Genomic DNA, 72,089 nt, shown 5'->3' on the forward strand with positions numbered 1-72,089 from the left:
GATAAGAATTACCTATACTCTCATATTTATTACAACCTTATTTACAATAGCCAAGATATGGAAATAATTTAAATGTCTATAGACAGATGAATGAATAAAGAAAATGTGGGGGCTGCCCTGGTGGTGCAGTGGTTGAGAGTCCACCTGCCGATTCAGGGGACACAGTTTTGTGCCCTGGTCCAGGAAGATCCCACATGCCATGGAGCGGCTAGGCCTATGAGCCATGGCCGCTGAGCCTGCACGTCTGGAGCCTGTGCTCCACAATGGGAAAGGCCACAACAGTGAGAGGCTCATGTACTGCAAAAAAAAAAGAAAGAAAATGTGGTTTATACAGGCAATGGAATATTATTTAGCTTGAAAAAAATGAACTTTTGCCATATGTGGTAAAATGGTTAAACACGAGGAAATTATGTGTAGTGAAATAAGCCAGTCACAGAAGGATAAATGCTGCATGATTCTACTCACTCATGTGGTTTAGAATATAGTTATACACATAGAAGCAGAGAATAGAATGCTGAAGGCAGGGGAATGAAGAGTTGCTATTCAATGGGAGTAAAGTTTCACTTATGAAAATGATTAAAGTCTAGAAATCGCCTGTAAAATAAATAAATAAATAAAATAATACCCAATAATAATAATAAATTATCATTGCCTCATCTGTGAACTAGCAGATGGAGAGAGAGGAAAATGTGCCCCATTTCCCACTTTTAAGGTCAATGTCAAATGTTGGGAATTTTGGATGTGGTTCAATGAACCCCAGAAGTCACATAAATCTTACCAGTGCAGTAAATAACTTTTTCTCCCAGTAAATAAACACAAAGGGGAAATGCAAATAAAGAATAATTTCATTCTAACTTATCTCTTTCCAGTACAGTAGGGAGAAAGCATTTCCCTCTACATAGATTTATAAGGCATTCCATTCAACAATAAACAGTATTAGAACTTCACACTTCAAGGTCAGTCACATCTCTATTCTTGTTAAAATCAGTTACTATGTATAAATCCTTATCTTAATTGACATATCTTAAGCATCTTTATATGTCCTTTTTTTTTTACTATTAATTCTTTGCTTCCACAACTGATCTCTTCTCATAATTTCCTCTCACTTTCCTCCATTCTGATAGGTCCCTTAAATTCCAGTCTTCCTTAATCCTCTCACCTTTCATTCTTCTATGCTATTAGTGTTTACTAATATTTTCCACGTTGTGGAAAATATAGAGAATAAAAATATTTGTTTTGGTCCATTTAATTAAAAGAAAATTGCTTAACCCTGAAGATGACAGATTCAGGGACTAATAACTGCTTTAAACCCAACTTATCCATCATGAGGGCTGAAATGATCAATATCTTGGCAGCCGTCTAACACATTTTAACACCCGTGTATTCAGTGATAAACTGGTTGGTGTTTGCTCATATTTAATTATGATTAATCTCATTCAAATCGTCAAATATCATCTATATGTTATCAGTTTCCATATCTATATCTCCAGACATGAACTCTCTTTTGAGTTCTAATAACTATTTTTTCAAACAATATCAAACTTATTTACTTAGATATCCATTAGTAATCTCAAATTTAGCCATAACAAAAAGTCAGAATATCTTACTTTTATGAATTAGATGTTAGTAACATCTCCCCCAGTTATGACAATCAATTGTGGCAATCATTGTGACATTGCCAATGTCACCAGGTTGTGGGGGCAAAATCACAGCCAGTTAAGAACAACTTCATTGAAATGTTCAGCTCAAAAAACAAAAGCCTTTTAAAAGTCCTTTTAAAACTTTTTACCCATCATTTTAAGTGCCTAACAGCTCATTATTTAATAATTATTAAATTGTTTAAGAACTTTGTCACCTCATTTTGGAATATTTCAATTATTTCCCAACTAATCATCATCATTTTATCTTCTGAAAGTTGGAATGAATCAGTTTCAGTTATATCAAAGTAGTACTTCTAAAGCACAGAATTGATAAAGATACTATGCAATTAAAAACCTTTTAGTAAATCCCAATCACTAACAGGATAAAGGCTTCAACATGGCCTTTGTTCTGGAATACATGAAAGTCATATGATTAGCCCCTTCACTCCCACCTAATTATAGTACCCTGTGAAGAGTCTTAAAGCAATATACAGAAAAAAGTTAAACGTTGAAAAAATATTTTCAAATTTTAAAAAATGTGATTAATAAACACACACAAAAAATCCCTGAAAATAAAGTCTTTATTAGTGTAAAATGTTATAGAGAGATCAAAAATTAAGTTTGAAAATTATACATTTGATTTATTTAAAAATGCAATTTTCTTTAAGAGGTTAAAGCAGAAGTGAGAATTTAGTTGAAGAATAGAAGTTGAAGAATGAATAAACTGAGACAGTAAGGGAGAAATTTTTTTCAAGGACTTTGGTTGTAAGAGAGGAAAAATAAAGTTTTATATAGTGCTGATTTTAGATGAATGATTGTGGTGGTTTTGTGTTTATTTTAAGGTTGAAAACACTTAAACAAGTTTTGGGATAAGAATAATTAGGAGAAAGATCAAATGGGGCAGATAATGATTCCAATTAGAATAGAATTCCTGGAGGATAATCAGTTCAAAATTAGGGAAGTTTTACCAAGTCCAAGCTCCTATTGTTCACCAATAAATCTAGAGATGAGATGAAGTGTTGGGGCAAGGAATATCAACTTTACTTAGGGTGAGGGTCAGGTGCTAAAGGTCAGACTCAGAAGCTCAATCTCAGTGAGAAGACAAGGGTTAGGTGAAAAACAGCCTGAAGAGGTCAGGTCATGGCAACTGAGGGTGCACTAGGAAGAAGCCTGGGACCACCACAGAGACAAGACACCAATACTGGGAGGCACACAAGGATAAGGGTGGGACAACCATAAGAACTATCCCTAAGAGTGCTCCCAGGCAACAGGACACTGCCTACAGGAGCTCTGGGGGTGGGTATGAGTCACCATCGTCATCTTGGGCTTCAGAGGCAGGCACTCGTCAACTCTTCCAAGCCCAGGGGCAGATGCAAGGTCTCATCCCTGCTGACCCAGAAGGTCGTGGACAGCTCCCATAACTAGAAATTCCATCAGCGGGTCACAGGACATGCCCAAGCTGTCCAAGGAGGGCATAGATAGCTTCCACAACTAGGAGGTCCATTGGCGGATGCCAGAACCTGCCTCATTGTCCCAGGAGGGCACAGATAACTCACCCCACTAGGAAATCCTTGAGCAAGTGCTAGGACCTGCCTCCACTGTCCCAGGATTGCGTGGAAACCTCTCACTACTAGGAAATCCAACAAGGGGTTCTGGGACCTACCCCACTGTCTGAGGAGGGTGTGGATATCTTCCCGAACTAGAAAAAACTATCAGTAGGTGCCAGAACCTCTCCTGCTGTCCTGGGAGTGTGGATAACTCTCACTACTAGGAAATCTGCCAGTGGGTTCTGAGACCCATCCCACTATCCTAGGAGGATGCAGATAGCTCCCCTCTCTAGGAAATTCCCCCAGAGCAAGAGGTGAAACACAGCTGAGCCCCAGGGGCTATGTGACTAAGGAAGAAGAGCTGAAAACTCTCCTCATGGCTGTGTGAACTGCAGAGTTACACCACTGCTGACAGCCTCCTAAATTCAGCACCTGCAAAACATCCAAAAGGACAAGTGCTCTTGCAGCTGAGATGGGTCTGGCTTGAGCAGCTGTGGGCTTTGCAGGCACATACACATGAGGATAGGGCCAGACCAGAGTTCAAGCTGCCTCCATAGATTCCACAGCAGGTCCACGTGCATGACTACTGAGGTCCTGGGAACTGACCTCAGTGGACCTGTACCAGTGGTCAGGTGAAAATAATGCCTGAGAGTCACCAAGGCAAATTACTGGCATACCCTCAGTTAAGGCAGGACTGAGAGCAGTGCCAACAACAGTATATTCTGTGACCCTGCACAATGTGTGAAAGAAGACACAATAGAGCACATTCACAGGTGAACAACTCCAAAGGAGGAAAACTCAGTGCCTTCTCCCAGTGGGTGTACTGCAACCCTACCTACCTAACACTGCAGATCAGAATCACAGCTAAGGAATAGATCTGGGGGCCTGCACTAAAACAACTAGGGAGCAGTTGCCACCTGTGATAGGACATTGACAACCAAGAGCAAAGGGGAGGACCCAGATCAATATCTAGGACAAGCACTGATCACCATAACACCAATCACACTGACAATCAAGGGAGAAATGGCACAAACATCTGGACCAACCTCACCCACAAGGAGGCAGAGACCAGAAGCAAGAGGAACTATGATACTGCAGCCTGCAGAAGGGATATCACAAACACAGTAAGTTTGACAAAATTAGATGACAAAGAAATATGCTAAAGGTGAAGGAACAAGATAAAGACCTACAAGAACAACTAAATGAAGAGGAGATAAGCAATCTATCTGAAAAAGAATTGAGAGTAGTTATAGTAAAGATGATCCAAGTTCTTGGAAAAAGAATGGATGTATGGATCAAGAAGATACAGAAAAGTTTAACAAAGACCTAGAAGAACTAAAGAACAAACAAACAGAGATGAACAAGACAATAACTGAAATGAAAAATACACTAAAAGGAATCAAAAGCAGAACAGAAGAATGGATGAGTGAACTGGAAGACAGAATGGTGGAAATATCTGCCAAGGAACAGAATAAAGATAAAAGAATGAAATGAAATGAAGACAGTCTCAGAGACTTCTGGGACAACATTAAATGCACTAACTAATGCAACTAATTTGAATTATAGGGGTCACAGAAAAAGAAAAAAGAGAAAGGACCTGAGAAAATATTTGAAGTGAATATAGTCAAAAACTTCCCTAAAATGCAAAAGGAAATAGGCACCCCAGTCCAGTAAAAGCAGAGTCTCATACAGGATAAATCCAAGGAGGAACCCATCAAGAAACATACAAATCAAACTAACAAAAAATAATACAAAGAAAACATATTAAAACCAAGAAAGGAAAAGCAGCAAATGACATACAAGGGAATCCTCATAAGGTTATCAGGTGATTTTTCAGCAGAAACTCTGCAGGCCAGAAGGGATGCAAGGGAAATTTAAAGTGATGAAAGGGGAAAACCTACAACCAAGAATATTCCAACCAGCAAAGATCTCATTCAGATTCGATGGAGAATCAAAAGCTATAAAGACAAGCAAAAGGTAAGAGAATTGAGCACCACCAAACCAGCTTTACAACAAATGCTAAAAGGACTTCTGTAGGCAAGAAAAACAAGAGAAGGAAAAAAAGAGGAAGGAAAGAAAAATGACCTACAAAAGCAAACCCAAAACAATTAAGAAAATGGCAATACAAAGAGACATATGGACAATTACTTTAAATGTAAATGGATTAAATGCTCCAACCAAAGACACAGGCCTGGCTGAATGGATACAAAAAGAACCTGTACATATGCTGTCTACAAGAGACCCACCTCAGACCTAGGGACACATACAGAATAAAAGTGAGGGGATGGAAATATGGAAGTCAAATAAAGCTGGAGTAGCACTACTCATATCAGACAAAATAGACTTTAAAAGAAAGACTGTTAAAAGAGACAAAGAAGGACACTATATAATGATCAAGTAATCAATCCAAGAAGAAGATATAAAAATTCAAAATAAATATGCACTCAACATAGGAGCACCTCAATTTAAAAGGCAAATGTTAAGAGCTGTAAAAAGGGAAATTGACAGTAACACAATAATAGTGGAGTATTTTAAATACAGTAATGGACAGATAGATCATCCAGAATGAAAATAAATAAGGAAACATAAGCCTTAAATGACACACTGAACCAGATAGAATTAATTGATATTTATAGGACATTCCATCTAAAAGCAGCAGAATAAACTTTATTCTCAAGTGCACATGGAACATTCTCCAGAATAGATCCATCTTGGGTCATAAATCAAGCCTTAGTAAATTTAAGAAAATTGAAATCATATCAAGTATCTTTTTCAACTACAATGGCATGAGATTAGAACACAATTACAGGAAAAAAAACTATAAAAAAAACAAACAGGGCTTCCCTGGTGGCGCAGTGGTTGAGAGTCCGCCTGCCGATGCAGGGGACACGGGTTCATGCCCCGGTCCAGGAAGATCCCACATGCCGTGGATTGGCTGGGCCTGTGAGCCATGGCCACTGAGGCTGCGCATCCGGAGCCTGTGCTCTGCAATGGGAGAGGCCACAACAGTTAGAGGCCTGTGTACAGCAAACAAACAAACAAACAAACAAACAAACAAACAAAAAACCCACAAACATGTGGAGGCTACACAGTATGCTACTAAATAACAAAAGGAAGAAATCAAAGAGGAAATTAAAAATACCCAGAAACAAATGAGAATGAAAACATTATGACCCAAAACTTATGGAAGGCAGCAAAACAGTTCTAAGAGGGAAGTTTATAGCAATATACTCTTACCTCAAGAAACAAGAGAAATCTCAAATAAACAACAAACCTCACACTTAAAGCAATTAGAGAAAGAAGAACAAGCAAAACTCAAAATTAGTAGAAGGAAAGAAATCATAAAGATAAGAGCAGGAATAAATGAAAAGGAGACAATTAAAACAATAGCAAAGATCTATGAAACTAAAAGCTGGTTCTTTGTGAAGGTAAACAAAATTGATAAACCTTTAGCCAGACACACACAAAAAAAGGGGGAGATGACACAAATCAATAAAATTAGAAATGAAATAGGAACAATTAAAACTGACACTGCAGAAATACAAAATATCATAAATGAGTACTACAAGCAACTATATGCCAATAAAATGGACAACCTGGAAGAAATGGACAAATACTTTGAAAGGTACAAGCTTCCAAGACTTAACCAAGAAGAAATAGAAAATATGAACAGAACAATCACAAGTAGTGAAATTGAAACTGGTTAAAAATCTTCCAACAAACAAAAGTCCAGGACCAGATGGTTTCACAGGTGAGTTCTATCAAATATTTAGCAAACAACTAATACCTATCCTTCTCAAACTCTTCTAAAAAGATTCAGAGGGAGGATCTCTCCAAAGCTAATATGACAAGGCACCATCACCCTGATACCAAAACCAGACAAATATATCACAAAAAAGAGAAAATTACAGATGAAAATCACTGATTAACATAGACACAAAAATCCTCAAGAAAATAGTAGCAAACAGAATCCAACAACACATTAAATGGATCATACCCCATAGTCAAGTGGGATTTATCTCAGTGATGCAAAGATTCTTTGAAATATGCAAATCAATCAATGTGATACACCATATTAACAAATTAAAGAATAAAAAACATATGATCATCTCAATAGATGCAGAAAAAGCTTTTGACAAAACTCAACACTGATTTATGATAAAAACTCTCCAGAAAGTGGGTGTAGAGGGAACCTACCTCAACAAAATAAAGGCCATATATGACAAATCCACAGCATACATCATTCTCAATGATGAAAAACTGAAAACATTTCCTCTAAGATCAGGAAAAAGACAAGGATGTCCACTCTTGCAACTCTTATTCAACATATTTTTGAAAGTCCTAGACACAGCAATCTGAGAAGAAAGAGAAATAAAGGAAATCCAAATTGGGAAAGAAGAACTAAAACTATCACTGTTTTCAGATGACATGATACTACACAGAGAAAATCCTAAATATGTTACCAGAAAAATACTAGATCTCATCAATTAATTTGGTAAGGTTGCAAGATACAAAATTAATGCACAGAAATCTCTTGCATTCCTATACAATAACAATGAAAAATCTGAAAGAGAAATTAAGGAAACAATCCCATTCACCATCATAACAAAAATAATAAAATACCTAGGAATAAACCTACCTAAGCAGGCAAAAGACCTGTACTCAGAAAACTATAAGATACTGATGGAAGAATCAAAAATGACACAAACAGATGGAGAGATATACCATGTTCTTGGATTGGAAGAATCAATATTCTGAAAATGACTATACTACCCAAGCAATCTAAAGATTCAATGCAATCCCCATCAAATTACCAATGACATTTTTCACAGAATAAGAACAAAGAAAATTACAATTTGTATGGAAACACAAAAGACCATGAATACCCAAATCAATCTTGAGACAGAGAAATAGAGATGGAGGAAGCAGGCTCCCTGACTTTAGACTATACAACAAAGCTACAGTCATCCAGACAGTATGGTACTGTCACGAAAACAGAAACATACATCAATGGAACAGGATACAAAACCTAGAGATAAAACTATGCATCTATGGTCACCTAATCTATGACAAAGGAGGCAAGAATAAACAATGGAGAAAAGACTGTCTCTTCAATAAGTGGTGCTGGGAAAACTGGACAGCTACATATAAAAGAATGAAATTAGATCACTCCTTAACTTAATAAACAAAAATAACCTCAAAATGGATTAAAGACCTAAATGTAAGTCTGGACAACATAAAACTCTTGGGCTTCCCTGGTGGCGCAGTTGTTGAGAGTCCGCCTGCTGATGCAGAGGACACGGGTTCGTGCCCTGGTCTGGGAGGATCCCACATGCCGTGGAGCGGCTGGGCCCATGAGCCATGGCCACTGAGCCTGCACTTCTGGAGACTGTGCTCCACAACGGGAGAGGCCACAACAGTGAGAGGCCCACGTACCGCAAAAAATCAAAACAAAACAAAGCAAAAACATAAAACTCTTAAAGGAAAACATAGGAAGGACACACTTTGACATAAATTGCAGCAAGATCTTTTTTGATATGCCTCTTAGAGTAATGAAAATAAAAACAGAAATAAACAAATTGGATCTAATTAAACTAAAATCCTTTTGAACATCAAAGGAAACCATAAACAAAACAAAAAGACAACCCTCAGAACAGAAGAAAATATTTGCCAATGAAGCAACTCACAAGGGATAAATCTCTTCGGATATATTTTGATATACAAACAGCTCATGCAGCTCAGTATCAAAAAAACAAACAACTGCATCAAAAAATGGGCAGAAGAACTAAATAGGGATTTTTCCAAAGAAGATATACAGGAGGTCAACAAGCATACGAAAATAAGCTCAACATCACTTATCATTAGAGAAATACAAATCATCACTACAATGTGGTATTACCTCACACTGGTCAGAATGGCCATCATCAAATAATCTGCAAACAATCAGTGTTGGAGAGGGTATGGAGAAGAGGGAACCCTCCTACACTGTTGGTGGGAATGTAAATTGATACAGCCACTATGGAGAACTGTACGGAGTTTCCTTGAAAAGCAAAAAAATAAAACTCCCTGGGCATATACCAGTAGAAAACCATAATTCAAAAAGATACATGCATCCCAATGTTCATTGAAGCACTATTTAAATATAATAGCCAGGGCATGGGAGCAGCCTAAATGTCCATCAACAGAGGAATGGATAAAGAAGATGTGGTACATATATACAATGGGATACTACTCAGCCATAAAAAGGAACAGAATAATGCCATTTGCATCAACATGGATGGACCTAGAGATTGTTATCCTGAGTGAAGTAAGTCAGACACAGAAAGACAAATATACAATATTGCTTATATGTGAAATCTTAAAAAAGGGGTTAAAAGAACTTATTAACAAAAGAGAAGTAGAATCATGGATGTAGAAAACAAACTTATGGTTACCAGGGGATAAGGGGTTTGAGAGGGATAAATTGGGAGATTGAGATTGACAGATACTCACTACTATATGTAAAATAGATAACTAATAAGAACCTGCTGTATAGCACAGGGAACTCTATACTCTGTAATGGCCTCTATGGGAAATGAATCTCAAAAACGAAATAGTGGATATATGTATATGTATAACTGATTTAATTTGCTGTACACCTGAAACTAACACAACATTGGAAATCAACTATACTCCAATTTTTATTTTTTTAAAAGAAACATAACAAATAAGTGCAGCATTAAAGTTCATGATTAAATACACATAAAAGTAACATTCATAATTTACATGGAAAGCCACATACAAAGTTAATTGATTACACGACAGTAAAGGAACTGGCAAAACTGAGAATTTGTTGCTGTAGAGTTTAAATATTTTCAACCTGAAACCAAAACCATAAAATTAAGTTTAAAAGGAATTTAAGAAAATTAAGTATATTAATTAAGTACTCAAGTAGTACTAACGATATAGAGCCCATAACCTATTTTAGTTACCAAATGTTAAAAAAAAAATGTTATGTTCCTCTCATTCCCAGAATGTTAGTGTGCAGCTATTCTTATAAACATTAGGGAGATAAGAAAACGGTGAGAAACGGAGGTGTAAATAGCAGGTTAAGGCATCCTGCTCCATGACAACAGAAATTGAGCACTGCTTTGTTAAGATGTCCAAAGTTTCTCTTCATAACCTCTAAACTGAGTGACACTTTCTTCTATGACTCATTCTATGCATTCCTCTGTTCTCTATAGGTAACGGAAACTCTCTTTTAACACCCCCCACCCCGCAGTTTCATCAGGAGATCACAGGAGATACACAAGCGTTGCTCACAGGGTTGGCCTGGCGTTTGCCTTAATTCTAACAGCTCCAACACAAAGACGGGAACTCCCAAAATCGAGACACAACTACACTATGGATTACAACAGGCACGGAGGAGAGGCACGGAGGAGAGGCACGGGACTCTCCGGAAAAATGCCTGGCATCTCAAACTTGGCAGTGTCTTTTGCCTTCATGTTCAGATGGGAGGATTTCCCACTTAAATCTGATGATAATATTTACCAGATGTTACTGGTAATTATTATTTATTATTTAACATTATTTATTTATAATTTAACATTTAACATTTATTTGTTTATTTCCCCATCACAAACTCAGTAAAAGTGATAGAATCTGTCACCAAAGACAAAATTCAATTTGTCTCTCTTTTTCTCAAGAGGCCCCTAAGGTTGTACAGAGCCCCAAATGCAAGCGCTAGGATCTGGTGGTACCACTGAAACGAATGTCACAGCTGATCTAAAGGTAAAAAGCCAGTAGTCAGGCACGAGATCCTCAGAGCCCCTGGAGTGTCCACAATGCCCTGATGAAGACTCTTTCCTTAATACTGGAGATGGAAAGCCTGGCTTAGGAAAAACAGACAGCCACATACGGCTTTGAGACCAGAGTTCCCGGGCAATCCCTCCAACCCTTTACTTAAGAGGTCCCAGAGCGCAGGCACCAGCCCCAGGAGTTTGAGAGGCCGATTCAGTGCTCTTAGTGGCAATCTGCCGTGCGTACTGATTTTATGCCCAGTGAATAGTCACAGCCTGTTGTAGGTCATTTCTAAAAACTGTGTGTAGACGTCCCACTTGCACTCCTCCTTGGGTTAAACAGGAATTTGTAGTAGCTGTCTCTGCACAAATCGCAATGACAGCATTTGGCTCTGTTCCAAAGGCACAAATGCTTGAAGAGTCTGAGGGAACCTGATACTTTTAAAAACTCCACTTGAAACTGAAGTATTTCGGAAGGAAATTCACTGATGCCAAACTAGATTGTTTATTCCTTTTTTAAAACTTTGGCAGCAAAATATGCGATGTGACATAGTTATCAGACTCACAGATGAGGAAAGCATCTTGATTGAAGTTAATGCAGCAAATATTAGCTGCTTGAAATCCTCTTCATAGTTCCTGAATTAAATGCCCTGAAATATCAAGTATTCTTAGAAGGGTCATCTTTGCATATGTGGTTGAAATTCTTGTTCCCTGATGGTTGAGAGCAATGCAGCTCAGGGCACCCTCATGGGCTGGAATGCCCAGTGACGACTTCTTGGTACTGGCCAGGTCCATGAGTAAGCCTGTGGCCCGTGTGTGTGCCTGGGGAGGCCAAGGGGGAAGTTCTGACTATTGGACAGAACACAGGAGATCTTCAGGGTTATAGAAGGTTTCAAAGACCTGCAATTGATGGGAATTGCATGTAAATGTAAACACCTTAATCAGAGTACAAAACAACCACAATTCTAGCTCAGCCTTGACTTCTGTAGAAAATCCTATGACAATAAGTTTTCTTTTCCAGGTCATCTCAGATCATCACCTTGTTGGGAGGGTTTTTCCCCCACCATAAACTAAAGCTAAATAGTGGCAGCGAAATAATACTTCAACATAGCCAACTCCTCCTTCTAGAAATTCTTGTTCTTTTTCTTTCAGTGAATTGATGTTATAGAATTGGAATCCACTTTTGATCCCACACGCAAAGAGTGCATGGTACTTGTTGAAGCCGACAAAAAGCAACCAGTAGCCCTGTGGGTTAGACCTCAGGAAGTTCAGGGGTCAGCGGTGGGGGGTCCGCTGAGCTTCAGTGCTGCTTGCTGTCCAGTGGGTCCTTATAGCCAGCACAGAGGCTCCATGGTTTCATTTTGCAAGTATTTATTAGATGCAGCTATGCAGGAGCTGCACTCACAGCAATGAACAAGTTCTTCCATAAAGCTCCTCATGTGAAAACACAAAAATAACACTTTTAGAATAATGTTCTAAGTTGCATGAGTACTATAGGTGTAAGAAGTTTAATGGCACTCTGGCCTTTGGCATTTGGGAAGTGTTCTAGAACAAGGACTCATCTGAGCTAGTTGTGATTATTGGGGGAGAATTAAAAGTTCAGGTCTAGGTGAAATAATGATTACAGACATTATAGCAAAGGCATGCAAATACACTGAACAGAAATATAAAAATGCATACAGTTAGTAATTCTGGAATGTTAATTCTGAGGTGTAGTGTAAGAGAACAGGAGGCACATGTGTAAGTCATGAGAAATATGAAAAGCTTGAGATGCCTATTTCATGAAACCTATATTTTTTGCTGCATTTCTAGGGTATTTTTAAAAACCTTAATATAAGTCAGATTTGTGCTATAAAGATCACATTATAGATATGGTTTGGAGATTGTTGACAAAATATGTTAAAATGATGTACAATTAGGAGTCATCACAAAATTTCAGGAGATAAATTGTGAGTACTTGAAATAAAGCAATGACATTCCATTTTATGCAGTTGCAATAATTCATTTCCCTTTGCCACTGTCCTAACAGAGTTCAACTTTTTGTTCAGGAATCCCCATTTCCTACATATCCTGTGCACACTGGAGAACACTGACCACATCCCTAGTGGGGGAGAGATGGCAGGGTTCATTGAAATGAACCAGTGTTTTGTAACCCACCGGACAGGCATTGATTAAGTACTGAACATACACAAAATTATTTGCTCATTCTTGTTAGAAATGCTGGAACTGATGGGCTTTTCTGGAGGCATGTGTGAGAACAACAACTGTTGAAGCCACTACAGTTACATAATAACAAATGATCACTGAAAATCAGAATCACCAATAGAGTAAAAGCCATGATTTGTCACAACTCTACTTATAATTTAAACCACTTTGTTTTGGGTTTTGGTTACCTTCAACAAAAACATCCTAAATAATATTTGGAGTCATCTAGGTGATTCACAAGCATACTTAGGCCATTCATAAGATCTTGTCTCTCTTTGCCCTCTGTAGGTTTTTAAAAATTATTACATTTTATAAAATCTGTGAAATTGAATAAGGCAAGTTTAGGTAGAAAAGGAAGCATTAACTTTCAATGTCCTTGCTTTAGCCTATTTTATCAGACCCTTAAAGTTATTTTTATTTTGTTTTGATGCTTAATTTTATATAGCATGTGAAAGCATATTTGTCTGCCAGGTCCTGGTAACTATTTTCGTAGTGATTTAATGATACCTAGTCACTTAATAAATAATATTCTCTACATGTTTTATATTGAATATATAAACGTGAATGTTAATTGGTAGTTTTTATTTTTCCTATATTCTATCAAAAATATTAACAGTATATGAACAATAAATGATTTGTATCTGTACTAGCATGAAATATAATTTTTTACTCAAAAACTATGATGAGTGACACATAATTTTAATTAGACCTGTTTAAAAAACAAAAGGAGCTATGACTTCCTTGTTAGACATTTCACTGGTTTAAAATTTAAAGCAGCTGTACTTAGCATGGCAAACAAGAACCAAGACCTTCTCTGACAACAATCTAATATCCAGCCTATATATTTTTTCTTTCTTTCTTTTTTTACTGTGTGGCTTGCACAATCTTAACTCCCCAACCAGGGGTCGAACCTGCACCCTCCACAGTGAAAACACTGAGTCCTAACCACAGGACAGCCAGGGAATTCCCATACATTTTTCCTTATTCATTTATGACACTGCTATGCTATACATAGTTGTATTTTCTTTAAAAGGTGCACACATCTCTTTTTGTCCTTTGTGCATCTCTCTATGTCTGAAAGGTTTTCCTTCCCACCTATTCTATCTGATGATCTACTTCTTATTTGCCAATCTTAACTAGATTTTACTTCCATGAACCCTCAATTGACTTTCAGAGGCGGCAGAAGTAATAGATTTCTTTCTCTAATATTTAATGACATGGTAATTGTACATGAGAAAGTAATCTGACCAATAGTATTCCGATAACACTTTGAGTATATCACAATTGTAATGCTCTGTATCAGCAGTGGATTTACCATAACCTAAATGAAACTTAAGACTCAGAGTACCCTCACTTGCATTGGTCCTTTTGAAGTGCCTGTACATGGTTTTTTATTTGTACACTGTAACATTTTTCTTTTTTTATTTCGTTTTTTTTTTTTTTTTTTTTTTTTTTTTTTTTGCAGAACACAGGTCTCTCACTGCTGTGGCCTCTCCTGTTGTGGACCACAGGCTCCAGACGTGCAGCCTCAGCGGCCATGGCTCATGGGCCTAGCCGCTCCACGGCATATGGGATCTTCCTGGACCAGGGCATGAACCCGTGTCCCCTGCATCAGCAGGTGGACTCTCAACCACTGCGCCACCAGGGAAGCCCCATAACATTTTTCTTAAAAAACACCCCCCCCCAATTAAATAAGCTTCCAACTTGGATGTATTCCTCACACTGTCTCATAGTTATCTGCCATTCTAGTCTGAAAGATTTCAATGAGAAGGATCTTGTTTTATGCATGTTTGCTTCTTTAGTGATACTCCTGTATATAACAGAATCAATAAAGATATGTTGAACAAATCATATCATTGACATGATAGAATTTGGTGTAAAACTGGAAAAAATATGAGAGAAAGACAGATAAAATTCTTTTAAGAAAGAAAAAAGAAGAAAAGTTTGATACATTTACCTACCTGATACACCTAGAAGATAAAGTTAGAAAATGCTCATGTTAGCCAATACAGGTAGACAGCCAAACTGACAACTAACATTTTTATTAAAAATTCAGCTTCAAGTTTATGAAACAAGAAAATTTGGTTGAGGGTTTAGTTTCTCAGATGTGTGGTTGTGTTTAACAGACAAAATCACTTTCACTATTTTCAAAGTATGGAAAAGTCTTCTAAAGAATGTTGGGTTTATTGAGAGTATACCTTGGGGATACAATAAAAAGTGATTTCTCTGACACTACTCCATCAATATCAATAATCTGCTCTGGGTTCACATGTACCTGTATTTGTAGTGGAAGAAAATTTGTCTATAATCAGTTTGTAAATATTTGAGGGTCAATTTCAATTGAACTAGAAATATAATTCAAAGCATGCAGTAACTGAGAAATTCATATCAACATTTTTATGAGATATTAAGTAATTTGTACTTATACTCTGGAAATGTTTACTCAAATCCTTAATATACAAAATGAAGTGAATTTAATGATCAGTAATCATATATTCTCTTCATTTCTCTTATCTCCTACTCTTCAGCCATTTCCTTTCTACACACTATCTTAGCACATTCTTTATAGGTTTTCCCCTATAAACTAATATATTATATGATTATATTAGTTAAGCTAAAAAGAAACATTAGGATGATTAATGTTAATATTTTTGAATGAATTATTTTTGATGATGCTTTACACTAAGTATCTGTTTTAAGCTAATAGTTATCACACATTTTCATTTTGTTTTAAATTCTGCTTAATAATAACCCATTGATCTTCATAAAAAGGGATAAACCCCAAATTATTTCAATAATTATTAAAATGTCTTAGGTCATCTTAATAATGACCCACTTTGCACATATATAAACGTGTGTATGTGTGTGTGTGTGTGTTTAAACTATTTTCTGAGGTCTTAAATTAACTTTCAATGGGAACATAAATCTGAATATAAAAAGAACAAGTACATTTTACATTATTACTCTCCTAAGTTTCGTATAATATTCTTCACCAGTCTTAATTACTTCAATGACCTTCTTAATTTGACCAATTCAACTTTTTTCATTTGTAATTTTGCATAATAATAGTATAAATAGGCAATACATGTGCCTAAACAAATTAGACATTTAAATAAAACTGATTATTCACAATTCATTAGACAATTTTTTTTATTAATTTCAATTAGCCATAGAATACATTTCAACATTAAACATCATACTTTCTCCTTTTTGGTTTAAATTTTTCACAATGTGAAATACAGTCAAATCCATATTAGTGAAAAAACATTTATATTGTATTAAAATGTATCATTTCAAATTCTCTGAGTTTGAAAGAAAATAAAATGTACTTGATAAGAACAAGGTAGAACTAATGAGAATTTAAATATCCTTTTGGAATTTTTTTAAAATTTGTATATAAACTTGTATGAATTTCATGGACTCTAGTTAAGTTGTCATAAGTTGTTGATGTCTATTGACCAAGATGACCTTAACATTTTCCTCAGCTTTACTAAACTTTAAAGAGTCTCCTTCTGTACTCTTATTCCCTAACCTCCTTTTTCATAGAGCATTTACTTTAGAAAATTCTTAAGTTCTTTTTCTGCCACTTTGAGGTGTAAAATTTTAATTTTTATTTTTTTTTAAGATTTTATTTTATTATTTATTTTTGGCTGTGTTGGGTCTTAGTTGTGGCACACAGGATCTTCATTGAGGTATGCAGGATGTTTCATTGCACCACTTGGGCTCTTCATTGTGGCATGCGGAGTTCTCTCTAGTTGTAGCATGTGGGTTTTCTCTTCTCTAGTTGTGGTGCAAGGTTCCAGGGCATGTGGGCTCTGTAGTTGTGGTGCATGGATTCCAGAGCATTTGGGCTCTGTAGTTTGTGGCATACAGTCTCTGGTTGAGGTGCATGAGCTCAGTAGTTGTGGTATGCTGGCTTAGTTGCCCTGCGGCATGTGGGATCTTAGTTACCTGACCAAGGATTGAACCCATGTCCCCTGCATTGTAAGGTGGATTCTTTAACACTGGACCACCAGGGAAGTCCCATATATATTTTTTTAAAAGTCAGTTTTACAATGCAGGAATATCTTTCTTAAGGATGTAGGAGAAAACACTTTGAAATGTGACCACCAAGGAATGTGACCACCTTATATTCCAATTTCTGGGTGAAGGTAGGTGCCTAACTTCAATAGTGTAATCGACATGCTTTTCTGAGACAAGTATCTTAAAAGGAGAAAATAGAGTGTTTCCTTTCCACATCAAATTGGGATTATATCATAAACCCATGATGTCAAGTTGGGAAAAAAATAGGTATACATTCTTCAAATTAATTATAATTATTTGAAAATTGTGTTTGATGCTTCCCTTATACAAGTCTATTTGAACCCAAAAAGGATTGGCATAGAAGACTCTCATGCCATCAGTCAACAACTATATATTGAGCACTTTCAATGTGCCAGAAATTGATCTTGAAAGAAATAAGATAGACAAGTTCTTTGCTGTCTTGAAACCAACAATTTTTTTCGGAAGCACAACATAAAAAAAGTAAATAATGTTATAAAAAAATAAATGAGGTGACAGAATAAATCCTAGAACATTTATTCTAGGTGAAGTAGTCAGGTGAAGGTAGCCCAAGTAGGTGCTATTTGAATACAGCTCCAAATCTTAGAAGCTGCCAGGCCTTTAAAGATCATTGAGGAGATATTTCAGAAGACTTAAATGGAGGAATAGTTGTAAAAGAAGAATTGGGAGACTGGGGTAGGATGTGAGCAGGTCTTACAAGGATTTAAAGACCCTGGAAAACAATAGTGAAGCAGATTCTAGTAGTTAAGCTTAGATGTGAGTGGAATGGAAAGTCTTACTATGAATTTTCTATAATTAAGGAAATAAATGACTTAATAACTGGGAATGCTGGGGCTCATGAAATGCTTAACAGAGATCTACACTTTCTCAAATATCTCCCAACTATAATGTAAGTCTCTGGCCTGTGTAGGAAGATATTTTATATATATATTTTACCTCATATAATTTTATAATTTTCTTCTCTAAGCACACAATGCTTTTCCTTTTGGCAAAGTTCAACAGTCATGACTGTGATTTCTTCATTTTTCTTGAAAAAATCTGTAAGGTGCTGAATTTAAAATTTGACCAGTAAGTTCACTTTCACTTTGGGAAACAAATGAATAAAAATGAGTAGCAGTTCTTTTATCCAAAATTGATGAAATAACCAATTGGTTAAGACAAAAATAAGAAAAACAGACAAAGGTATACTAAAGGAAAATATTGGACATGAATTATTTGTAAATATATATGTATTTGGATTTCTTTAAATTCACTTTTAGATACAGTTTGCTATAGTATACAGGACATTGATTAGAATTCATGATTTGGAATCTTCCTTTTTTCTATCTAAAAGAACTTGCAACCTTTGCCTAAACTTTTTGAATGTTAGTTTATTCATTGGCATCCAAATCAAAGTGTTAAACTTAGGGTTAACTGCAATAGCACGTGTAGTTTTTTTAGCCCATAGGGCTTAGAGGAATATAACTACTTAGAAAAAAAATATATATATATATATACACACACACACACATACACACACACACACACAGTTCTGGTCCCTCTTTTATTTTAAACTTTTCTAATTATTTTTCATTTTTCTTCAAGTTGTTAAAAATAGATGCTAATATAATTAAACTATGTGAGGATTCTCTATCTTTGCAATTGCTTAAGGTTATATTTGACCATAGTAATTATCCTATCACATGATGAAAGATAAAATCCTGTGTAACATATGGAATACAATAGTTCTTGAGAATCAATTATGACAGCTAGAAAGTAAATTGAGTAATTATTTGAAAATTATACCAATATAGCCATCCACACCAACCTTATTTTTCCTTATTATTCTCTATTTTAGCTACATGAAATTTAATTTTATAGAACTTTACACATCTGGAACTGATTAGTTTTTATAATCTGTCTTCCTTACCAGACTGTATGTAATCTTAGACAAATGACTATTATATCCACCAACACAAAACTAACACATAATACATGTTCAGCAAATAACTATTAAATGGATTAAAAATATATGTTATAAATAAGACACGTCTTGCTTTCAACATATCAGTGGGACATAAATGTGATTTAGTACATCATGTTGTCTTTATTACATACTATATTTTCTTTTGTTTTTAATTAATTAATTAATTTATTTATTTATTTATTTTTGGTTGCATTGGGTCTTCGTTGTGGTGTGCAGGCTTCTCATTAGGTGGCTTCTCTTGTTGCAGAGCATGGGCTCTAGGCACATTGCCTTCAGTTGTTATGGCAAACGGTCTATAGAGCACAGACTCAGTAGTTGTGGTGCACAGGCTTAGTTGCTCTGTGGTCATACTTTATATTCTTTAATACAATAATAACCTAAACCTAATACCAGAATCTCAATTTAAATGTAACTGCTTAACTATAAACAGGGGCTATATCTACAAAGTCACACAAATAAATATTCCTAAGTTTAGAAATATTGACATGATACATTGACATGATACTTCTGGGTGTCAAGAATGATCTATAGAGCAAAGGAAGTCTTTATAACTCTGATCTCAACGTGATCTAAACAAGCCAGGGAACACTTGTCAGTTTTATCTGAGAATGTATTCCAAACTCCCAGAAAATCACTTGGCACATAGAAGTTGTGTTGTATTGGTACGGTGGGGCTAATGGCAGCCTCCAGGAAGGCTCAAACCAATGAGTAGTTCCCAGAACTGCTGCTGCCAGTGCCCTTGTACCCATGGTGAGCCACAGCCATCACCCCACCTCTGCAGGAGACCCTCCAAAACTAGCAGGTTGACCCTGGTTCTATTCCATATCATCTTATCTCTGGGACACAAGGTGTCAGAGCAGCCATTATCTGGAAGATTGCCAGTAGTTGTGTCAGAAAGGAGAACATGGTGAAGAAGGTATTGGACCTTAAAGCCTCCACCCAGAACTGACACTTCTGCTTACTCATTGGTCAAGCTAACTAAAAAAGAAAAAAATAAAGAAGCAAAAGGAACTACAATCCTGCAGCCTGTGGAACAAAAACTACATTTATAGAAAGACAGACAAATTTAAAAGACAGAGGACTATGTATCAGGTGAAGGAACAAGATAAAACCCCAGAAAAACAACTAAATGAAGTGGAGATAGGCAAACTTCCAGAAACATATTCAGAATAATGATAATGAAGATGATCCAGGACTGCAGAAAAAGAATGGAGGCAAAGATCAAGAAGATGCAAGAAACATTTAACAAAGACCTAGAAGAATTAAAGAACAAACAAACAGAGATGAAAAATACAATAAGTGAAAAGAAAAATGTACTAGAAGCAATCGATAGCAGAATAACTGAGGCAGAAGAATGGATAAGTGACCTGGAATACAGAATGGTGGAAATCACTACCATGGAACAGAATAAAGAAAAAAGAATGAAAATAAATGAAGACAGCCTAAGAGACCTCTGGGACAATATTAACCCCCCCCAAATTTACATTATAGGGGTCCCAGAAGGAGAAGAGAGAGAAAAACCTGAGAAAATATTTGAAGAGATTATAGTCAAAACTTCCCTAACATGGAAAAAGAAATAGCCACCCAAGTCCAGGAAGTGCAGAGAGTCCCAGGCAGGATAAACTCAAGGAGAAGCACACTGAGACACATAATAATCAAATTGAAAAAAATTAAAGACAGAGAAAACTTATTAAAAGCAACAAGGGGAAAATGACAAATAACATACAAGGGAATCCCCAAAAGGATAACAAATGATTTCTCAGCAGAAATTCTACAAGACAGAAGGGAGTGGCATGATAAATTTAAAGTGATAAAACAAAATAACCTACACCTAACATTACTCTACCAGGCAAGGATCTCATTCAGATTTGACAGGGAAATCAAAAGCTTTACAGACAAGCAAAAGATAAGAGAATTAAGCACCACCAAACCAGCTGTACACCAAATGCTAAAGGAACTTCTTTAAGTGGGAAACACAGAGAAGAAAAGTACCTACACAACATACCAAAAACAATTAAGAAAATGTTAATAGGAACATACATATCAATAATTACCTTAAATGTGAATGGATTAAATATTCAATCAAAAGACACAGGCTTGCGGAAATGGATACAAAAACAAGACCCATATATATGTTGTCTACAAGAGACCCACTTCAGTCCTAGGGACACATACAGACTAAAAGTGATGGGATGGAAAAGTATATTCCATGTAAAAACTGGAATAGCAATATTCATATCAGATAAACTAGACTTTAAAAGAAACACTCTTATGACAGACAAGGAAGGACACTACATAATAATAAAGGGATCAACCCAGGAAGAATACATAACAATTATAAATATATATGCACCCAACATAGGAGCACCTCAATACATAAGGCAAATACTAGCATCTATAAAAGAGGAAATCAACAGTAACACAATAATAGTGGGGAAATTTAACATTTCACTTACACCAATGGACAGATGACCCACACAAAAAAATTAATAAGGAAACACAAGCTTTAAATGACACAATAGACCAGATAGATTTAAATGATATTTATAGGACATTCCATCCCAAAACAGCAGATTACATTTTCTTTCCAAGTGCACACGGGACATTCTCCATGATAGATCACATCTTGGGTCACAAACCAAGCCTCAGCAAATTTAAGAAAATTGAAATCATATCAGGCATCTTTTCTGATCACAATGCTATGAGATTAGACATAAATTACAGGAAAAAAACTAAAAAAAAACTGAAAAAAAAACACATAGAGACTAAACAACACATTACAAAATAACCAAGATATCACTGAAAAAATCAAAGAGAGAATAAAAAAAATACCTAGAAACAAAAGACAATGAAAACTCATTGATACAAAACCTATGGGGTGCAGCAAAAGCAGTTCTAGGAGGGAAATTTATGGCTATACAATCCTACCTCAAGAAACAGAAAAAAGCTCAAATAAACATTCTAACCTTACACCTAAAAGAACTAGAGAAAGAAGATCAAATAAAACCCAAAGTTAGTAGAAGGAAAGAAATCATAAAGATCAGAGCAGAAATAAATGAAATACAAACAAGGAAACAATAGTAAAGATCAATAAAATTAAAAGCTGGTTCTTTGAGCAGATAAACAAAATTGATAAACCTTTAACCAAACTCATCAAGAGGAGAGGACACAGATCAATAAAATTAGAAATGAAAAAAAAAAGAAGTTACAACAGACACCACAGAAATACAAAGCATCATAAGAGACTACTACAAGCAAGTATATGCCAATAAAATGGAGAACCTGGAAGAAATGGACAAATTCTTAGAAAGGTATAACCTTCCAAACTGAACCAGGAAGAAATAGAAAGTATGAACAGACCAATCACAAGTAATGAAATTGAAACTGTGATTAAAGATCTTCCAACAAACAGAAGTCCAGGACCACATGGCTTCACAGGTGAATTCTATGAAACATTTAGAAAAGAGCTAACACCTATCCTTCTCAAACTCTTCCAAAAAATTACAGAAGGAGGATCACTCCCAAACCCATGCTATGAGGCCACCATCACCCTGATACCAAAACCAGACAAGGATACTAAATAAAAGAAAATTACAGAACAATATCACAGATGAATATAGATGCAAAAATCCTCAAAAAAAAAATACCAGCAAACAGAATCCAACAACACATTAAAAGTATCATACACCACGACCAAGTAGAATTTATCACAGTGATGCAAGGATTCTTCAATATAGGCAAATCAATCAATGTGATACACCATATTAAAAAACTGAAGAATAAAAACCATATGATCACCTCAACAGATAAGAAAAAGCTTTTGACAAAACTCAACACCGATTTATGAGTTTTTACTCTCCAGAATGTGGGCATAGAGGGAAACTACCTCAACATAATAAAGGCCATATATGACAAACCCACAGCAAACATCATTCTCAATGGTGAAAAACTGAAAACATTTTCTATAAGATCAGAAACAAGACAAGGATATCCACTCTCACCACTCTTATTCAACATAGTTTTGGAAGTCCTAGCCACCATAACCAGAGAAGAAAAAGAAATAAAAGGAATGCAATTAGAAAAGAAGTAAAACTATCACTGTTTGCAGATGATGTGACACTATACATAGATAATCCTAAATATGCCACCAGAAATCTACTAGAGCTAATCAATTAATTTGGTAAAGTTGCAGGATCCAAATTAATGCACAGAAATCGTTTGAATTCCTATACACTAACAACAAAAATTCAGAAAGAGTAATCAGGAAACAATTCCATTCCCCATTGCAACAAAGAGAATAAAATACCTATGAATAAACCTATCTAAGGAGGTAAAAGACCTGTACTCAGAAAACTATAAGACACTGATGAAAGGAATCAAGGATGACACAAACAGATGGAGGTATATACCATGTTCTTGGATTGGAAGAATCAATATTGTGAAAATGCCTAAACTACACAAAGCAATCTACTGATTCAATGCAATGCCTATCAAATCACCAATGGCATTTCTTACAAAACTAGAACAAAACATCTTAAAATTTTTATGGGGACACAAAAGACCCCAAATACCCAAAGCAACCTGGAGGGGAAAAAAAAAGCTGGAGGAATCAGACTCCCTGATTTCAGACTGCCCTAGAAAGGTACAATAATCAAGAAAATATGGTACTGGCACAAAAACAGAAATACACATCAATGGAACAGGATAGAAAGCTCAGAGGTAAACCCACAGACCTATGGTCAACCAACCTATGACAGAGGAGGCAAGGATACACAATGGAGAAAAGAGAGTCTCTTCAATAAGTGGTGCTGGGAAAACTGGACAGCTACATGTAAAAGAATGAAATTAGAGCACTCCCTAACGCCATGCACAAAAATAAACTAAAAATGAATTGCAGACCTAAATGTAAGTCTAGACACTATAAAACTCTTAGCGGAGAACATAGGAAAAATAATCTTTGAAATAAACCACAGCAAGATCTTTTTTGACTCACCTCCTAGAGTAATGAAAATAAAAAGAAAAATAAACAAATGGGACCTAATTAAACTTAAAACTTTTATACAGAAAAGAAAAAAAAAACATGAAAAGACCACCCTCAGAATGGGAGAAAATATTGGCAAACAAGTCAACGGACAAAGGATTAATCTCCAAAATACATAAACAGCTCATGCAGCTCAATATTAAAAAAAATAACAAACAACCCAATCCAAAAATGGGCAGAAGACCTAAATAGACATTTCTTCAAAGAAGACATACAGATGGCCAACAAACACATGAAAAGATGCTCAACATCACTAATTGTTAGAGAAATGCAAATCAAAACTACAGTGAGGTGTTACCTTACACCAGTTAGAATGGGCATCATCATAAAATCTACAAAAAACAAGTGCTGGAAAGGGTGTGGAGAAAAGGCAGTGCACTAGCACTGTTTGTGAGAATGTAACTTGATACAACCACTATGGAAAACAGTATAGGGGTTCCTTAAAAAACTAAAAATAGAATTACCATATGACCCAGCAATCCCACTATGGGGCATCTATCCAGAGAAAGCCATAATTCAAAAAGACACATGCACCCCAATGTTCATTGCAGTACTATTTACAATAGCCAGGTCATGGAAGCAACCTAAATGCCTATTGACAAACGAATGGATGAAGAAGATGAGGTACATATATACAATGGAATATTACTCAGCCATAAAAAGGAAAAAAATTGGGTCATTTGTAGAGATGTGGATGTATTTAGAGATTGTCATACAGAGTGAAGTGTCATAAAGAGATAAACAAATATCATATATTAACACATATATGTGGAATCTAGAAAGATGGTACAGATGAACCAGTTTGCAAGGCAGAAATAGAGACACAGATGTAGAGAACAAACATATGGACACCAAGGGAGGAAAGCAGGGGAGTGGGTGGTGGGATGAATTGGGAGATTGAAGTTGATATATATACACGAATGTGCATAAAATAGATAACTATTAAGAAACTGCTCTATAAAAAAAGATGTAAAAAAAAAGTTAAAAAAAGAGGTTTTGTTGTATTGATGTTAATGTGTTGGGCTTCCCTGGTGGTGCAGTGGTTGAGAGTCCACCTGCCGATGCAGGGGACACGGGTTTGTGCCCAGGTCTGGGAAGATCCCACATGCTGCAGAGCATCTGGGCCTGTGAGCCATGGCCACTGAGCCTGCATGTCCGGAGCCTGTGCTCTGCAGGGGGAGAGGCCACAACAGTTAGAGGCCCGCCTATCGCAAAAAAAAAAAAAAAAAAAAATGTGTTGTTTTGTGTGTTGAATATGTGTTGAATTAATGAATGGATTAAATGTCTCCTGTATAGGCCATTTGTATAGGACATGAATCTCAACTTATCACAATTTTATGGATATATTTGTTTTTGTTTTTGTTTTTGTTTGCGGTATGGGCCTCTCACTGTTGTGGCCTCTCCTGTTGTGGAGCACAGGCTCTGGACTCGCAGGCTCAGTGGCCATGGCTCATGGGCCCAGTTGCTCCGCGGCATGTGGGATCTTCCTGGACCAGGGCACGAACCCGTGTCCCCTGCATCGGCAGGCAGACTCTCAACCAGTGCACCACCAGGGAAGCCCTATGGATATATTTAATAAACCAATTTCAATATACCTAATATAAATTTAAATTTATATCACTGTGAAACTCTTTTTATTTATTTATTTATTTATTTATTTATTTTATTAGTTTCTGCTTTATAACAAAGTGAATCAGTCATACATATACATCTGTTCCCACATCCCTTCCCTCATGCATCTCCCTCCCTCCCACCCTCCCCATTCCACCCCTCCAGGCGGTCACAAAGCACTGAGCTGATCTCCCTGTGCTCTGCGGCTGCTTCCCACTATCTATCTACCTTACATTTGGTAGTGTATATATGTCCATGCCTCTCTTTCACTTTGTCACAGCTTACCCTTCCCCCTCCCCATATCCTCAAGTCCATTCTCAAGTAGGTCTGTGTCTTTATTCCCGTTTTACCCCTAGGTTCTCCATGACATTTTTTTTTAATTCCATATATATGTGTTAGCATACGGTATTTGTCTTTCTCTTTCTGACTTACTTCACTCTGTATGACAGACTCTAGGTCTATCCACCTCATTACAAATAGCTCAGTTTCGTTTCTTTTTATGGCTGAGTAATATTCCATTGTATATATGTGCCACATCTTCTTTATCCATTCATCTGATGATGGACACTCTTAATAGAGCTACACAAAAATATAATTTCATATCATGCTGCCCTTCAACCAATATTAAAAAAAACAGAGAGAGAAAAAAAAAACTGATGAAGTAATATTTGGAATTGTTTTGAATACCTTTTATAAAAAGTTAGAAATAATCATAGATACAGAGTATAAAACATTTAATCCCTAAGTCATAATTCAGTGTATTTATACCAGGGATTTCAGAAGATTTAGAATAGTATGTTACATTCTTGCACTTTCAGTTGGAAGTGACAAAAACTCATCTCAAACTGGCTCAGGTACTAGAAGGACAACTCTGACTTGAGGTGAGCTGGTCCATGTACTCAAATTTTATCATCAGGGCATAGTTTGTCTTGGTTTTGTCTTAGTCTGTGTGGATCTCATTGTTAGTCTCTTTCTTTTTATCAGAAAGATTCATTTTGAAGCTTACATCCTCTCAAATATGTAATTCCCCCTTGTGTCTCTGTGTCCTAAGATAAGCTATTGGTTTCCTAATGTGTTATTCTGATAAGAGTCATTGGTTTGGGTCTCCCTAGACAGGCTTGAGTCAAAAGCAATCTCTGAATGATTCAATGTGGCAGGAGCAATAGGATACCTTGTCTAAGATTTCTGCTTGCTCCTGTGTACTGCTGGTAGATTCCTACCTGCATAAATTACATGAATTCAGAAAGGGGGAAGAAATGTCTCTCTAAGGAGATACTATAGGGTTCTTAACAGACCAAGGAAGTGAATACACATCTGATGGAGAGTAAAATAGAATAGATATACATTACAAGGGATAATGAGTCATGCTCTCAATTTGCATAATGTTTAAAGAATTTCATAAAGTGGAAATTCTCTTTGAGGAATGACATGGCAAGGCACTTGAGGTGGGCTCACATCAATGGAGAAGTTGGTCAAAAGTACGCATGCTATCTGGCACAACACTGTTGCTAATGTTCTTTAGATTATTTTCTTGAAAAAAACCCCAAATTCCTCCAATAATATGAGCATTAAGTTATAATAAGTATGTATAAAATAAAAACTCTCCTTCCCCACACACCAAAATATCTGTAGAAACTGCTGGTACAATTTCATTGACAAATATTTACTGTGTTTCTATGGTACTCCAGGCATTCTGATGGGCAGAAGGATAATAATAATAATAATACAATAACAACACAGAAATTTCTGTTGACAGAAAAGATTCTTCATTCTAGCAGAAGAGATAGACAACATTAAGCAAAAGACGGAAAAAAATCTTTAACCTTTTCAGAGTGTGGAACTGAAAGTGCACATAAGATTACTGAAAAAATGGAGAGTGGGCAGAAATCATATTTAATACAGAATAGCTGAAGGCTACCACATATTCTGGGATCAAGCAAACTCTACATAAATAAGAACCAAAATAAAGGAAAAATGAAAAACTTATATTGTACCCAGAATAACAGTACATTCATGAGTTATTGGAGAAGAACATGAAAGAGAAAAAGCTTATTGCAATTTATGAGCAGAGTTTACACCAGTGCAATTCAGTTTGCATAGCTGTTATTGTAAATGAGGTATGAGATAAGTTATTATAAATTCGGGGGAAAAAAAACAAACTTCTGCTTAAAAGATAATACTACCTAAAATAAATTATATAACATCTATTAAAATTAAAATCAATCTCCCTCTCTCTTTCTAATTTGTTTCTATATTTTTTCAAATGATTTTTATTCACATTAGAACCTACCACGTTATATTGATCAGCTCTATTTTTCAGTCTTCATATGTACTGTTAAAAATAAACTGAGGCACGTTAAAAAATTTAAGAGTTTATCTGAGCAAAAATTTATTCGAATAAGGCAGCACAAAACAAGAAGTGGTTAGAAACACTCCCCAAACAGTAGCTCAGGAAGAGACTTCTATAGAGAAAAGGTAGAAGAAAAGCAAGGAAATTACTGAGTGGCTATAGCTTAAAATCTAATTGGCTGTTTGTGATTGGTTGCCCTTAGGTTTTGATTTGGTAACCTTGAGACATTTACTGGCTTAGATTTTGGTTTGTTTATGTAGACTGCCACTGCATTAGAGCCACTTTAGTCTAATGGCCTTGTTAAATAAATTTAACACTACTCACATGATATGTAAATAGTTAAGGGGATTGTTATCATTCAAATGAATATTGATAAAGGTGTGGATTAAGAAAACCATTGATATTGAAAATAACAAACATAAAAAAGTAGAAAATCAGGTTAAGAGCCCAGAAAAAAACATGAGTGATTATTTCTGAAGTATGCCTTGAGGTAAACTTATACGGGCTTCAGTGTGTGGAAAATCTGGGACTTGGATTGCAGTATCATTATAACCATTAGTAATGTGAAAACCACTACAAACCAAATCACAGGCAACTAAAGCCACAAGTTTGGAAGTAAAATAGAGAAGAGAAATGTCCCCTTGTATCCCTCTAATACACCTATAGAAAAATAGATTTTGTCCTAAAATGTGATTCACCCTCTAAAAGGAAGAAAAGAGAGGGGAGAATAATAAAAGTTTAACGAGTCACTGTGGGCTCTAATGGTGATAATTAACTGAACTCATTTTAAAATAATTTAATTTTTATTATAGTAGATTTTTAAAGTTGGTACTTTTAAATCATTTAATAACTTTTAAAATTTATTTTTCCTCTATTATATTTTTTAAATGTTAGTAACTATCATAGTTACTGTTCATTCAAACACAGAACTTATTCCTTGCTTGGTAGTCAGAATGGACTGCTCAGCTACCTTGAAGGGCTCATTACATCTATACTTTTTATTTTTACTTATACCAACCACAGAGAGGCCTAAAGGTGATTATAAGTTCATTCACACAAACCATTCAAGTAGTCAAAATCTCTGTGAATATCTTTTGTCAGAGAGAATCATTCTGTAACTGTAAAAGTACAACATATTCTTTGTTAATCTTTCTCTTCGCTTTCTTTCATTGCTTCTGATGAGGTGAACATGCAGCACTTCATTCTCAAATTATCCATGCATTCTACAGCACTAAGTTTAAAAAAAAAAAGAAAAAAAAATGGGCTTCCCTGTTGGCGCTGTGGTTGGGAGTCTGCCGGCAGATGCGGGGGATGAGGATTTGTGCCCTGGTCTGGGAGGATCCCACGTGCTGAGGAGCAGCTGGGCCCGTGGGCCATGGTCACTGGGCCTGTGCGTCCGGAGCCTATGCTCCACGGTGGGAGAGGCCACAGTGGTGAGAGGCCTGTGTACCACAAAAAAAAAAAAAAAAAAAAAAAAAAAAAAAAGTAGAGAGAACTGCATATGTTCCAAGTACCTCAGACTGTAAAAACTGTATTAATGTGATGGGTCATACATTTGAATTTATTCTATTAATTATTTAATATTTCTTCAGATGAATAACAAATTACAAATACTGAGCAGCTCTGGAAACTGAAATAGAGGAGAAAGGACTTGTTAGATGGTTTTTAATTTGAACATATCTCATACTTAAAGGATGAAGAGAAAAGATTTTGACCATGATGAAAATCCCTGACTAGAAATTGTAGTTTGCTTTGACAGAGCAAAACACTTCTGTGGACACAGATATATTTGACAGACATACTGCAGAATGATTAAAGCTCTTAGAGTCATTTCTTATGATTTGCTTTATAAATTTTTTTCAATAAAATATTTTTTTTCAATAAACATTTTTTACTTTGAAAACCATTTTCACCTAACCCCCCACTTATACTATTGTAGGGGATAATTTCAGAATATCTAAAAACATCATCATTTAACCAGGACAATTGTTAATTTCTCTGAAAATAATCTTTGGTAGAGATATTGTCATGCCAGTAACTTGTTTCATTTGTTTTTGTTCCATCTGTCTTTTAAGCTTGTATGTCACAATCCCTATGCATTTATTTTAGTAGGAAAACTTTCTTTTTATCTTAGAATATAGTTTCTATGTACTAAAAGAAATGTGTGGGAAATGTAAGTAAACATATAAGATACAATCTGAGGAATGTTCAAAACATAATTATTGGGCTTCCCTGGTGGCACAGTGGTTGAGAGTCTGCCTGCCGATGCAGGTGACGTGGGTTCATGCCCTGGTCCGGGAAGATCTCACATGCCACGGAGAGGCTAGGCCCGTGAGCCATGGCCTCTGAGCCTGTGCATCTGGAGCTTGTTCTCTGCAACGGGAGAGGCCACAGCAGTGAGAGGCCCACATACCGCAAAAACAAAACAAAACAAAACAAAACAAAAAACAAAACAAACAAAAAACATACTTATTATAAGTATTTATTTATGTAGAAATAAAATACATAATACATTTTTTCCAGTAATTTAGTGAGATTTATTCTTGTTTTTGAACAGAATTGCAACCAGAGCAGAGGAAAACCCTCATATTTAGGTAATCTCATTCAATGTTATATTTCTGATGTAGGAACAAATAAAAATTACAAATAGGGGGCTTAATTTTCCCTGTTGAAAATAAAGAAAGAGGTTAGAAAATATACAATTGCAAGTACTTTCTTCTCTCTTTAAAATATATGTAAAATTTTTTTGAAAACCAGATAGACCTTTGTCATCTTTATGACCCAGTGATGGCTTTTTCAAGGACCGAGGAACCATCTCACTGAAATGTAAACATAAAGGAAGATGGAACCCCTACCTCCCAGTTTCTCTATCTCCCACCCTAAAGTTATACAAAATTTATTATTCCTCTGGGTAAGCCAATTAGCTAACACAGAGGGTAATCCCTTCTACCATGTGAATCTAGGATGAATGTATGTTTGAAGAATGATGTTGTCAAGCCCTCTTATTTGAAGACTAGCTATTTTTTATCTTGAGAACATGTCTTCTTGGCTCTATAAAAGGTGAGATTTCTTTCTAATTTTGCAATCTCTTAGCAACTTGCCTGTGATGTGCATCACATGGTGGTTTAATGCTTTTTTCAATACAATATTCTTTGTTTACTACCTTTACAGAGAGGTTTTCTTGGTTGGAAGAAGATATTGTTTTTAATTATATTTCCTCAGCACAGGTCATTCTTAGACATTTTTGTCTCTTTTTCTGTTATGATTTGCTTCAGGATCAAAAGATATAAAGTGATCTGTGTGGATAAACATTTTAAGTAAAATTTTCTTAACATTTATGGAAACAGTAGTATTGAAAAGTTTATGTATCAGGAAATAATTTATAGAACCACTGAAATAGATTTTAGCATGTAAGATTGCCAGTCATCTATGGAAGGCTATTTGTAGAGCAGTTTTGGTTTTAAAGCGAATTAAGAGAAAGTTACAATAATTTCCCATATACCTTCTGCCACTACCCATGTATAGCCTCCACCAGTAATAACATCATTCACTGAAAATGTACTTTTTTTTTAACTAAACATGGATCAATGTTTAAACATCATAATCACCCAAAGTTCATAATTAAATTTAGGTCTCAATCTTGGTGCTGAATATTCTATGAGCTTGGACAAATGCATGTATAATGATTTCAGTCATTTTTTTTAACTTCAATATATTTTATTATTTTATTGGAGTATAGTTGTTTTACAATGTTGTGTTAGTTTCTACTGTACAGCAAAGTGGAGTTCTCTGTGCTATACAACAGGTTGTCATTCATTATCTATTTTATACATATTATTTAGTGTATATATGTCAGTCCAATCTCCCAATTCATTATGTCCATAGGATTGTTCTGTATGTCTGTGTCTCTATTTCTTCCTTGAAACAGGTACATCTGTACCATTTTTCTAGATTCCACATATATGCATTAATATATAATATTTGTTTTTCTCTTTCTAACTTACTTCACTCTGTATGACAGTCTCTAGGTCCATCCACGTCTCTGCAAATGACCCAATTTCATTCTTTTTATGGCTGAGTAATATGCCATTGTATACATGTATCACATCTTCTTTATCCATTCATCTGTCAATAGGCATTTAGATTGCTTCAATGACCTGGCTACTGTAAATAGTGCTATAATGAACATTGGGGTGCTTGTGTACTTTTCAGCTATGGTTTTCTCTGAGTATATGCCCAGTAGTGTGATGGCTGGGTCATATGGTAGTTCTATTTTTTTGTTTGTTTTTTAAGGAACCTACAGACTGTTCTCCGCAGTGGTTGTATCAATTTACATTACCACCAACAGTGTAAGAGGGTTCCCTTTCCTCCACAAATCTCTCCAGCATTTATTATTTGTAGACTTTTTGATGATGGCCTTTCTGACCAGTGTGAGGTGATACCTCATTGTAGTTTTGATTTTCATTTCTCTAATAATTAGTGATGTTGGGCATCTTTTCATGTGCCTTTTTGCCATTTGTATGTCTTCTTTGGAGAAATGTCTATTTAGGTCTTCTGCCCATTTTTTGATTGGGTTGTTAGTATTTTTGACATTGAGCTGCATGAGGTGTTTGTATATTTTGGAGGTTAACCCTTTGTCCACTGATTTATTTGCAATTATTCTCTCCCATTCTGAGGGTTGTCTTTTCATCTTGTTTATGGTTTCCTTTCCAGTGCAGAAGCTTTGAAGTTTCATTAGATCTCATCTGCTTATTTTTGTTTTTCTTTCCATTACTCTGGAAGGTGGGTCAAAAAAGATCTTGCTGTGATTTATGTCAAAGAATGATCTTCCTATATTTTCCTCTAAGAGTTTGATAGTGTCTCATCTTACATTTAGGTCGTTAATCCATTTTGAGTTTATTTTTGTGTATGGTGTTAGGGAGTGTTCTCATTTCATTCTTTTACATGTAGCTGTCCAGTTTTCTCAGCTCCACTTATTGAAGAGAGTGTCTTTTCTCCATTGTATATCCTTGCCTCCTTTGTCATAGATTAGTTGACCATAGGTGTGTGGGTTTATCTCTAGGCCTTCTATCCTGTTCCATTGATGTATATTTCTGTTTTTGTGTCAGTATCATACTGTCTTGATGACTGTAGCTTTGTAGTATAGTCTCAAGTCAGGGAACCTGATTCCTCCAGCTCCGTTTTTCTATTTCAAGATTGCTTAGGCTATTTAGAACTTTTCTGTTTCCATACAAATTGTAAAATGTTTTGCTCTAATTCTGTAAAAAATGCCATTGGTAATTTGATAGGGATTTCATTGAATCTGTAGATTGCTTCGGGGAGTACAGTTATTTTCACAATACTGATTCTTCTAATCTTAGAATATCATATATCTCTCCATCTGTTTATGTCACCTTTGATTATTTTCATCAGTGTTTTATAGTTTTGTGAGTACAGGTCTTTTACCTCCTTAGGTAGGATTATTTGTAGGTATTTTTGTTTTTGTTGTTGTTGCATTGGTGAATGTGATTGTTTCCTCAATATCTCTTTCTGATCTTTCATTGTTAGTGTATAGGAGTGCAAGGGATTTCTGTGCATTAATTTTGTATGCTGAAACTACCAAATTAATTGATTAGCTTTAGTAGTTTTCTGGTGGCAACTTTAGGATTTTCTATGTATATTATCATGTCATCTGCAAAGAGTGATAAGTTTACTTCTTCCTTTCCAATGTGTATTCATTTTATTTGTATTTCTTCTCTGGTTGCTGTGGCTAGGCCTTCCAAATCTATGTTGAATAGAAGGGCAAGAGTGGACATCCTTGTCTTGTTCCTGAACTTAGTGGAAATGTTTCCAGTTTTTCACCATTTAGTATGATGTTTGCTGTGTGTTTGTCATATATGGCCTTTATTATGTTGAGGTAGGCTCCCTCTATGCACATTTTCTGGAGAGTTTTTAACATAAATTCATGTTGAATTTTGTCAAAAGCTTTTTCTGTGTCTATTGAGATGATCATATATTTTTTTATTCCTTAATTTGTTAATATGGTGTATCACATTGATTTGCATATATTGAAGAACCTTTGCATTCCTGGGATAAATCCCACTTGATCATGGTCTATGATCCTTTTAATGTGGCATTGGAGTCTGTTTACTAGTATTTTGTTGAGGATTTTTGCATCTATGTTCATCAATGATATTGGTCTGTAATTTTCTTTTTTGATGATATCTCTGTCTGGTTTTAGTATCATGGTAATGGTGACCTCATAAAATGAGTTTGGGAGTGTTCCTTCCTCTGCAATTCTTTGGAAGAGTTTGAGAAGGATGGGTGTTAGCTCTTCTCTAAATGTTTGATAGAATTCACCTGTGAAGCCATCTTGTCCTGGACTTATGTTTTTGGAAGATTTTTAATAAAGCCTTCAATTTCATTACTTTTGATTGGTCTGTTTATATTTTCTATTTCTTCCTGGTTCTGTCTTGAAAGTTAATACCCTTCTAGTAATTTGTCCATTATTTTCAGGTTGTCCTTTTATTGGCATATAGTTGCTTGTAGTTGTCTCTTATGATCCTTTGTATTTCTGTGGTGTCCATTTTAATTTCCCCTTTTTCAATTGTAATTTTATTGATGTGAGTCCTCTCCCTGGTTTTCTTGAAGAGTCTAGCTAAAGGTTTATCAATTTTCTTTACCTTCTCAAAGAAACAGATTTTAGTTTTATTGATCTTTGCTATTGTTTTCTTCTTTTCTATTTCATTTATTTCTGTTCTGATCGTTATGATTTCTTTCCTTCTACTAACTTTGGGGGTTTTTGTTCATCTTTCTCTAGTTCCTTTATGTGTAAGGTTAGACTGTTTATTAGAGATTTGTCTTGTTTATTGAGGTAGGATTGTATTGCTAGAAAATTCCCTCTTAGAACTGCTTTTTCTGTACCCCATAGCTTTTGGGTCATTGTGTTTTCACTGTCATTTGTCTCTAGATGTTTTTTGATTTCCTCTTTGAGTTCTTCAGTGATCTCTTGGTTATTTAGTAGCACATTGGTTAACCTTCATGTATTTGTGTTTTTTACATTTTTTTTCCTGTGATTGATTTCTCATCTCATGACGTGTGGTCAGAAAAGGTGCTTCATTCGATTTCAAATTTCTTAAATTTACCAAGGCTTTATTGGTGACCCAAGATGTGATCTATCTTGGAGAATGTTCCATGTTCACTTGAGAAAAAAGTGTATTCTTCTGCTTTTGGGTGGAATGTCCTTTAATATATCAATTAAGTCTATCTAGCCTTTTGTGTCATTTAAACATTGTGTTTCCTTATTTCTTTTCTGTCTGGATGATCTGTCCATTGGTGCAAGTGGGGTGTTAAAGTCCCCCACTATTACTGTGTTACTGTCAATTTCACCTTTTATGGCTGTTAGTATTTACCTTATGCATTGAGGTGCTCCTATGTCAGGTGCATAAATATTTATAATTGCTATGTTTTTTTCTTTGTTTGATCCCTTGATCATTATGTAGTGTCCTTACTTTTCTCTTGTAACAGTCTTTCTTTTAAAGTCTAGTTTATCTGATATGAGTATTGTTACTCCGGCTTTCTTTTGATTTCCTTTTGCATGGAACATATTTTTCCATCCACTCACTTTCAGTTCTTATGTGTCCCTAGGTCTGAAGTGTTCTTTTGTAGATAACATATACATGGGCCTTGCTTTTGTATCCATTCAGCCAGTCTGTGTCTTTTGGTTGGAGCATTTAATCCATTCACTTTTAGGGTAATTATTGATACATATGTTCCTATTACCTTTTTATTAATTGTTTTGTGTTTGTTTTTGTTGGTCCTTTTGTTCTCTTGTGTTTCCTGCTTAGAGAAATTCCTTTAACATTTGTTGCAGAACTGTTTTGGTGATGCTGAATTCTCTTATTTTTTGCTTGTCTGTAAATCTTTTGATTTCTCCATCAAATCTGAATGAGATATTTGGTAGGTAAGGTAACCTCGGTTGTAGGTTTTTCCCTTTCATCACTTTAAATATATCCTGCCTCTCACTCCTTTCTGACTTACAGAGTTTCTACTGAAAGATCAAGTGATGATCTTATGGGTCATTATATATATATAGGAATCCCATAAAGTATATATATATATATATATATATATATATATGGATTATATATTCCTATATATATTATATATTATTATATATGGGGATTCCTATATATATATATATACATATATGAGATAATGCCATTTGCAGCAACATGGCTGGACCTGGAGATTATCTTACTAAGTGAAGTAAGCCAAACAGAGAAAGACAAATATCATATGATATCACATATATGTGGAACCTTAGAAAAGGATACAAATGAACTTATTTACAAAACAGAAGTAGACTTGCACTCATAGAAGCTAACTTATGGTTACCAAAGAGGAGGGAGGGAGGGAGAGAGAGGGGTAAATTAGGAGTTTGGCATTAAAATATACACACTACTATCTTGTAATAACCTATAATGGAAGAAAATGTAAGAAAGAATATATGATATCACTTATGTGAGAAATCTAAATAAAATATACAAGTTAACTTATTTACAGAACAGAAACAGATTTACAAACCTAGAACACAAACTTATGGTTACAAAAGGGGGAAGAAGAGGGGAGAGATAAATGAGGAATTGTGATTAATAGATACACACTACTATATATGAAATAAACAACAAGCACCTAATGTATAGCACAGAGAACTATACTCAACATCTTGTAATAACCTATAATGGAAAAGAATCTGAAAAAGCATACTTTGTACACCTGTACTATGCTGTACACCTGAAACACTGTAAATCAACTATACCTCAATAAAATGAAATTTCAAAAAAGAATATATATATATATAATATTAATTCTGATTAAATATTGTTGACTTACAAAGTTGTGTAAGTTTATAAAGTTATAATAATAAAAATTGAATTTAAAAAATTAAAATAAATAACCCAGAAGTATCAAATAAATACCCCATATCTTATTTTTATAGCTCTGTTCTCTATTTTAATTCATATAGCAGTACTTTTTTTTTAAATTAATTTGGACCTACTTTAACAAAGCAGTACCTAATTGTATAAATATGCCTTTATTATACAGATATAACTTGAAATAAGAAATGTTCGTTCTTCAAAATGCAAGTAGGAAATGATAACACATCTCCCTCTAACAGTTTGTTTATAATGGAAAAAAAGCAAACATGGTTCTGGAGAAGATGCTTCAAATAACTGTGCTGGCCTCAATTTTCTTTTAGTAGAATTTTGGCATTTGATTAACATCATGATGCCACTATCTCCCTTTACTGTGCTGAAACTTGTGTAAAATTTGTTCCATGGAGAAATTCAATTCCTGTCATAGAACTGAACAAAATAAATATGAAAGCAATGACACTTTCAGAAACAAACAAACAAACAAAACAACTTATTCAAAGTCTTATTTGTATCTGGGAAGAGAATATATGAGGCATCATTTTCTTTTTTCTTTCTTTCTTTTTTTTTTTTTTTTTTTGCGGTACACATGCCTCTCACTGCTGTGGCCTCTCCCATTGCAGAGCAGAGACTCCAGATGTGCAGGCTCAGTGGCCATGGCTCACGGGCCCAGCCACTCTGAGGCATGTGGGATCTTCATGGACCAGGGCATGAACCCGTGTCCCCTGCATTGGCAGGCAGACTCTCAACCACTGCACCACCAGAGAAGCTCCAAGACATCATTTTCTTAATATAGAAGATGGTATCAGTTGAAAATGGAATGGCATCTTGAGAAAAGTGAAATCTGGTCAGCTGTATCATCTAAAATTTATTGTATTCTCCCTCTAGAGTGTCCCTAATAGATTCCACATTCTTTTTAATGTATACAACTTGCTGAAGGTGGACAAGTCACTGTTGTAAAACTTTAGGTATAGTATGTCCATATTCCTGAATATCAAATGAGAGAGTTTATAAGTTTATTTTCAAGTGCAACAACACCTAACATACAAAACTGCAAAAAAAAAAAAGAAAAAGAAATCAGAGAACTAACTAAATCTTATTTTAACACAAAGCAAAACCAGTAGTACATTAATCCTCAAATAGTGTAAGAGTTTTATCAGATCTGGATATTTGAGAAATAGCAAGTCAGATACCAGGCTTTGAACATTATTTTTCCAAATCCCATATAAAGTACATTTATGGAAGCAGGACAGACTTTCAAAAGAGATTCCACTATAGCTAAGTGCTAACCTTGTGACTTTTAATCTTAGTCTCCTGTATATTTTCTAGTGCTGCTTGCATTTCTTTATTAACTATTATTAATCCCAATTGCAGTCTACTCCACATATTCTGATCCATAGGATTAATTCTGATTAAATTTTGCAACTACTTTGAAGGTGTTTCCCTTGATTGTATATTTATTGTGCTAAGACATAGTTCTTGAGGCATATACACACTTGTCTCAGTATATGATATCAATGTTTGGAAAACCTTTGATTCTTCCACTCTGGAATCAGGGTAAGAACTTCACAGACAATACATGATGATGAAGGAAGAATGTATAACATAACCCTCTGTATCTGAGAAGAAAATTCCAGAGACTTATTCTACAAAGTTAATATGGATTGTTTACTAAAAGTCTTAATCATCATTTATGGTGAAAAAAAATCATAGATATATTTGCTACACGCTATATTCTATAACATATTCAAAATAAAATCAAAATTAGATGATCAGAACTACCCATATCTTCATTTAAACCAGCCCCAGATATTACATATAAGGGGTCCATGATAATATGGTAGAGTTATGCCTTCTATAAGGATGTATCAGTATATGGAGGAGGAAAATATTAGGTGACAATTTCCCCTAAATCTCTCATGTTCCTGCATAATTTGGATGTTCTGAGCAAAGGCATTTAGAAACAATTTAAGAATGATAGATAGACAACATCTCCCTCCCCAGAGACATTCAAGGATAATAATCATCCCCCATCTCCCAAGAAATTTGTTTGCATTCTAAATAGAGATTTGTTTGCTTTCCAGAGAGAGATATGTGGAAGATGAGTAGGCATTCTTGAGACAAGTTTAGGAGGGGCAAGTGTTAGAAAATAGGAATTAATTCCAGGCTGAGGAAAGGTCTATGCAAAATTCTGGCTGGTACGGAAAGATGGAACTGTAACTGGTCTCTAAAGTTGAGACCAGAGAAGGTCTGATGAAAGGTGATTACAAGGGTTATTTTAAGCCAAATTTGAACTTTATCCTGAATGATTTTTTTTTAACTTTGGTCAGATTTGTGTTTAGAAAAATCAGACAACAACAGGCAGATACAACAGGCAGATAAATTATAAGCAAGTAGGCCAGTTAGGCAAGTCTTTACAGTAAAGTGGATGTGAATTAATGATAGCTTGAAATAAGACAACTAAAGAAGCAAATCCTCTTGTTTTAAGCAAGTTACCAACTAGTATCTATGTGTGTATTCCTTTAACAATTTCACTTCAGACCAAATTTTTTTTTTTTTTTTTTTTTGTGGTACTCGGGCCTCTCACTGTTGTGACCTCTCCCGTTGTGGAGCACAGGCTCTGGGCACACAGGCTCAGCAGCCATGGCTCACGGGCCAAACCACTCTGTGGCATGTGGGATCTTCCCGGACCGGGGCACGAACCCATGTCCCCTGCATCAGCAGGCCGACTCTCAACCACTGCACCACCAAGGGAGCTCCAGACCAAAGTTTTTATAGAGAACATATTAGTATTTATTTTTAGTAATATTAATACAACACTTTTTACAATCATTGAGAATAACATGAACAATTGTGATATATATTGACAAAGAACCACACAATTTAGCCCAATGCTACTCAAATCTCTGAGGAACAGCAGTCATTAGCATCACCTGGGAAATTGTTGGAGTGCAAATTCATGAGATTCACCCCCAAACTGCTGAGTCAGTGCTCCTGGAGGTGCATCTGAGCTCTCTATGCTAATCTAATGATCACTAGAATTTGGATTACCTGGTCAAGGTCATAATATTCCTAAAGCAGAATAAATTTTAAAGAATAGAAATAATACATGGCCTTATGTTCAAAAGCAAAACAAGAAGCTATAAAGTAACAATAAATATTAAATATGCTGGTATTATATAGAGTACATGCAACTTTATTGTGAATATTTTTATTGTTAAAAAAAGTATCGTAACTCAAACTATGTTAACATTCCTATTAAACTATCTAATACATAAGAATTTATTTTGTATAGCACAGTCACTCTTTAATATTCATGGTGACCTTATTAACTTTCATAAAAAACAGTGAGAGGTAAAACCTCCAAATATATGCGTTCAAATATTTAAGTTTGTAGAACAAAATGTTCTGGATGAAGTTTTAAACACTGCTTTAGATGATGTGTTGATACAAAAAAGGTAAAACTTTATATTTTAATTACTTATCCTTAAAAATGAAAACTGTAATGAAAATTTTCTTCTCTTACTTGAAATAATTTTTTTGTCAGTGAAGTGTACCACTGACAAATTTATGAAGATACAAAGAAGACCAAAATAGTATTCATCAAAATTTTACATTTAGAGATATTCTTTATTAACTCATTATTTTTAACAAAATTTATATATGTAAATTTATATAAACCACTTTAAAATTGTTAAAGCTTTATAAAGTTTACTTGTCAAACTTGAAAGTTAATGAGGATAATAGCAGGGAGAAGGACATAGGGTGAGAAATAATATCACAATAGTAGATTTAAACTTCTGATTATTCTATTGGAAAATTAAACTGTTATGCCATTAAAGACAAAATATCTTAAAGTGATATATGATGCCTGGTGCTGGTACTAGTTCCAAACATTTGATCAAGCAATACACATAATTGTAAAATCTTTATGCAGACATATAATTATTATAGTATTTGTACTAATTACCTCAAATACATGTTAATTTTTTGGCTTAACATATTTATTAGTTAAGAGAATCATTTGCCAGAAATATGAATAAAATTTCCAAACTTTTAGAATATTTTATAAAAATCAGAAAATTATTTACTGGATTATAGCTACTGAATAATTTATGTAACTAAAATTACATAATTAAATACCCATAAACTTTCTTGCATCCCATGAGATAGAAGACATCTCAATGTGAAAAAAGTCACATTAAAAGTTTACTGATGGGCCCCGGAGGAAGATGGCGGAAGAGTAAGATGCAGAGATCACCTTCCTCCCCACAGATACATCAGAAATTCATCTACACGTGGAACAACTCCTACAGAACACCTAATGTACGCTGACAGAAGACCTCAGACCCCCCAAAAGGCAAGAAACTCCCCACATACCTGGGTAGGGCAAAAGAAAAAAAGAATAAACAGAGACAATAGGATAGGGACGGGACCTGCACCAGTGGGAGGGAGCTGTGAAGGAGGGAAGGTTTCCACACACTAGAAGCCCCTTCGCCGGCGGAGACTGCAGGTGGCGGAGGGGGAAAGCTTCGGAGTAGCAGAGGAGAGCACAGCAACAGGGGTGCGGAGGGCAAAGCAGAGAGATTCTGGCACAGAGGACCGGTGCCCTCAGGCACACACCAGCCCGAGAGGCTTGTCTGCTCGGCCGCCTGGGCGGGCGGGGCTGGGATCTGAGGCTTGGGTATAGGCTTTCAGTCAGAGCGCAGGGAGAGGACTGGGGCTGGCGGCAGGAAGAGAGCCTGAAGGGGTTAGTGCACCACGGCTAGCCCGGAGGGAGTCCAGAAAAAGGGTCTGGAGCTGCCGAAGAGGCAAGAGACTTTTTTCCCTTTTGTTTCCTGGTGCGCGAGGAGAGGGCATTAAGAGGGCTGCTTGGGGAAGCGCCGGAGACAGGCGCGAGCCGTGGGTAAGGCGTGGAACTCGGAGACGGGCATGGGACGCTGGGGCTGCTGCTGCCGCAGCCGCCGCCGCCGCCGCCGCCGCCGCCGCCGCCGCCGCCACCGCCGCCGCCGCCGCCACCACCACCGCCACCGCCACCACCGCTGCCACCGCCGCGGGGCCTGTGTGCGAGCACGGGTCACTGTCCACCCCGCCTTCCGTGGGGCCCGTGCACCCCGCCACTGCCATGGTCCCGGGACCCAGGGACGGCTTTCCCGGGAAAGCGCACGGAGCGCCACGGGCTGCTGCAACGGCACGCCGGCCTCTGCTGCCACAGGCCTGCCCCACACTGCACGCACCTCCCTCCCCTCTGCCTGAGTGAGCCAGAGCCCCCACATCAGCGGCTCCTTTAAACCCGTCCTGTCTAAGCGAAGAACGGACGCCCTCCGGCAACCTACATGCAGAGGCGGGGCCAGGTCCAAGGCTGAGACCCAGGAGCTGTGAGAGCAGAGACAGGGAAATCTCTCTGTGCAGCCTTGGAGGCAGCGGATTAAAGCTCCATGGTCCATTTGATGCGCCCTGCGTCTGTGGAGTGCATGAATGGACAGCGAATCATCCCAAATTGAGGAAGTGGACTTCGAGGACAAGATTTAAGACTTACCCCCCTTTTCCTCTTTTTACAACGAATTTTCCCAAATTAAGGAGGTGGACTTAGAGAGCAAGATTTCAGACTTCTCGCCCTTTTCCTCTTTTTACAAAGAATTATCCCAAATTGAGGAGGTGGACTTGGAGAGCAAGATTTTTGATTTTTCCCCCTGCTCTCTTTTTGTGAAAGTGTATGCGTAGTCTTCTGTGTAAGATTCTCTCTGTATAGCTTTGCTTCCACCATATGTCCCAGGGTTCTATCGGTCCGTTTTTTTTTCAATAATTACTTTTTAGTTTTAATAACGCTACTATATTTCATACTTTACTCTATTTTACTTTACCTGCTCTTTCTTTTTTTCCTACCTTCCCTTCCTCCCTCCCTTCCTCCGCTCCTCCTTTCCTTCTTTCCTTTTCTTTCCTCCCTCCCTCCCTCCCACCCTTCTTCTTTCCACTTTCTTCTTCTTTCCTTCCTCCCTCCCTCCCTTCTTTCTTTCTTTCTTTCCTTCCTCCCTCCCTCCCTTCTTCCATTCACTCTTCCGTTTGATTTCATTCCTCCCTCCCTCCCTCCTTTCTTTCATTCTTTCTTTCCATCCTTCCTCCCTCCCTCCCTCCTTTCTTTCTTCCTTCCTTCCTTCCTTCCTTCCTTTCTTCCCTTCTTCCTTTCTTTCCCTCTCTCTTTCTTTCTTCTACAAATTCTTTCTTTCTACTTTTTCTCCCGGTTATTCTGAGCCGGGTGGATGAAAGGCTCTTGGTGCTGCAGCCAGGAGTCAGTGCTGTGCCTCTGAAGTGGGAGAGCCAAGTTCAGGACACGGGACCACAAGAGACCTCCCAGCTCCACATAATATCAAGCAACGAAAATCTCCCAGAGATCTCCATCTCAACACCAGCACCCACCTTCAGTCAACGACCAGCAAGCTACAGTGCTGGTCACCCTATGCCAAACAACTAGCAAGGCAGGAACACAACCCCACCCATTAGCAAAGAGGCTACCTAAAAACATAATAAGGACATAGGCACCCCAAAACACACCACCAGATGTGGACCTGTCCAACAGAAAGACAAGATCGAGCCTCAACCACCAGAACACAGGCATTAGTCCCCCCCACCAGGAAGCCTACACAACCTACTGAAACAACCTTAGCCACTGGGGACAGACACCATAAACAACGGGAACTACGAATCTGCAGCCTGCAAAAAGGAGACCCCAAACACAGTAACATAAGCAAAATGAGAAGACAGAAAAACACACAGCAGGAGAAGGAGCAAGATAAAAACCTACCAGACCTAACAAATGAAGAGGTAATAGGCAGTCTACCTGAAAAAGAATTCAGAATAATGATAGTAAAGATGATCAAAGATTCTATTTCCAAGATCCATAATCTAGGAAATAGAATAGACAAAATGCAAGAAACAGTTAACAAGGACCTAGAAGAACTAAAGATGAATCAAGCATCGATTAAAAACACAATATATGAAATGAAAAATACTCTAGATGGGATCAATAGCAGAATAACTGAGGCAGAAGAACGGATAAGTGAGGTGGAAGATAAAATAGTGGAAATAACTGACGCAGAGAAAAATAAAGGAAAGAGAATGAAAAGAACAGAGGACAATCTCAGAGACCTCTGGGACAACATTAAATGCACCAACATTCGAATTATAGGGGTTCCAGAAGAAGAAGAGGAAAAGAAAGGGACTGAGAAAATATTTGAAGAGATTATAGTTGAAAACTTCCCTAATATGGGAAAGGAAATAGTTAATCAAGTCCAGGAGGCACAGAGAGTCCCATACAGAATAAATCCAAGGAGAAATACACCAAAACACATATTAATCAAACTGTTAAAAATTAAACACAAAGAAATCATATTAAAAGCAGCAAGGGAAAAACAACAAATAACACACAAGGGAATCCCCATCAGGTTAACAGCTGATCTCTCAGCAGAAACTCTACAAGCCAGAAGGGAGTGGCAGGACATAATTAAAGTGATGAAGGAGAGAAACCTGCAACCAAGATTACACTACCCAACAAGGATCTCATTCAGATTTGATGGAGAAATTAAAAGGTTTACAGACAAGCAAAAGCTGAGAGAGTTCAGCACCACCAAACCAGCTTTACAACAAATGCTAAAGGAACTTCTCTAGGCAAGAAACACAACAGAAGGAATATACCTACAATAACGAACCCAAAACAATTAAGGAAATGGGAATAGGAACATACATATCAATAATTACCTTAAATGTAAATGGACTAAATGCTCCCACCAAAAGACACAGAGTGGCTGAATGGATAAAAAAACAAGACCCATATATATGCTGTCTACAAGAGACCCACTTCAGACCTAGGGACACATACAGATTGAAAGTAAGGGGATGGAAAAAGATATTCCATGCAAATGGAAATCAAAAGAAAGCTGGAGTAGCAATTCTTATATCAGACAAAATAGACTTTAAAATAAAGACTATTAGAAGAGACAAAGAAGGACACTACATAATGATAAAAGGATCGATCCAAGAAGAAGATATAACAATTGTAAATATTTATGCACCCAACATAGGAGCACCTCAATACATAAGGCAAATACTAACAGCCATAAAAGGGGAAATCAACAGTAACACAATCATAGTAGGGGACTTTAACACCCCACTTTCACTAATGGACAGATCATCCAAAATGAAAATAAATAAGGAAACACAAGCTTTAAATGATACATTAAACAAGATGGACTTAAGTGATATTTATAGGATATTCCATCCAAAAAGAAGAGAATACACATTTTTCTCAAGTGCTCATGGAACATTCTCCAGGATAGATCATACCTTGGTCACAAATCAAGCCTTGGTAAATTTAAGAAAATTGAAATTGTATCAAGTATCTTTTCCGACCACAATGCTATGAGATTAGACATCAATTACAGGAAAAGATCTGTAAAAAATACAAACTCATGGAGGCTAAACAATACACTAATCAATAACGAAGTGATCACTGAAGATATCAAAGAAGAAATTAAAAAATACCTAGAAACAAATGACAATGGAGACACGACGACCCAAATCCTATGGGACGCAGCAAAAGCAGTTCTAAGGGGGAAGATTATAGCAATTCAATCCCACCTTAAGAAACAGGACACATCTCGAGTAAACAACCTGACCCTGCACCTAAAGCAGTTAGAGAAAGAAGAACAAAAAAACCCCAAAGCTAGCAGAAGGAAAGAAATCATAAAGATCAGATCAGAAATAAATGAAAAAGAAATGAAGGAAACGATAGCAAAGATCAACCAAACTAAAAGCTGGTTTTTTGAGAAGATAAACAAAATTGACAAACCATTAGCCAGACTCATCAAGAAAAGAAGGGAGAAGACTCAAATCAATAGAATTAGAAATGAAAAAGGAGAAGTAACAACTGATACTGCAGAAATACAAAAGATCATGAGAGATTACTATAAGCAACTCTATGCCAATAAAATGGACAACCTGGAAGAAATGGACAAATTCTTAGAATTGCACAACCTGCCAAGACTGAATCAGGAAGAAATAGAAAATATGAATAGACCAATCACAAGCACTGAAATTGAAACTGTGATTAAAAATCTTCCATCTAACAAAAGCCCAGGACCAGATGGCTTCACAGGCGAATTCTATCAAACATTTAGAGAAGAGCTAACACCCATCCTTCTCAAACTCTTCCAAACAGTATCAGAGGAAGGAACACCCCCAAACTCATTCTACGAGGCCACCATCACCTTGATACCAAAACCAGGCAAGGATGTCACAAAGAAAGAAAACTACAGGCCAATATCACTGATGAACATAGATGCAAAAATCCTCAACAAAATACTAGCAAACAGAATCCAACAGCACATTAAAAGGATCATACACCATGATCAAGTGGGGTTTATTCCAGGAATGCAAGGATTCTTCAATATACACAAATCAATCAATGTGATACACCATATTAACAAGTTGAAGGAGAAAAACCATATGATCATCTCAATAGATGCAGAGAAAGCTTTCGACAAAATTCAACACCATTTATGATAAAAACCCTGCAGAAAGTAGGCATAGAGGGAACTTTCCTCAACATAATAAAGGCCATAGATGACAAATCCACAGCCAACATTGTCCTCAATGGTGAAAAACTGAAACCATTTCCACTGAGATCAGGAACAAGACAAGGCTGCCCACTCTCACCACTCTTATTCAACCTAGTTTTGGAAATTTTAGCCATAGCAATCAGAGAAGAAAAGGAAATAAAAGGAATCCAAATTGGAAAAGAAGAAGTAAAGCTTTCACTGTTTGCAGATGACATGATATTATACATAGAGAATCCTAAACATGCTACCGAAAAACTACTAGAGCTAATCAATGAATTTCGTAAAGTAGCAGGATACAAAATTAATGTACAGAAATCTCTGGCATTCCCGTACACTAATGATGAAAAATCTGAAAATGAAATCAAGAAAACACTCCCATTTACCATTGCAACAAAAAGAATAAAATATCTGGGAATAAACCCACCTAAGGAGACAAAAGACCTGTATGCAGAAAATTATAAGACACTGATGAAAGAAATTAAAGATGATACAAATAGATGGAGAGATATACCATGCTCCTGGATTGGAAGAATCAATATTGTGAAAATGACTCTACTACCCAAAGCAATCTACAGATTCAATGCAATCCCTATCAAACTACCACTGGCATTTTTCACAGAACTAGAACAAAAAATTTCAAAATTTGTTTGGAAAAACAAAAGACCCCGAATAGCCAAAGCAACCTTGAGAACGAAAAACGGAGCTGGAGGAATCAGGATCCCTGACTTCAGACTATACCACAAAGCTACAGTAATCAAGACAGTGTGGTACTGGTGTAAAAATAGAAAGATAGATCAATGGAACAGGGTAGAAAGCCCAGAGATAAACCCACGCACGTATGGTCAACTTATCTTTGATAAAGGAGGCAGGATTGTACAGTGGAGAAAGGACAGCCTCTTCAATAAGTGGTGCTGGGAAAACTGGATAGGGACATGTAAAAGTATGAGATTAGATCATTCCCTAACACCATACACAAAAATGAGCTCAAAATGGATTAAAGACTTAAATATAAGGCCAGAAACTATCAAACTCTTAGAGGAAAACACAGGTAGAACACTCTATGACATAAATCACAGCAAGATCCTTTTGGGCCCACCTCCTAGAGAAATGGAAATAAAAACAAAGGTAAACAAATGGGACCTAATGAAACTTCAAAGCTTTTGCACAGCAAATGAAACCATAAACAAGACCAAAAGACAACCCTCAGAATGGGAGAAAATATTTGCAAATGAAGCAACTGACAAAGGATTAATCTCCAAAATTTATAAACAGCTCATGCAGCTCAATAGCAAAAAAACAAAAAACCCTTTCCAAAAATGGGCAGAAGACTTAAATAGGCATTTCTCCAAAGAAGATATACAGACTGCCAACAAACACATGAAAGAATGCTCAACATCATTAATCATTAGAGAAATGCAAATCAAAACTTCAATGAGATATCATGTCATACCAGTCAGAATGGCCATCATCAAGAAATCTAGAAACAATAAATGCTGGAGAGGGTGTGGAGAAAAGGGAACACTATTGCACTGCTGGTGGGAATGTGAATTGGTACAGCCACTATGGAGAACAGTATGGAGGTTCCTTAAAAAACTAAAAATAGAACTACCATATGACCCAGCAATCCCACTACTAGGCATATACCCTGAGAAAACCATAATTCAAAAAGAGACATGTACCAAAATGTTCATTGCAGCTCTATTCACAATAGCCCAGAGCTGGAAACAACCTAAGTGTCCATCATTAGATGAATGGATAAAGAAGATGTGGCACATATATACAATGGAATATTACTCAGCCATAAAAAAAACGAAACTGAGCTATTTGTAATGAGGTGGATAGACCTAGAGTCTGTCATACAGAGTGAAGTAAGTCAGAAAGAGAAAGACAAATACCATATGCTAACACATATGTATGGAATTAAAAAAAAAATGTCATGAAGAACCTAGGGGTAAAACGGGAATACAGACACCGACCTACTTGAAAATGGACTTGAGGATATGGGGAGGGGGAAGGGTAAGCTGTGACAAAGTGAAAGAGAGGCATGGACATATATACACTACCAAACGTAAGGTAGATAGATAGTGGGAAGCAGCTGCAGAGCACAGGTAGATCAGCTCGGTGCTTTGTGACTGCCTGGAGGGGTGGAATGGGGAGGGTGGGAGGGAGGGAGATGCATGAGGGAAGGGATGTGGGAACAGATGTATATGTATGACTGATTCACTTTTTTAAAAAGGAGAAACTAATAAAAAAAGTTTACTGATGAAAAATATATGGCTGATATTGTATTTAGTAGTAACATTTGAAGCTTTCTCTCTAAGATCTGAACAAAGGGTGTCTGATCTCATTCCTTTTTTGTCAGTATTTTACTGGAAGTCCCAGAAATTGCAATAAAACAAGGCAAATAATTAAAAAGAATTAGGATTTTAAATTAAAAATTAAATAACTTAAAGTATTGCAAGGTGAGACAATGATAAAATAATAAAAAGCAGATTAAAAAATTAAAAATTAATATTAAAATAACTATTTCAACCATAACAAAATTATGTATATATATATATATATATATATATATATATATATATATATATATATATATATACATACATACATATATATGTAATTGGAGAGAGCTTAACATTTTAAAATATTCATTAAATAAATTATGGCATATGTCCATTTGCTTATCCATTTTAACATTCATTGGCCATGAACATTCTGAAAAATGCTAAATAATCACCCCATTTAAGTTTTTAATGTTAATACAGAAAATCTTAAAGGAATTTTAACAAGTTAATATAAGTTGTTTTTAGGATTCCCATTATATAAAGAATCCAAGTAAAATGTATTTACACCTCACAAAAGTAATTGTTCATAAAGAATTTTGTTATAATTCAGAATGCAATGAGATCATGTTTCTTTGAATATGTAATTTAATAAAGAGAAAGAAAAACGATAACAAATTGTTCACTCTCTTTAATCCTTGTATATATATATTTTTTTTAATATAGCGAGTATTGTACTGTTTACAGTTTTCACATTTTTGCTTATGAGATAACATTGTTTTATGATTTTCTCTACTTTTTAAGAGAAAATACAGTTTCAAGAGCTCTGGACCCCAGACCTGCCCACCAGTGAGCCAAAGTCAGCCCCTAGTACAATGAAGACCCACAACTAGTTGTGTCAAGTCTGGACCTACCCACCAGCAGGCTGGCACCTCTCTGGGTTAAGCTGGGTCCAGGTCCTGCCTACCAGCATGCCAATGCCAGCCCTGGGACATGCTAGACATCACAATCAGCTATGTCAGAAACATGTTCCAACCTCTATCAAGGTGACAAAACCCCGAGGGATACCCCTAAACCATATCCCAACACAACATTAGACTAACATTAACATCCAGCTCAAAAGCCAGTCCCCAGGGACTTGGCTCTGACAGCCAGCAGGCTGGCACCAAGTCTGAGACTCCTCTGGCCATGCAGGCCACTGTGCCAGGACCAGTAGCCAGCAGCCTTCACATAGACAGAGCCTGGCAACTTACCAGTTCAGGGGAGAGCCATGACTACAAGCCCACCCACAGTGGTTAGTCCAACACAACAGATGAGCAACTCTAGAGCATATAGCTCTGGTAACTAGAAGGAAGTGATTGTTGGGCTCCATAGGACACTGTCTGTATAAGGCCACTCTTCCAAAATTGGGAAACATAAACAAACTACCAAATACCTAGAAATAAAAGCAGTGAATTAGGCAAAATGAGATGACAGAAGAACATGTTCTAAATGAAGGGAAAATATAAAACTACAGAAGAAGAATTAAGACTACTGGAGATAAGCAGTCTTCCAATAAAGTGTTCTGGGTAATGGCCATAAAGGTGCTCAAAGAACACAGGAGTAGAATGGATGAAAGCAGAAAGAAAATAGAAGTTTCTAACAAAGAATTGGAAAATATAAAGAAGAACAAAACAGAGATGAAGAACACAGTAACTGAAATAAAAAAATATCCTAAAAGGAATCAAAAGTACAATAGAAGATACAGAGGGAAAAAAGAATGAAAAGAAATGAAGACAGTTAAAGTGACCTCTGAGAAAACATCAAATGTACTAACATTTGAATTATAGGACTCCCAGAGGAGAAGGAAGACAGAAAGGGGCAGATAATATATTTGAAGACATAATAGCTAAAATCTTTCCTAATCTGGGAGAGGAAACCAGATATCCAAGTCCAGGAAGCACACTGAGACCCACACACAATCAACCCAAAGTGGACCACACCAAGACACACTGTAATTAAAATGTTAAAAATTAAAGATGAAGAGAGAATATTAAAGGCAGCTAGGGGGAAGTAACAAGGTATATACAAGGGATCTCCCATATGCCTATCAGCTGAGCTTTCAGCAAAACTCTGCAGTCCAAAAGGGAAGTAGCATGATATATTTAAAGAGATGAAAAGAAAAAAAATAAGTACAAGAATATTTTACCTGGAAAGGCTATCACTTAGATTTAAAAAAAAGTGTAAATGTGTTATAGACAATAAAAAGCTAAGAGTTCAACACCATGAAGACAAGATTTACAGGGAATGTTAAAGGGATTTTTCTAGGGGAAATAAAATAGGCCACAACTAGAAATATGAAAGTGAAGACAGGAAAAATCTCATTGGTAAAGGCAAACATAGAGTAAAGATAATAGATAAACCACTTGGAGAGCAAGAAAAGGTTTAAAAGACAAAATTAGTAAAATCAACTGCAGCCACAATAAGTGGTTAAGGGATAAACAAAAAGATGTAAAATATGATATCAAAATCAGTGAATATGTTGGGGGTGGGGGGAGTAAAAATTCAGGGTTGCTAATATGTATTCACACCTCATATCAAGGGGATAATGGACAGCACACACTGAGGAAAGAGGCAGCAAGCATCCAAAATAAAAGCAGCCCTTGATTCCAGAAAAGAGTGTGCAATAGAAGGACCTGAGCTCATCTCCTCTCACGAAAACACCAAAATCACAACTAACTGCTGAACAACCACCAATAAAAAAAGACTGGAACCTATCAAAAAGACATTTGATATTCAAAGACAAAGAAGAACCCACAACAAGATGACAGGAGGGGAGCTTTACAACAATCAAATCCTATAACTACTGAGTGGGCGACCCCCAAAGGGGAAAACAAACATACCATAAAGGTTCTCCCACAAGAGTGAGGGTCCTGAGCCACACATCAGACTCCCCATCCTGAAGGTCTAGCAGCAGAAGAAGGAATCCCCAAAGCATTTGGCTTTGAAGGCCAGTGAAGCTTGAGTGCAAGAGTTCCACAAGACTGGGGAAAACAAAGACTCCACTCTTGGAAGGTGCACACAAGATTTCACATACACTGGGACCCAGCAAAATCCAGTAACTCCATAGAAACTGAGGCTGGACTTACCTGCATGTCTTAGAGGAACTCCTTGGGAGGCAGGGGCCAGTTATGGCTCACTGAGGGGCAAGGGCACTGGTTACAGAGGCCCCAAAGAATAGTGAACAGTATGAACAACCCAGGAGGTGGCAATTTTGGCATCAAGACCCGGCCCTATAAAACAACCTGCAAGCTACAGTGCTGGAACACCCTAAGCCAAACAACAAGAAAGATAGGAACACAGACACACCCATCAGCAGACAGGACTCCTGATGCCATACTGAGCTCACAGTCATCTATAAATAAGCCCCCTTGACACAGCCCTATCCACCAGAGGGAAAGGACCTTTATCCACACACCACTGGGCAGACACTAGTCACCAGGAAGTCTTCCAAAGCCTCAGAAGCAAACCTACCCACCAGAGGGCAAACACCAGAAGTGGGAGGAACAATGGCCCTTCAGCCAGTAGAAAGGAAACCACAAACATAGAAAGTTAGACAAAATGAGATGGCAGAGAAATAAGTTTCAGACTTAGGAACAAGATGAAAACCCACAAGAACAACTAAATTAAGAGGAGATAGGCAACCTACCTGAAAAGGAATTTAGAGTAACGATAGTAAAGATGATACAAGATCTCAGAAAAAGAATGGAGGAACAGATCGAGAACATCAAGAGATATTTAACAAAGAGATAGAATATTTAAAGAACAAGCAGAGAATAATGATACAATAACTGGAATGAAAAATAAACTAGAAGGAATCAATAGCAGCATAACTGAGGCAGAAGAATGAAGAAGTGAGTTGGAAGACAGAGTGGTAGAAAACAATGCTGCAGAACAGAAGAAAGGAGAAAAAAAGAAATGAAGACAATCTTAGAGACCTCTGGGACAACATTAAACATACAAACTTCACATTATACAGGTCCCAGAAGGAGAAGATAGAGAGAAAGGGCCTGAGAAAATATTTGAAGATGTTATACTCCTAAAATTCCCTAACATGAGAAAGGAAATACTCACTCAAGTCCAGGAAGTGCAGAGCATCCCATATAATATAAATCCAAGGAGGAACATGGTGAGACACATACTAATCAAACTAACAAAAATTAAAGACAAGAAAAATATTAAAAGCAACAAGGGAAAATCAACAAATAGAATAAAAGGGAAGCCCCCCCACACACACACCCCATACGGTTATCACCTGATATTTTCAGCAGAAACTCTGCAGGCCAGAAGGGAATGTCATGATATATTTAAAGTGATGAAGGAGAAAAAACCTACAAAAAATTTCTACCCAGAAAGTCTCTCATTAAGATTCAAAGGAAAAATCAAAACTTTTACAGATAAGAAAATGTTAAGAGAATTCAGCACCACCAAACCAATGTTACACAAATACAAAAGGAAATTCTCTAGGCAAAAAAGAAAAAGCCACAGATAGAATCAAGAAAATTACAAATGGGGAAGCATAACAGTAAAGGCAAACATAAAGTAAAGGTAGGAAGTCATCCACACACAAATATGATATCAAAACCTGCAATGGGCTCCCCTGGTGGCGCAGTGGTTGAGAATCCGCCTGCCGATGCAGGGGACATGGGTTCATGCCCCGGTCTGGGAAGATCCCACATGCTGTGGAGCAGCTAGGCCCATGCGCCATGGCCACTGAGCCTACACATCCGGAACTTGTGCACTGCAAAGGGAGAGGCCACAACAGTGAGAGGCCCATGTAATGCAAAAAACAACGAAACAAAAACCCTGCAATCATGAGAAGAGAGTACAAATTCAGGATACTGGAAAAACATATGATACTAAGAGACTAGAAACTTAAAACAAACTTCTCTCTTTTTGAAGTATGGTTTTCTCAGGGTATATACCCAGTAGTGGGATTGCTGGGTCATATGGTACTTCTATTTTTAATTTTTTAAGAAACCTCCATACTGTTCTCCATAGTCACTGTATAGATCAGGAATAAAGATGCAGACATAGGGAATGGACTTGAGGACATGGGGAGGGGGAGGGGAAGCTGGGGTGAAATGAGAGTAGCATTGACATATATATACTACCAAATGTAAAACAGATAGCCAGTGGGAAGCAGCAGCATAGTACAGGGAGATCAGTTTGGTACTTTGTGATGACCTAGAGGGGTAAGATAGGGACTGTGCGAGGGAGCTCAAGAGGGAGGGCATATGAGGATATATGTTTGCATATGTTTGATTCACTTTGTTTTGTACAATAGAAACTAACACTGCTTTGTGAAGCAATTATACTCCAGTAAAGATGTATTAAAAAATAATAAAATAAAATTTCTAACAACCATGCAAGAAAAAAAAAAAAACCTCATGGGAACCACAAACCAAAGATCTACAACAGATACATACACAAAAACCAAAAAGCAATCCAAACACGTCACTAAAGATAGACATCATATCACAAGAGAGAAGCAAAAAAAAAGAGGAAAGGAAGAAAAAGGAGTTTCAAGATGACATCCAAAACAATAAATGGCAATAAGAACATTCATATTGATAATTACCTTAAATGTAAATGGATTAAATGCTCCAACCAAAAGACATAGACTGACTGAATGGATACACAAACAAGACCCATATGTATACTGTCTACAAGAGACCCATTTCAGACTTAGGGACACATACAGACTGAAACTGAGGGGATGGAAAATGTTATTCTATGCAAATGGAAATCAAAAGAAAGTTGGAGTGGAATTACTCATATCAGACAAAATAGACTTTAAAATAAAGAATGTTACAAGAGACAAAGAAGGACACTATATAATGATTGAGGGAAAAATCTAAGAAGAAGAAATAACAACTGTAAATATATATGCCCGCAAATAGGAGAACCTCAATATAAGGCAAATGCTATCAGCCATAAAAGGGGAAATTGACAGTAACACAATAATAGTGGGGGAATTTAATAATCAACTCTCATCAATAGACAAATCATCCAGTCAGAAAATCAATAAGGAAACACAGGCCTTAAATGACATATTAGACCAGACGGACTTAATTGATATTTATAGAAAAATCCATCCAAAAGCAGCAGAATACACTTTATTCTGTAGTGAACATGGAATATTCTCTAGGATAGATCATATCTTGGGCCACAAATCAAGCATTTGGTAAATTTATGAAAACTGAAATCATACCTAGCATCTTTTCCAAACACAACACTATGGGATTAAAAATCAATTACATGAAAAAAACAAAACTGTAAAAAACACAAACACGTGGAGGCTAAACAATATGTTAGTAAATAACAAATGTATTCTAATGAAATCAAAGAGGAAATTAAAAAAAAGCAATGTAGAGATCAATGACAATGAAAACATGATGGTCCAGAACCCTTGGGATGCAGTAAAAACAGTTCTAAGAAGGAAGTTCATAGAAATACAGTCTTACCTCAGAAAACAAGAAAATACTCAAATAAACAACCTAACCTTACACCTAACGTGACTAGAGAAAGAGGAAGAAAGAAAACCCAAAATTAGTAAAAAGCATAAAGATCAGAGCAGAAATTAATGAAATAAAGACCGAAAAAACAATAGAAAAGATACATGAAACTAAGAGCTGTTTCTATGAAAAGATAAAATTGATAAACTTTTAGCAAGACTAATCAAGACAAAAAGAGAGATGGCACAAATCAATAAAATGAGAAATGAAAAGGAAGTTACAACAGACACCACAGAAATACAAAGGATCATAAGAGATTACTACAAACAATTATGTGCCAATAAAATGGACAATCTAGAAGAAATGTACAAATTCCTAGGAGGTGATATCTCCCCAAACTGAATCTGAAATAAATAGAAAATAAGAAAAGTCAATTAAGAGTAATGAAATTTAACTAGTAATTTAAAAACTCCCAACAAAGTAAAGCACAGGACCAGACAGCTTCAGAAATGAGTTCTTCCAAACTCTTAGAGAAGAGTTATCACCTACCCTTCTCAAACTATTCCAGAAAACTGTAGAAGACATGCTTCCAAATTCTATCTATAAGTCCCTGATACCAAAAACAGACAAAGACATTACCAAAAAAATTATAGGCCAATATATCTGATGAACATAGGTGCAAAAATCCTCAACAAAATATTACCTAACCAAATTTAACAATACACCATGTACAAGTGGGTTTGAGCCCAGGGATGCAAGAGTTGTTCAATTTCTGCAAATAAATCAGTGTGACACACCACTTAAATGTATTGAAGAATAAAAATCATATGATCATCATTAGATGCAGAAAATGCTTCTGGTAAACTTTAACATCCATTTATAATAAAAAGTCTCATTGAAGTTAGTACTGAGGGAACATACCTCTACATAATAAAAACCCTATATGACAAGCCCACAGCTAACATCGTATTCAATGGTGAAAAGATTAAAGCTCTAAGATTGGAAAAAAGACAAGTTTGTCCATGCTCACCACTTTTACTCAATATTGTATTGGAAATATTAACCCTAGTATCATACCAAAAAAATTGGAAAGGAAGAAGGAAAACTCTAACTGTAGATGACATGATACTATACATAGAAAATCCAAAAGACACCATCAAAAATGCAGTAGAATTCATCAGTGAATTTGGTAATGCAGTGGTATACAAAATTAATATAAAGAAATCTGTTGCAATTCTATGCACTATAAATAAACTACCAGAAACAGAAATTAAGGAAAAATCCCATCTGAAATCACATAAAAATAATCAAATTCCTGGGAAGAAATTCAACCAAGGATGTTAAAAACCTGTATTCAGGAAAATATAAGATTCAGATGAAAGAAATATATGGTGGCACAACAAGATGGAGGGATACACTGTGCTCATGGATTGGAAGAATTAATATGGTTAAATGGCATTAATTCCTAAGACAATCTATAGATTCAATGGAATCCCTACAAGTATAATTATGACATTTTCTTTTACAGAACTAAAATAATTCTATAATTTTTTGTGGAAAGACAAAAAACTTTGAATTGCCAAAACAATCTTAAGAAAGAAGAAAACAGCTTGAATATCACCCTCCCTGACTTCAAACTATACTACAAAGCTGCAGTAATCAAGTCACTATGGTACTGACACAATAAGAGACACATAGATCAATGGTTTTGAACAAAGATCCAGAAATAGACCAGCACTATTATGCAATAATCTATAAGAAAAGTGGCATAAATGTATAATGGGAAAAACAACCAGGTTAATAAATGGTGCTGAGAAACAGACACATACAGATGAATCAAACTGGACTACTTTCTCACACTATATACAAAAATAAACTCAAAATAAATTAAAGACTTAATAGTAAGACTTGAAGCCATAAAAATTCTCAAAGAAACCAAGGCTGTATGCTCTTAGACATTGGTTTTAGCTATTTTGGGATATCTCTTCAAGCAAGGGAAAAATTGATAAGTAAACAAATGGAACCTAATCAAATTCAAAAGGTTTTTCACAGTGAAGGAAAGTATTAACAAACTGTAAAGACCACCTAATTAGTGGGAGAATATATTTGTAAATAATATAACAGACAGGGATTAATATGCAAAATATACAAAAAAATCATACATCTCAACACCCAAAAAAACAACAACAAAAAACTAATTTAAAAACTGGTCAGAGGTTCTAAATAGACATTTTTTTAAGGAAGATATACAGATGAGCAACAGGCACATAAAAAGATGCTCAACATCACTGATCATCAGGAAAATACAAATCCATACCACAATGAGATATCATATTACACTTGTCAAAAAGACAACAAAAAACATGTATTGTTGTTGATGTGGAGAAAAGAGAAATCTTGTGAATTTTTGATGGGACTATAACTTGATGCAGGCACTATGAAAGAGTATGGATAGTCCACAAAAATTAAAAACAGTATTGTCAAATATCCAGAAATTCTACTTCTGAGTAGAAGAAAATAAAACTCTAATTTGAAAGAACATATGCACACATTTACTATGGCCAAGATATAGAAGCAACGTAAGTGCCCATCAATAGATGAATAGATAGTGAAGATGTGGTATATCTATCTATCTATGTATCTATATGCACACAGTGGAATATTACTCAGCCATAAAATGAATGAAATCTTGCCATTTGTAACAGCATTTGGACCTTGCCATTTGGATCTTGCCATTTGCAACAGCATTTGGAGGGAATTATGCTGAGTGAAATAAGTCATACAAAGAAAGACAAATATTGTATGATTTCACATATATGTGAAATCTAAAAAGCTAAACAAACAAATATAACAAACAGAAACAAAGTCATAACTACAGATAATGAACAGGTGGTGGCCAGAGGGAGAGGGGTTGGGGGAGGAAAATAATCAGTGAGGGGAATTTAGAGGTAAAATTTTTCAGTTACAAAATAAGTGAATCACGAGTATGTAATGTACAGTGTGGGTTATATGGTCAATAATAATTTAATAATTATTTTCTTTGGTAATAGATGCTATCTAGACTTATAATGGTGATCATTTTTAATGTGTAGAAATATTGAATCAGTATCTTGTGTACCAGGGTCTAACACAGTGTTTAGGTCAATTATATTTCAAAAACAAGCAAACCCATAGCAAAATAAATCAGCTGCAGTCAAGATGGCAGAGTAGTAGGAAGATGTAGAGTTCATGTCTCCCCACAAATGCATCAAGAATACATCTACAAATGGAACAATTCTCACAGAGCACAGGCTGAACGCTAGCAGAGGACTTCAGACACCTAAAAGAACAAGAAAGACCCCTGCATAACTAGGTAGGAGGAAAGAAAGAAGGGAAAAGAAAAAGGAGAGGAAGCAGGATGGGACCTTCGTCCCTGGAGGGGGATCTCAAGGAGAGGAGATGTTCCCATATCTGGGGAAGCACCTTCACTGGCGGGGAGATCAGTTGGGACAGAAGGGAAGCTTTGTGATCTTTCGGAAGAGAGCACAGAAACTGCTCTGTGGCAGGCAGGACAGACTGAGACCTTCAGCCTCTGGGAAGGAGACCAGAAAAACAGAGAATTCGAAAAATGAGATGACAGAGAAATATGTTGCCCACTAAGGAACCAAATAAAGCCAACAAGAACAACTAAATGAAGAAGAGATAAGCAATCTGCCTGAAAAATAATTCAGAGTAATCATAGTAAAGATGATCCAAAATCTCAGAAAAAGAATGGAGGCACAGATCAAGAAGATACAAGAAATGTTTAACAAGGAGGTAGAAGAACTAAAGAACAAAGAAAGAAAGATGAACAACACAATAACTGAAATAAAAAAAAAACACACTAGATGGAATCAACAGCAGAATAACTGAGGTAGAAGAACAAATAAGTGAGCTGGATGACAGAGTGGTGGAAATCACTGCTACAGAATAGAAGAAAGAAAAAAGAATGAAAAGAAATGAGGACAGCCTCAGAGGCCTCTGGGACAATATTAAATCCACAAACATTTGTAGTATTATATGGGTCCAGAAGGAGAAGAGAAAGAGAAAAGCCCTGAGAAAATAACTGAAGATATAGCCAAAAACTTCTCTAACATGAGAAAGGACACATTAAATCAAGTCCAGGAAGCACAGAGAATTCCATACAGGATAAGCCCAAGGAGGAACACACCGAGACACATATTAATCTAACTGATAAAAAATATTAAAGCAACAAAGGAAAAGCAAAAAATAAAATACAAAGAATCTCCATAAGGTTATCAGCTGATTTTTAAGCAGAGACTCTGCAGGCCAGAAGGGAATGTCATAATATATTTAAAGTGATGAAAGGAAAAAAACTACAACCAAGAGTACTCTACCCAGCAAGGTTCTCATTCATATCTAATGGAGAAATCAAAAGCTCTACAGACAAGCAAAAGCTAAGAGAATTTAGAACTACAAAACCAGATTTACTACAAAAGTTAAAGGACCTGCTCTAGGAAGAAAAGAGACCAGAAACTTAAAACAATTTTGTACATATATATACCGCTATATCAGTACCACATGGGAAGAGCAAACTCAGAAACTACAATAGATACACACACAAAAAAGAAAAAAGCAACCTCAAAACAACAATGAAGATGGTTATTAAGCCATAAGAGAAGAGAACAAAAGAAGGAGGAAAAAAGACCTACAAAAACAATTTAAAAAATGGCAATAGGAACATACATATTGATAATTACCTTAAATATAAATGGATTACACACTCCAACCAAAAGACAAAGACTGGATAAATGGATAAAAAAAAATAAGAATATATATACTGTCCACAAGAGACCTACTTCAGACCTAGGGACACATAGAGACTGAAAGTGAGGGTATGGAAAAAGAAATTCTGTGAAATGGAAATCAAAAGAAAGCTGGAGTAGAAATGCTCATAACAGATAAAATAGACTTTAAAATAAAGACTGTTACAAGAGATGAAAACACTACATAATGATCAAAGCATCAATACAGAAAGAAGATATAACAATTATAAATATTTATGTACCCAACATAGAAGCACCTCAATATATAAGGCAAACACTAACAGCTATAAAAGGGAAAATTGACAGTAAAACAATAATAGTGGGAGACATTAACACCACAGTTACACCAATGGACAGATCATCTAGACAGAAAATTAATAAGAAAACACAAGCCTTGAAAGACTCATTAGACCAGATAGACTTATTTGATATCTATAAGACATTCCATGTGAATTCATCAGTATACACTTTCTTTTCAAGTGCACATGAAACATTCTCCGGGATAGATCACATATTGGGCCATAAATCAAGCCTCTGTAAATTTAAGAAAATTGAAATCATACAAAACTTCTTCTCCAACCATAATACTATGAGATTAGAAATCAATTACACACATGCACACACACACACGCACACACACACACAAACTGTAAAAAAACACAAACAGATGGAGGCTAAACAATATGTTACTAAACAACCATTGGATCATGGAAGAAATCAAAGAGGAAATCAAAAAATACCTAAAGGCAAATGAGTGTGAAAACACAATGGTCCAAAACCCTTTTGATGCAACAAAGAAGTTGTAAGAGGGAAGTTCATAGCAATATAATATTACCTCAGGAAACAAGAAAAATCTCAAATAAACAACCTAACCTTACACTTGAAGTGACTAGAGAAAGAAGAAGAAAGAAAACCCAAAGTTAGTAGAAGGAAACAAATCATAAACATTAGACCAGAAATAAATGAAATAGACAAATCAAACAGTAGCAAAAATAAATGAAACTAAAAGCTGGTCTTATGTGAAGATAAACAAATTTGACGAACCATTAGCCAGACTCATCAAGAAAAAAAGGGAGTGGATGCAAACCAATAAAATTGAAATGAAAAAGGAGAAGTAACAACTGACACTGCAGAAATACAAAGGATCATGAGACATTACTGCAAGCAACTATATGCCAATAAAATGGACAACCTGGAAGAAATGGACAAATTCTTAGAAATTTACAACATTCTAAGACTGAATAATGAAGAAATAGAAAACTTGATCATACCAATCACAAGTACAGGAATTGAAACTGTGATTAAAAACCTTCCAACAAACAAAAGTCTAGGACCAGATGGCTTCACAGGTGAATTCTATCAAACATTAGAAGAGAGTTACCACATATCCTTCTCAAACTCTTCCAAAAAATTGCAGAAGGAACATTCCCAAGCTAATTCTATGATGCCACCATCATCCTTATACAAAATCCAGACAAACTTACCACAAAAAATAAAATTACAGGCTGATAACAGTGATGAACATAGATGCAGAAATCCTAAACAAAATACTAGCAAATAGAATCCAACAACACATTAAAATAATCATACCAGGGCATCCCTAGTGGTGCAGTGGTTGAGAGTTCGCCTGCTGATGCAGGGCACATGGGTTCGTTCCCCAGTCCGGGAAGATCCCACATGCTGTGGAGAGGCTGGGCCTGTGAGCCATGGCAACTGAGCCTGCACGTCTGGAGCCTGTGCTCCACAATGGGAGAGGCCACAGCAGTGAGAGGCCCACATACCACAAAAACAAAACAAAACAAAACAAAAAAGAATCATACCTCTTGATCAAGTGAAATTTATCCCAGGGATACAAGGATTTTTCAATATTGGCAAATCAGTGTGATACACATCAACAAATTGAAGAATAAAAACCATATGATCCTCTCAATAGATGCAGAAAAAGCTTTTGACAAAATTCAACACCCATTTATGATTAAAAAAATATCTCCAGAAAGTGGGTATAGAGGGAACATATCTCAATATATTAAATGCTGTATATGACAAACAGACAGCAAACATCATTTTCAACTGTGAAAAACTGAAAACACTTCCTCCATGATCAGGAACAAGGCAAGGATGTCCACTCTCTCCACAATTATTCAACATAGTTTTGGAAGTTCTTGCCATGGCAATCAGAGAAGTAAAAGTAATAAAAGGAATCCAACCTGGAAAAGAAGTAAAACTATCAGTGTTTTCAGTGGCATGATACTATACATAGAAAATCATAAAGATGTTACCAGAAAATTACTGGAGCTCATCAATGAATTTGGTAAAGTTGCAGGATAGAAAATTAATGCACAGAAATCTCTTGCATTCTTAAACTCTCACAGTGAAAGTTCAGAAAGAGAAATTAAGGAAACAATCCCACTTACCATCTCATCCAAAAGAATAAAATACCTAGGAATAAACCTACCTAAGGAGGTAAAAGACCGGTACTCAGAAAACTATAAGATACTGATGAAAGAAATCAAAGTTGAAACAAACAGATGGAGAGATATATCATGTGCTTGGATTGGAAGAATCAATATTGTCAAAATGACTGTACTACTCAAAGTAATATACAGATTTAATGCAATCACTATCAAATTAACAATAGAATTTTTCACAGAATTAGAACAAAAACTCTTGCAATTTGTATGAAAGCACGAAAGACCCCGAATAGCCAAAGCAATCTTGGGATAGAAAAATAAAGCTGGAGGAATCGTCTCCCTGACTTCAGACTATACTACAAATCTACAGTAATCAAAACACTGTGGTTCTGGCACAAAAACAGAAATATAAATCAGTGGAACACGATAGAAAGTCCAGAGATAAACCCACGCACCTATGGTCACCTAACCTATGATAAAGGAGGGAAGGATATGCAAGACAGTCTGTTCAATAAGTGGTGCTGGGAATACTGACAGCTACATGTGAAAGAATGAAATTAGAACACTCTCTAACACCATACAAAAAAAAAAAACCTCAAAATAAATCAAAGACCTAAATGTAAGGCTGGTCACTATAAAACTCTTAAAGGAAAACTTAGGTGCAACACTGTGATATACATTGTGGCAAGATCTGTTTTGATCCACCTCCTAGAGTAATGAAAATAAAAACAAAAATAAACAAATGGGACGTAATTAAACCTAAAAGCTTTTGCAAAGCAAAGGAAGCCAAATACAAAATTAAAAGACAACCCACAGAATGGGAGAAAATATTTGCAAAGGAAGCAACCAACAAAGGATTAATCTCCAAAATATGCAAACAGATCATGCAGCTCAACATAAAATACAAACAAAATAACCTGATGAAAAAATTGGCAGAACATCTAAATAGACATTTCTCTGAACAAGACATATGGATAGCCAAGAGGCACATGAAAAGATGTTCAACATCACTAATTATTAGAAAAATGCAAATCAAAACTACAATGAGGTATCACCTCACAGCAGTTAGAATGGCTATCATCAAAAAATCTACAAACATTAAGTGCTGTAGAGAGTGTGGTATAAAGGGAAACCTCCTCTACTGTTAGTGACAATATAAATTGGTACAACCACTATGGAGAACTGTATGGAGGTTCTTTAAAAAAACTAAAAATAAAGCTATCATATGATGCAGCAATCCCACTCCTGGGCATATATACAGAGATAACCATAATTTGACAATGTACACGCACCCCAATGCTCATTACAACACTATTTACAATAGCTAGGACATAGAATCAACTTAAATGCCCATCAACATATAAATGGATAAAGAAGATGGGGTACATATATGCAATAGAATATTACTCAGCCATAAAAAGAACAAAATAATGTAATTTGCAGTGACATGGATAGACCTAGAGATTGTCATAGTGAAGTAAGTAAGACAGAGAAAGACAAATATCATATGATAATGTTTGTATTTGGAATTAAAAAAAGAATGGTACAAATAAACATATTTCCAAAACAGAAATAGAGTCACAGATGTAGAAAACAAATGTATGGTCACCAAAAGGGAACAAGGGGTGGGGATAAATTGGGAGATTGGGACTGACATATATAAACTAATATATATAAAATAGATAACTAATAAGAACCTAACGTATAGCACAGGGAATTCTACTCAGTACTGTGTAATGACCTACATGGGAATAGAATCTAAACAAGAGTGATATATGTATATGTGTAACTGATTCACTTTGCTGTATAACAGAGACTAACACAATATTGTAAATCAAACTTACTCAAATAAAAATTAATTAAAAAATAAAATAAATCAGATTTATGGTTACAAGTGGTGAGGGGTGGGGGATGGGAAATTGGATGAAGATAGCAAAATTTACAAACTTCCAGTTATAAGATAAGTACTAGGAATGTAATGTACAACATAATAAATATAATCAACACTGTTGTATTTTATGTAGGAACATTATGAGATTAAATCCTAAGGATTCTCATCACAAGGAAAAAGTGTATATTTTTCTATTTCTTTAATTTTGTATCTCTATTAGAAGATGTATGTTCATTAAGCTAATTTTGCAATCATTTCATGAGGTATGCAAGTCAAATCTTCATGCTGTACAACTTAAACCTATACAATGCAGTATATTAATTACATCTCAAAAACACTGGGAAAAAAAAAAACACCAAAAAAACAAAATAACATCCATGAATATTACATCAAAGAATCACTTTACATTAAAAAAATAATTTAATGCTGATTATTTCAGGAAAAAGGGGGCTCCCAAAATATTATAGTAATTCTATAAAAATTCTATAAAAATTAGATAACAATTTAATTGGCAAGATTCCTACTGGTATTTGCGTATTACTTTTTTTTTCAGCCTAATTTGGCAATTTATTATTGACACTTTCCAACAAGATTTGTAAGGTGTAGTCAATTTACACTTTTGTCTAAAAAAGAACATTTAAAACAAATATTCAAAAAACTAAAGTGAAACTAAGGTGATTTCAGTTGTTTTGAGGGCCATAGGGGAATATTTAAACATCAGTCTCCAGTTAAAACATTTTGAAATTACCACACTGTTGCAACAGATTAATTAGTTCAGAGTAAATTGTGTCATCCAGATAGCTGAGCTCTTGATGCATCTGAGATTTGTGAGATAAATTATCAATAATTAACTGTAGGAGAATTATAAGCACGACGAACGTCTTTGACAGACACGTTCTTGACATTGAAGCCCACATTGTCCCCAGGAAGGACTTCATTCAAAGCTTCATGGTGCATTTCAACAGACTTCACTTCAGTTGTCACATTGACTGGAGCAAAGGTGACCACCATGCCAGGTTTGAGAACACCAGTCTCCACTCGACCGACAGGGACAGTGCCAATACCAACAATTTTGTAGACGTCCTGGAGGGGCAAACACAAGGGTTTGTCAGTTGGGCGAGTTGGTGGCAGGATGCAATCCAGAGCTTCAAGCAGTGTGGTTCCACTGGCATTGCCATCTTTACGAGTGACCTTCCATCCCTTGAACCACGGCATGTTAGCACTTGGCTCCAGCATGTTGTCACCATTCCAGCCAGAAATTGGCACAAATGCTACTGTGTCGGTGTTGTAGCCAATTTTCTTAATGTAGGTGCTGACTTCCTTTACAATTTCCTCATATCTCTTCTGGCTGTAGGGTGGCTCAGTGGAATCCATTTTGTTAACTCCAACAATTAGTTGTTTCACACCCAGAGTGTAGGCCAGAAGGGCATGCTCACGGGTCTGCCCATTCTTGGAAATACCTGCTTCAAATTCACCAACACCAGCAGCAACAATCAGGACAGCACAGTCAGCCTGGGATGTGCCTGTAATCATGTTTTTGATGAAGTCTCTGTGTCCTGGGGCATCAATGATGGTCACATAGTACTTGCTGGTCTCGAATTTCCATAGGGATATATCAATGGTGATACCACGCTCGCGTTCAGCTTTCAGTTTGTCCAAGACCCAGGCATACTTGAAGGAGCCCTTCCCCATCTCGGCAGCCTCCTTCTCGAACTTTTCAATGGTTCTCTTGTCGATGCCACCACATTTGTAGATCAGATGGCCAGTAGTGGTGGACTTCCCCGAATCTACGTGTCCGTTGACAACGATGTTGATGTGCGTCTTCTCCTTTCCCATTTTTGCTTAGGTTTAGCGGTGGTTTTCACGACACCTGTATCCTGGTGGCAAACCCGTTGCAAAAAAGCTGCGTATTACTTTTTGTTAAAATGTTCTCACATGTATACCTCTCATATGACAGTAATATTATCTGGAAAACATAAAATAAGAATAAAGATTTGAGTTCATTTACTTTCACAGGAATTTAGAATCTTTCCCTGTGTAATTTTAAATATCAATAATTTGTTTTAGGATTTTATAGCACACATTTTCATATAATCATATAAAGCATTTGTTTAATAAAAGTAGAAATGTTTGAAAACTTTTAATGCTTGTCATTATAACATAAATTTCCCAGTATAATAATATGTCTGTCTACTCACTATTATTTAGAAATATGTGGTAGCCTCACAGTTCTGTGTATTCAGTGAGTTCTTTTATGTCAACCCAGCATAAGCACTTTATTTTTACAACATAATTTAGTTTAGATGAAGATTATATTTATGTGAAGGCATTCACATCTTAGCCTGATAAAGATGCCCTGTTTTTCACATTTTCTGCCCTGTGATCACAGCACTTTTTCACCAAAGATCTAAAGAGGTTCTATTTCCAGAGACATTGAGAGATTTATGATGAAAATATGTTATTAGTAAAATGGCAGGACTTTCAGGGCTGTATATATTATGAAAGGTTATTGAGTAGTATTACCCACAGAACACTGTTTAGCTGACTTGAAACTTTATTGATGAGAAAATTTTGATTTTCTTTTCTGAAGAATCTGTTGACTGTTGATACATATTAGCCTCACAAATGAAAGTACACATTTATTTCTTTTGTTAATTGAAATGATTTTTAAGCTGTGGAAATATGGACTACAATTCAAAAATATTTATTTCTGATTGGTTAACTCACTGCTTGTTAGATATACAAGTAGTTCATAATTGTTTTTATCTTATTATATTGTACTTATTGCCTCCCCTTATATAAAGACTGAAAAATAATATAAATAATCATAATAAGAAAATAATAGCAATGGCATTTTCCATTTTTAGTTTAAAGCAACAGAAACTGATTCTGGCTGTTTTAAGTGAAAGTTAATGAAATAGATATACGTAGTGGAAATCACCAAAGTCGTCCCTTGATATCCACAGGTTACTGTCTCCAGGAACCCTAAAGATACCAAAAGCCATGGATGCTCAAATGTGTATATAAAATGGTGTAGTATTTGTATATATCTTAAGCATATCCTCCATATACTTTAAATCATCTCTAAATTACTTATAATAGTTAATACAAGTAAATTATGTATGACTTGCTGCCAGCACATGGCAGATTTGTTTCATTTTTTAGAAATTTCTGAAAGTTTTTAAAAAGTATTTTTGATTCATGATTGGTTGAATCCCCAGATGCAGAAGCCACAGATATTGAGGGCAGACTGTATACTGCTTGCAGGTTGGAAAATGTAAGCTAGATAAATGTGTAAAAAATGAGATTCTAGGAGTATGTGGCAGCAAGAACATCTGGCTAGCAAATTGCTAGTTCCTCTGTCAGTACTAAATAGTGTTCCACTGCCAGCATAGACAACTTAAAAATTTCCTTTATTTGGCATGAAAATCTCTAGATTTGCACTAAGATTCTGATTGGATGAGCATACCATAGTAGGGTTCTGATTCAGAAACAAAGTTATTGCCTCTCATGATGTGTGGCTGGCCCATCGAATAAGAGAAAGGGGTTATTGGAAGCTGTTGCAAAAATGACAGGTGGTCATTATATTTCACCATTTTGTTTTTTCCAAAGCCAAAACTCTATTCTTATTTTTATATTTGTATTTATAAGTGAAATCATAAAGCACCTATCATTTAAGAGATACTCGACTCTTACATAAAGGGAGAGAATGCCAAATATTGTCAGTTCCTGATCTAGATCTATGTAAAAGATCTTTGGATAACATCTTTAAGATTTACTGTTTAAACAAAAACTTAATAAGCTTTATTTTTCAATCAGTTTTAGGTTTATGGAAAATTAAGTGAACTGTACAGAGAGTTCCCATATATAGTCCCTCCACCCAGTTTCCCCTATTATTAACATCTTGCATTAACATGGTATATTTTTGATAATTAATGAGACAGTATTGATAATTATTAATAGTTAATAATATTATTACATGTATTTTATTATAATATTATGTATAATAATATATTAATATTATATATTATAAAATAATATTGTTACAACTCTTTGTATTATACATTCTACTGGTTTTGAGAAATATATAGTGACATGTATCCATCACTGTAATATCTTGTAGAATAGTTTGGCTGCCCTAAATATCCCTGTGCTCCACTTAATCATAAACTTCCTCCCCAAGACTGTGAAAAACATTGATCATTTTACTTTTCCTACAGTTTTGCCCTTTCCAGAATGTCATATAGTTAGAATTATACAGTACAGAGCATTTTTGGATGGGTTTCTTTTACTGAGAAATATGCATTTAAGATTTCTCCATGTATTTTTGTGACTTAATATATCATTTCTTTTTATTGATGAATAATATTCTACTGACTGAATGCATCACAGCTTAACCATTCACCCACTGCCTTTAGTTGCTTTCAAGTTTTAGCAATAGTGAATTTATCTGTTGTAGACATTTATGTACACGTTTGTGTATGGACATAGCTTTTAAAGTAATTTGGGTAAATATCAAGGACCATGATCATATGATAAGTCCATGTTTAGCTTTGTAAGAAATTCCAAACTGTCTTTCAAACGAGCTTTATGATTTTTCATTCCCATCAGCAATGAATAATTATTCCTATAGCTCTTCATCTATACCAGCATTTAGTATTATCAGTGTTTTGTTTTTAACCAATTCTAATAGAAGGATTGATATCCCATTATTGTTTTAATTTGCAATTCACTAATGATATATGATATCAAGTATCTCTTTATATGTTCATCTGAAGATTCAAATTTTTTATTCCATTTATCATCACAGTGTGCTGATATGCAACTTACATAGTCAATGGTGAAGTTGTACATGATAAACATACCATACAAATAACATTGGATAAAAAGAATAACTAGAGCTTCCCTGGTGGCGCAGTGGTTGAGGGTCCACCTGATGGTGTGGGGGGCACGGGTTCGTGCCCCAGTCCAGAAGAATCCCACATGCCATGGAATGGCTGGGCCCATGAGCCATGGCCGCTGAGCCTGAGCATCTGCAGCCTGTGCTCCACAGCAGGAGAGGCCACGACAGTGAGAGGACAAAAAAAAAAAAAAAAAATGAAAAACTATTACTGAAATGAACTCCTATATTTTTCCTTCAGCAATTATTCAAGTGTATATATCAGAATTTAAGTCCTCCTGCACTACTCATTTTTGCCTTTGAGCAGATTCTCAGATGGATGGGATTGAATGGAAATATGAGGAAGAACACATGAGATTGCTGGTTCCTGTCTCCATCCATCCTGTCTCCAGTTTATAACAAAACTCTATTTCTTGATGATAACCAGGATCAACAACCCAACCCAATAATCTGAACCTATATTTTGACTATTAATTCTGGAATTCATCCACAACAATTTCAAAATTGGCAATTACCTTCAAGATGACTTTTTGGTAGCTTACTGTAGAACCATTGTTTTGACCCTGGTGAAGCAGTTCTTTGTGTCATTAACGTTAATCCACAAATTCAGCAGAGTCCAGAGCTCCAGGAGCAGGAGAGAAACTTTTTTTTAAACAGGTCATTTGTTGTAGCCATTAGAAATTACCCTCATAAGGATGTTCAGCCCCATGATGGCCAACAGCCACATGAAAAGATGCTCAACATCATTAATAATCAGAGAAATGCAAAGTAAAACCACAATGAGATATCACTACACACACATACCTGTCAGAATGGCAATCATCAAAAAGAACACAAATAACAAATGTTGGAAAGGATGTGAAGAAAAAGGAACCCCCACACACTGTTGGTGGTGATGTAAATTGGTGCAGTCACTGTGGAAAACAGTATGCAGGTTTCTCAGAAAACTAAAAATGGAACTACCATATGACCCAACAACTTCACTCCTGGGTATATAGCCAAAAAAACTGAAAACACAAATTCGAAAAGGTACATGCACTTCAGTGTTCATAGCAGCATTATTTATAATTGCCAAGATATGGACATGTCCATCAACAGATGGAAGAATAAAGGAGATGTGATATATATAATATCCATTATATATATAACAAACTAGTGGTTATCAGTGAGGAGATTGAAGTGGGGAGGGTCAAGATTGGGGTAAGGAATTAAGAGGTACCAAGTATTATGTGTAAAATAAATAAGCTAGAAGGATATATTGTACAACACAAGGAATATAGCTAATATTTTATAATAACTATAAATGGAGTATAATCTTTAAAAATTGTGAATCTCTATGTTGTTCACTTATAACATATAATATTGTAAAACAACTATTCTTCAATAAAAAAAGAAATTCTCCTCGTACTCATACATGCCTTCACAGTTCTCTGTGGTATCCAGAAACATATTATGTGCTGTTTCAGGGCTTGCATCACATCTTTGAAGCAGTCCTTCAAGTGGAAACCATATAGCATAGTGATAATAAACTTCCATGAGAAGGATAATGAGTAAACATGTATATATTCTTGAAAATTACTTGAGTAATTTTTTGAATTAAACATGACTCAAAATTGTTCTCAATGTTCTTACAACTTCTAAACATTGGAGACCTCACTTCCTCCATTGGAAGTTTTACAAGCCAATCAACTCTGTCAAAATCTAATTGTCAAAAATTGTCTAATTTTGCTGCAAGCCCACTATCTATAGCCAAAACATTAATGCAGTTAGTTTCAAAAAGCCTTCAATTTAATGTTACTTGGTGACTACTCAGATATTAAATCTCAGTTTTACTCTCTTCATTGAAGGTAAAAAGAGGGGAAAGAAAATTTGAATGCTGAGGTATCATAATAAGTATTTTATTTTAAAAGGATCATTCTCACTGCAATGAGAATAGAACATAGATAAGTAAAGATTTGGGGTGCTAGAAGTGGACAACGGATGCAAAGGAGTCAAAATCTGAATATATTTTCAAATGAAGACAACAGAACTTAAGAATGGATTTAGATGGAGATAAGAGAAAGAGAGAAAAGAAGAATATTTTCAAAAGTTTTGGCTTTAACTATTATTAAATGTATTTGCTAATTCCCGAAAAGTCTGTGAGATGAAGACTTTGAGTGATGTCTGTGAGATGAAGACTTTGTTGAGTGATGTTTTAGTTGACATTCAGCAGAAAACAGATGGCATACAGAAACTGACAGTTTGAAGAGAGTTTAATAAAGGGAAGGAAGTAATTACAAAAGTTGGGTCTGGGAAAATCAAAGGGGGTTTGTACAGTATTCTGGGGGTTAAAAACTGTGATAAGAAAGTGGTTGGCATTATAATCCCTACATCTAAATGGAAAGAGCGATTGTCACAAACCATGTAGATTTCCATACATAAAGTTGCCTGAAGAAAACTGTGTTCTTCAGTAAAGTGTTACAGATAACATATGGTGATCTTAGTGAAATAAATAGCCCAATATTACTCTCCTCTTGCTCTCTAGCCTTCATTCTGATATCTCTCATTATCCAAATCCAACTGGAAGTAAGA

At 35.9% G+C, this 72,089-nt stretch overlaps 1 protein-coding gene and 1 pseudogene across 2 annotated transcripts; both read right to left on the reverse strand.

Moving 5' to 3' along the window:
* Positions 1-11,234: 11,234 nt before the first annotated feature.
* On the reverse strand, positions 11,235-52,148 carry LOC309792634 (WD repeat domain phosphoinositide-interacting protein 3-like; annotated as a pseudogene). The gene is made up of 3 exons: positions 52,143-52,148; positions 15,132-15,140; positions 11,235-12,210 (listed from the first exon to the last, which is right to left on the reverse strand). The product of its transcript is annotated as a WD repeat domain phosphoinositide-interacting protein 3-like (transcript).
* Positions 52,149-65,458: 13,310 nt separating this feature from the next.
* On the reverse strand, positions 65,459-66,507 carry LOC309792635 (elongation factor 1-alpha 1-like; the record flags this gene model as incomplete). Its single annotated transcript, XM_082602360.1, has 1 exon — positions 65,459-66,507. The coding sequence occupies exon 1, from the start codon at positions 66,452-66,454 to the stop codon at positions 65,459-65,461; it is 996 nt and encodes a 331-aa protein (XP_082458486.1). The 5' UTR covers positions 66,455-66,507.
* Positions 66,508-72,089: the final 5,582 nt, after the last annotated feature.

Source organism: Mesoplodon mirus, assembly GCF_964341445.2.
Source record: "Mesoplodon mirus genome assembly, chromosome: 17".
NCBI lineage: Eukaryota > Metazoa > Chordata > Mammalia > Artiodactyla > Ziphiidae > Mesoplodon > Mesoplodon mirus.